Genomic DNA, 72,089 nt, shown 5'->3' with positions numbered 1-72,089 from the left:
AATGGATTGCCTACAAAGACATGATATTGTGACTTAAGGGTATTTGATAATGTAATTGCCAGGCAAATTAGGTAGATCTGTTTTTCAACTTGAGGAAAGTGACAGACCTGCAACTATACTTTTCTCTCACTGCTCAGAGAGAAAGCTGTTTCATATCTCTCACTTTTTGAAAGAATTGAATATTTAAGTTGTCAAAGAGCCACTTATATTAGGAGGAAAAGAAGATAACAAAGATAACATATGTAGACAATAAATCTGTCACTTGAATAAAAAAGAAGGCATTTAATTGATAATTTGAACCCTGAACGACCTGTGGTGACTTCTCAAAGTTGGAACATGGTTATCCAGGACAGATAACTTCTAATGTCATTGGCAGCAGGAAATTGGAATAACAGCTACTATCTGGAAGCTCAATTCTATTTGGAACTAGGATTTGGAGAAGTAACTGAATTACAAACAGATGAGAGAAGCTGTCTCCTCAGTTCTGTTATCCATTAAATACGTCTACATGCAAGGCCCACAAAGGTGGCAAATACCAGAGAAGTTTTAGTCAGTGCCTAAATAAAAGTGTCTTAGCAGCCTAACTAGTAATGTGTAGGTAGTTACTGATTCATTTCACAGGATTTTGGGACAATATCTGCCTGTAAATACTGAAGGAAATGCCAATTTGATTAAAAACTAAATGTGCCAAACTACGACTCTTTTGGAAGATAATTCACAATGAACCACACAGGATATTTTAATCATCATTTTAGCCACATTGATTCTTTGAGAATCACCATCAGGAGATGGCTAAATAGTAAATCTTTGGTTTTGGGAAAGCCTGTGTTGCAAGGCTCCTTGCAGCTTAGTCTTCAGCTGGACTGGATGAGACTCTCCAAATGCTGTTCTGCTCAGTTCTTAGAACCAGTTGGCCCATGGTCTTCCATGACTTCCCTACTACTTATATTAATCCATGTCCTAGAAATTTTCTAACTTCCTTATGAAATAATATCCTGCATGACCACCTCCCCAGCTGCAGGAACAGTTTCTACTGAATACTTACAAGGCCAGTTTAATGAGCAGGAACCACCTGGGCTGCCGGATGAAATTCAGCACATTTGATAAATAATGGCCTGTCAGAGGCTTATCAACACAGACTCAAAACATCACACAATTTCAACACCTTGCATCTGAAACTTGAAAAAATTTCTTTATCATTTTTCTGGGGGCACAAACTTCATTTTTTCTTTCCTACTCCTTGATAAACAAATGTCAATATCTTAATAAATGGTGGGACCATCTCACTGAAAGTAAATGTTCTGAATATTCACTTGTGCTGGTTTAAATGTGAAAGAAACTGCCCACTACACTGACAAACATTATCACCTGGAATTTCCCATCACTGCTGACCCAGGCAAAATCTTGCATTTTATACTAACACTCAGATTGCTTTGGGAGCCCAGAGATTTGGCTAAGTATTTGTGGTGTGAGTATACACCCCCCCATAACTCTAAGGTACAAGGTAAGAAATGGTGTTACACGATGCTAACCTAGCATGAATAGTGTTAAATTAGTTTGTGCTACTTCCTTCCCATATGTCCTATATGTCCCACATGTCCCATGTCTGTATGACCTCTCCTGTTTCTGCAGCTTTTACTTGCAGACAGCCATATTTTCTACCAAGACTAGATTGAAGTGTGACTGCTTGACCATTTCATAGTGTTGACTACCAGGTTCTTTATCTTCACTCCAGAAGAGGAGCCAACAGCAAATATCACAAGTCTTTTTTCTTCTAAAAATATGATTCTGCTGACAGAAATGAAGAATTTGCATATCTTCACCATTCAAATTTGCAAGAACTTTTTCTCCAGTCCTTAATCTTAAATAACTGTCAAATCTGCAAAAATACTTGAAGAAATATCTCCCTACCAAAACTGTTTTACATTTCCTGGTGCATCTGTGACACAGGATTCTGAGCTACATTCCTGTACAAAAGTTCCATTAAACATATTTAAACTAAAATAAGCAGCTGTGATAAATATGAGATATTTTAAAAATATTTATAAATTACAAAAGCAAGAAACTTTAACTTTAGAAAAAGATAAAACTGCACCTGTATCCTGTTTCTGCGTCATATGTATCATATACCAACAAAGCAATCTGTGCTCCTACATACTTTTTGCCACATGCAGAGAATCCTCCTGCAGCTTCTTAGAGATAATGGTCATGAAAGTAAAATTTTATGTACCCAATTCCAGTGACATACAATAAAACACTATGCCTAAAAAATGAGGTCCTCAGCATGCTTCTATAGTATGCAGCTCTAACCAGATTCAGAAGTAGGAAAGCTGTGGATGTCAGGTTTTTAACCAGGACTGATTTCTTTATAAAATCTTTATCACACATGGCTTGTGGGGCAGCACTTTATCAATTCATGTTTTTGTCTCATCCATCCACTCTGATCAGACTACCAGCTGCCAGCACACAGAGACTGCAGCTGGCCAGCCAGCCACCACAGAGCCTGACGTGCATTAACATCTCCAGCCCTGGATTCCAGTCTGTGAAAGCTGTGAATAGGAAGCAAGGGGCAGAAAGGTATTTGCAGTGCTCCTAGCACTAGTCAGGGTTGATAAATAAAAATCTTGGCTCTCTCCTGCATTTAAAGCAGATACATAAATGGTAGATGGGCAAATCTTTTCAGATATGACATTTTTTTTTCTATTTGTTTAATTACTCTTTAAATCATTATCTAAGTGATCAAGTTTTAGCTAGAAAACAAATTCAAAAATAGCTTTTTCAGCCATCGACTTCAGTGGAATCCAGTTTTTCCCTTTGAGCATTAAGGAATTCTCATTTCCTGCCTGTTGGAGCCATACACTCACTGGAAGGGTTGTAAAATCTCTTTGTGGACAGAAGGAAAACATTTTAAATGTGCTTTTCTCAAAGAGTTGATTAAAACACACTAAACCAAAGGTGTGGGTAAGCAGCTGAATCTCTCTATAACGCCGTGATACTGCAACAGAGGCCACTCAGAGAAAAAAAGTCAAGGTTATATTTTTGTCTTCCCTACTTGACAGTATGCTTGGATGGAAAAGGCTAAAGTAGCCAATTTCTCAACAGTAAGCAGCAAGGGCTTTTAAGAATATAAAACCAGAGCTCAGTATGGAGATTCAAAGTCAATTTAAAAATAGAATAATTTTCATTCTTTTGCTGAATTCAGCCAAACATTCTTACCATTGACAAATTGCTTGTCTTCTTGACACATAATTTGAAGAGGGCACAAAAACCCATTTAACTGATGATATTTAATGTGCTGTTTCACTCCCACATCCAGTTGTCCCAAAAAACTTTATGCCTTCTAAAATAAGATTACTGGCTTCGTGAGTGAGGAGAAAGCAGAGGTTGTTGCTTATTTCAATTTTAGTAAGGCTTTCAACACCATTTCTCTCAGCTTCCCTACAGACAAACAAACTGAGGAAGCAGAGGCTGGATAAGCAGACAGTGAGCTGGACTGAAAACTAACCCTCAAATCTAGCTAGAGACCAAGCAACTGTGGGGTCCCATAGAGGTTGAAATTGGGTTCAAAACAGTTTAATGTCTTCATTGATGACATGGGTGACAGGACAGAGTGTGCCCTCAGCAAGTCTGCAGGTGATACAAACTGAGGAAAGTGACTGATAGACCAGCTGGATGTGCTGCCCTCCAGAGGGATCTGACCCAGCTGGAGAAATGGGCTGAGACGTGCATTGGGAAGTTCAGCACAAGGAGCTGAAAAGTCCTGCACCCACGGAGGACTGGACTCCAGACACCCCCCAGTCAGACTGGGGGCTGAGGAGAGGAAAAGCAGCTTTCCAGAAAAGGACCTACACATTCTGGTGGACAAGAAATTGAACATGAGACAGCAGTATGTCCCTGCAGAATATGAGGCCACAGCATCTTGGTCTGCACTAGGGAGAGTGTTGTCAGCTCCTCCAGGGCATTGCCAGAAGTGATTATTGTCCTCTGTAAATGGAAATACACCTGAAGTTCTGTGTCCAGTTCTGAACTCTGCTGGATGAGAGTGATATGAACATTCTGGAACAAGTTCAGCAAAGGAACCTGAAGATAATGAAAGGATTAAGCATGTGTTATAACAAGACTGAGAGAACTGGCATTATTTCTCCTGGAGAACAGAAGGCTAAGGGTGGATCTTACAAATGTGAATAAATAAGTACCTGATGGAAGGGGATACAGAAAATGAAGCTGGAGGTAAGAGGAAAAGAAGCAAAAGGAACAAATTTACCTACAATAAATGCCATTTAAAGTTTAGAAAACATTCTTTATCATGATAGTGGTCAAACATTGGAACAGGTTGCCCAGGGAGGTTGTAAATTCTCTATCTATGGAGACATTCAAAACCAAACTGAAGTCAGACTTGGGATACCTTCTGTAGCTGACTCTGTTTTTGGGCAGATGTGTCTGTCTCCAGGAGTTCCCTGAAATCCTCAATCTCTGATTCTGGTTTCTTCTACAGGTTCCTCTGACACAGGAAAACATAGGATGATTTTATCTCTAAAACTATAAAATACGATTAAATACAAGCTGTAGCAAGCATGAAAATAAGACCATTAGTAGAGCAGGTAGAGAGAAGAACTGGAGAACATTGTATCTCACACATAACATGCAGTGGAAACTCAAGTTAGGATCTTTATATCCAACTGAACTGTAACCAAAGCACTTCAAGAAAGATGTCCTATGGTGCTCAGATGCCAGAGGACTTCCTGACTACCTGTCCTGTAAAGCTGTTCATCAGTGTCAACCAAAAGATACAACATTCACTAATATAGACATTTAAGTTATGAGGTATTGGTTTCTCAGGTTGTAGCATACTGAAAACGTGTAATGAACAAGGCTTTAGCAATATGGTCACTCCTGAAGAAAAAAAAAAGTTAACTAGGGTTGAAACTAGGACCTCTGCTTGCTTCTTGAAATGAAACCATCAAACAAACCACAAAATACTACTGTTTTTTAAGTGAAAGCTTTTCCGGAAGTCAATGTCATCATCTTAAGTGTGCCATTATGAAAAGCTTGGCAGCATCACTTGAAAGTAAATGTTCTAGTTGGTTAGTTCCAGAACATAAAACTTTTTTAGAAAGCTGTGTTGTAGCTCATTTGAGCACCTCACCAGTGATGACATTAATTAACACGAGGTTTCCTGAGAAAAACATGCATCACAAACTCAAACCTGCTTAGCAATACATTACATTAATCAAGAGTAAGATTTATTTATATGTCTATTTATGAATATAACCATGTATGGATTCTGTTTTTAAAATGAAACCTTTAGAAACTGTTGAGACTGAGGAAAGCAGAAATAAAAATGAAAAGAACCACTCTCGTACCACTTGTATGACTGCAAGAAACAGTAACAGGCTGGGGTTTAATGCCATTCAATGAGTTCACACACAGAACAGAAGTGCTTGAAAACAAGATTCCCATCCCAGCCTGACAGGCAGGTAAGATATTCAAGTTGTTGGAAAGCAGGTGCTACAGGTACAAAATTCAACAACACTCAAGAGCAACTGTGCCACGCACAAGGCATCAATTATCATGGAATCACAAAGTTGGAAGAGACCTCAAAGATCATCGAGTCCAGCCTGTTCCCTGACACCTCAATTAAACCATGGCACCAAGTGTCATATCCAGTCTTTTTAAAAACGCATTCAGGGATGGTGACTCCACCACCTCCCTGGGCAGACCATTCCAGAACTTTATCACTCTTTGCATGAAAAACTTTTTCCTAATATCCAGCCTATATTTCCCTTGATGCAGCTTGAGACTGTGAATTACTGACACATTTTCCCAGAAATGCAGACTCTTTGACTTGAGTTCTTGGCTAGATAATCAGTGAACACTGCAAAGGAAGAGAAAAAAAAATCAAGCTATTTACCCCATAATTCTACGTAGCATAAAGAAGGTAGGAGATATGAACAAGCCTCCTAAACGGATTGCATCATCTCGAGATCACGCAGAAAGTGTTCACTGTTGCCCCATATAGCACAATTTTAAAGTTTGTATGGGAAAAGAAAATGAAAGACAATTCTGTACTCCTCACCATTCAAGGAGAGACAATTTCCTTTTTCTTTTCCATTAATTTAGCAGTCAGAGAAAGAGAACATTGGCACTGCCAGCTAGAAGTTCTCTGTGATTTCTTTAGTGTACTGACTTTCCACCTTTTCAGTTGCCTCAGTCTGATGGGCCAAGAAGTCTAATAATTCATGACAGAAATATCAGTAGGTGAGAAAAAGCCTGTTACTACCACTGTAAAGTTTAAGTCACACCGTGCCATGGTGCAAGAAGAAGCAATGGTATAGGTCCAGATTCTAAGTCAAAACCACTTTGGTCCTGATCTTAGGTACTCAAGGCCAAATTTTGAATGCTTATTTGCTAGATCAAGATGATTTATCATGTCTCCTTGCCTTAATATTTACAATACTTTTTTTGTGGTGATTGAGGTAGTGGGTCAATAACAATTTTTAAACCCCAAATGGCAAAGCAGAAGCAAATGTAGGACAATAATTCCACAGTAAATTCAACAGGATAAAAAGTCAAGTGGTTCTAATGAAGGAGTCTGATGTCTGTGGTTTGTTGGAATCAAGACAGTAGTTGAGATTGGTTTCAGTGGAGACAGGAGACTGCAGAGTCTGGACTATTTTACATGCCAGTGATACCCTACACAATTTTCTTTATTTTAAGTTTATAAAGGAAAGATGAACTGGTCACACAACCTGAACAGGGACAACTTGTTCATATAAGAACACCAAAGATGTTAGAAATATTTCTATTTGGGGACAAAGAGAGGAAAGGAACAGGAGAGATATTGATCATGAGAGAGATCAGGTGGAGGGATATAATCAGTGAGGCCTGAGATTGGATTACTAGGATACCAGATTAGCATCTGTGATGAGGGGAGGGAAAGCAAGACAAAGGGAAGAGGAAAGTTGCTTAACATTTTATCCATTTTCTCTTAGATGGTGTTCAGGTCTTCTTCAAGAGGAAATTACATTAATTTTTCAAATCTTTCTCCTGTCTTTGTCATGAAAGAGCACGAAAGAGGCTGTGTCATGAAAGAGCAGTGTTGTGAGGTGAAATAGAGGTTTGGAATTTAGCAATATATTTAAGTATAGACAAAGCAAGATCTCCCAATTTCAGTTTTCCACAAATTTCAGGAAAACAAGGACAGAAGATTGTTATGAGAGGTGAATTTATAGCTACTTTGGCTGGGTGACTTACAATAAATAGGGAGTTAAGAATTTGTACTGATTAACAAAAATTACTATTTTAAGTTCTGATGGAGACTATGGGGACTGGGTTGTCAAACAAGATCAGAGTGAAAAAAGAATTCTGCTAGTGATGAGCTAGTTGTGATAGGAGGTCAATAAAAGGATTAGAAAAGATTTCATGAAGGAATGGGGAAAAAAATGGGTAGGTGACAAATAGTTTAGTAAAAGGTACTTTCAGAACACAGGCAAAATAATTCTCAACTAAAAATAAAGACTGCAAATTGAGGAAACAGGATAGGTCAGATCCCACTGGTCATCTACTTGGAAACTACAAATTACTAGGCAGTGAACATAGATGATGGAAAAAAAAAGACAACCAATCGCAAAAATTAAAGATTTTTACAGTCTGATATTCTACTGAGTTTTAAAATAGTTTCAAGTTGCTGTTATATGGTTTCAAAAACCTAGAGGGAAAAAGGAGAGTAGGTAAAATCACAGTGACAGATGGAGATGTCAACACAGATGATATAATGCCTAATGTCACTAAATGAACATCAAGTCTTGATTGAATGAAAACTTTGCAGCAGATGGTGCCTTTATCATCGCAGACAATCTAAAGTGTCTCTATATTACAATTTATAATTTTTATTGATCAGTAGAAAATTTAGTAGTCTAGTTCTATAAAGGTTATTTTCTTTCATGGTGATAGCTCTAAATTTCTGGTATCTTTTGCAATATTTATAACTGCTGCCTTACAGAGAAAACTTTATCTTCAGTTTTCAGAATTTATTGAAGTGCAAGAGTACCTTAGATTTTATTTGACTGCCTTAGATTATGAACTGAATATAAAAAGATGGAGTGAAAACTGACATAAGATAACAAGGTATCATGTTATCATATCCATAAAGCTATGGATATTTATTTCCTGGGCTCCTTTATGCTGAAAGCACAAGTTTCTTCTACAGATTCAGCTTTTATGCCTTGGAAGCCTAACCCTTGTTGGAACTCATTTAGGGAAGTATTCAAAAGAACAAGCTGTGATTTAACAGACTTTTTTTTTTTGTTAATCTTCACTCTGGTGAGCAGAGAAAGTGAAAGTCATTCAGAACCTTGTTCAAAAGATGTACTAAACTGTACGAGTTCAGAGTTGTTTGACTAGCTGAGGTGCCAGCCAAATGTGTTCTGAAAAGAGGATGTAAGATTTGGTCTCACTGCTGGCTTCCTCTGCTTCAGTGCTATAAACTCTTGGAATTGCTCACAAGGTTAGTTTGACCTTCTGTTCCTAGGCATCCAAGGAAAACACTAATGACACACTATTCTACCTAGCTGACTGAAGTTAAAGAGGAACTAAAGAACAAGTGTGAAACATACTGCATGTTTTATTCAATTTTCTGTTCCACAGAAGCATTATATGCAGAGAAGCGTGAGATTTTTAATTTGCTTGTTTCAAATGTAATGTTTTGGGATTGCAGCTTAATTTCTTGAAAATAAAGTAATGGGTTTGGGATTTGCCAATTTTTTAATTACTCTTACTGATTTATAGGTGCTTTTTAGCTCACACCTCTCAATTTCATATTCTCTAGCTGATCGTGTCACTTTCCAAACCAAGAGGTCAATCTCTTTAGAAAAGGATAGAATTAACAGCAAGTAAACCTGTTGATCAGCAATTGTCTTTGCTCATGCATTAATATGAAGAGCCATTTTTTAAAAGTTTAACAAAACCCTGTTCATGCCAGTTTTGCAAGCCAGTCTATTGCTAAAAAGTATAAGTGAAAGAGGCAGGAATTCTGACCTAGCATCCCATGCGTGAGACTTCCCAAAAAATGAGAGAAATGTCAGGATAGCTTATATGGAAATGGAGCATCGAGTGCTCTGTGAGGGATATTTCCACAGCTCTAGGCTGTTCCATGTGGTTGTACCCTGGGCTATTTGATTGTAAAAGCAGGGCACTACTAATTTTACAGAAGTCTTCTCCTAGTGCAGTACATCACTTTACTGAGTACTCACTTCTAGGAAGAAATACAAAACAGCCAAACAGAAGCTATAAAGACCTTAATTCTTATCTGATATTGTTCAAATATGAGTGTTCACATCACAGAGAAACCCTCAATCCTGCATAAATATTTGCTTGAGCAAATAATTTTGCAATTTTTTCCCCAATATTAGGAATTTTACCAAGAATATGCACATGAGAATTTCAAGAATAGATACTCAAGAGTTACATTAGTGTAGTTTGTATCTTAAAATTATTGACTATCACATTTCTGAAAAGAATACACAACTGAAAGAGGCCAAGATCAGGTCTCATTACCTCTTCTACAGTTCATTCATTTATTAGTGATGTTACTACCTCATGACAACCCATTCTTTTGTCATCAGACTCAGCAGCAAATATCATAGCATTGACTTACTTGGATACTTTAACTTTGCCAGAAGGGAGAAAAAAAAATTTTTGTAAATTTTACCTTTTTAATTAATTAAAAGGAAACACCAGTACATGCACTGCACTGACCAACACTAACCATTTATATTTTATGAAGCCCTGCCACACTCTTGTTGAAGCTTACCAATTATAATATGACCTTCTGAAGTAATCATATAAGTTTAGAGTTATTTGCTCTGGTTCTAATTAATAATGACATTAACAAGAGCTTTTTTAAGAAATTTTAGGCCAAGTTCAAGAGAGCATAACTAATTAATGGATCAAAGGTTATATTTACCCTAGATATTAATTAAACTGTTGCCTTTAAAAGGCAGACAGAAGATTTCTGTACTTAACCTAAACATTTTTTTTAGCTTTGTCATGAATTAGGGTGATCAGTAACGGCTTTTGTCTAGTAATAATAAAATATCTACAAAGATTTGCTCTTGCTCCATGTGGAAGTTTCTGTCAGCTTCAAACCAGGTGCTGAACCCTTGATGGGAGGTGATGTGGCTTATGGGGAAGAACAGAATGAGGTGCAGCCCCTCTCACATCAGTCAGCTCTGCTGAGTCCTGCTAGGACCATGCTGCCCAGCCCTGGGGATGAAGGGAGGGCTGGGTCCTTCCCACAGAGGAGGGAATTTCACTCTGGGTCATCAGCTGGAAGTTCTATCCAGGCTGGCAGACAGGGACAGGTGAGCAGGCTCTGCAGGGAAAGTGGACAGTGAGTTTAAGTGAACATTAGTTCTGTGTTTTAGAAGAGAAATTGATGCACCAAAACAGTAAACGGCAAGTTGAAGAATTAGGTTCATTGCAGGGGAGAAAATAATTTTCTGGAATAATGATTAATAGAATTTTAGGAGAAAACTAAAATGAGATGGCAACGTGTACAGTAAGAGTAGAGTAAATAAATCAAGTATCTGCAGGGATTTTCTGATAGAATATATTGCTGATGCTTTCTTATTACTAAAATTAATCACTAAACTTCCTTCTAATAATTATTGTAATGGTAATTTGGTTGGGAACCTGTGACAACTGAGAACATGTGTAATGTTATTCCACACAAATACATATTTTCCAAACAGCCCCCCAAAAATGAAAAAATACAGTTGAATTCAGCAATTCTAATATCTAGTTAACATTGCAATTTAGTCACTGCTGCATGTTATTTTTGATAAAGTTTCAAATAGAAGATCATTTAAAGTTTATCTGAAAAAAATTTTAAAAATTTTAATTTTGCCATATTTGCTTACCAAAGGATAAAATCAAAAGGAATTTTCAACTATAGTTCATTTATGTATTATCCATGTATGCATTCATATGTTGCTTTTGAATCACATTTGCTTTGAACAAAAAATGACTGCAAAAATGTTTTCATCTTCTAAGGTTTTACACTACCTACAATCTGAATTTTCTGTTCCTTAGCCACTTACATCTTTAACAGGATGTGCTGCTCCTACACATTATTTGCCAAACAATTTGGCATATATGTAGTCACAGGGAGACCCAAAATCTGCTAGTTAATTTTTGTGGAGTTGGCATCTATGTATGTTTGCCTGTAAAAATATGATTGCTTCCTTCCTTCATTTATTTATTTCCTGAATTTAATGGTTTTGGTTAAAACATTAGTGCAAGTGCCAGAAAAGTTCTTGCTTGAAATGAAAACTCTGTGATTCAAAACATCAAGAGGGCATATACTTTATATAATTGAAAAGAAATCCTTCCTCAGCTTTAAATATATGTATTCTTATCCTGATAGTTTACAAAATAATTTGCATTTTTAGAAAATAAAATGCAATGTGCTGGTGAGATCATTGTATAAAAGACATCTGTAGCAACTAAAATAAAACCTTTGTCTCACAGAAAACAGGAAGCATGTGCTGCCAGGGTAGAGGAGCATTTATCTCTCCAGGTGGTAGCAAGAAGGCTCTCAGGATGGTTCTGCAGTCTGGCTCCTGCCTATGAATGTGGAGGTGAAGGAAGAGCAGGATCTGCCTGGTCAGATAACATGAGCCCCATTCTGCTCCTTTCTCAGCAAAGGCAAGCCCAGCACAAGTCCTTTGCTCCTCTACCTCTGTAGCTGCCACCTGGAAGAGTTTGTGGGGCCCACAGAGTAAGAGCAAACGTCAGGGGCAGTATTTAAAAATGAATCCCACGCTTAGAGAAGATGAGAGAGCTTTGGGCAAGAAAAATGTTAAATTCTCTCATTTAAATTCTTCTGGCTATAAATGGAATTTTGTCTTCTTTTTTTATTCATTCAGTGTTTGATGAAGGCAAGAACAGGTTTTAATTTATTGCTAGTAAACAAACAACAGTAACACTTTGTATTTATTCAATGATCACCTCATTTTCTAAACTGGAAATATCCATGGTACAAAAATTGTTGTTGACATTCAAATCAAAGGAGTAATACTTCTCTTAAAATCATGATGTTTACAACATGCCAGAATATTTCAATTACTGTTCTGTCTGTATCTGCCATTTCTTTACAAGTTTCATGGTGTTCTGATGTTGGAGTGTATTGAATAAGAGATGCCAGTGTAAATCTTTTCATCTCTTACACCAGTAATTATTAATTACTAGTAAATTCTGCTGTCTGACATAGGCAACCTCACAGATGTGTGGTATAGGTCTCTTTTTCATTTGGGTTACAAGAACCAGGTCTCTATTTGGCATTTAAATGCACATATTCCCTGATCTATGGGAGTCTTTTATGCATGTTTTCCATTATTCACCAAATATCCTGTTATATATATGCAACTTTTTTTAACAGGATCAAATTTTAGACCTCACTCCATGTGATGCCTTTTTTTTCCTTTTGCCTCACTTCCATAAGTTCCAACTCTTAAAGAGTACATGCATGAAAAGAAACTGACTCCCTCATAGGTCATGACCTTTCATGCATAATATAAATTCATATATTATGATTATAGTGTAGCTATAGTCATTCAGAAGTACTGCAGAGAGCTATTTGACATTATTGTATATAGAGTGAGGGCAAAGGGAGTTGAGCTACAAAGAGAACCAACTGTTTTTATTAATGCACAATTTCATAACTAATCGTTTTGGTGAAGCATAACATACATCTTGGGAAGTGATGTATTTGTGTTAGACATTTGTAAATCCAACTAAGCATAAACACTTTGCTTCAAAGCATTCCTCTGAGGGAATGGTCTAATTTTAACAATATGCCCAAAAAGTCTTGTCTTCTTGTTCAAAATAGGTATACCTGAGGGAAGAAGTGTATTCTGAGGTATACTCCTGAATAATAGTCTATATGAATATACCTCACTTTGCCTAGCTAAAAATCATGACATTAGGTAAACACAGTCTAGTGATGAATACTTTGGGAATCAGAATTTTGTTATAAAGCAGCACTAGAAAACTTGTTTTGCACATAAAACAGGAAAATAGCCCAAAGTTTTAGCTTCTGCAGTTTCAATAGATTGACAAGAGCAGCTTCAAGACCAAGATGTATCATCTTGTGCATTGTCCAAGGCCATAGTAAATGATGCATACACATATGACCCATGGAAAAAAAAAAAAGAAAGTCATTAGCTTGGATTTTTTTTGTGTCTTCCAGCACTCAAGGTGACAAATGTTACCTACTCATTTTGGTGAAGCATGTTCACTGGCTTGGTTAGTGTGGCTCACTGACAGGCAGAAATGTACCAATCCTCAGATTTACTGGAGGTGCTAAACTGGGCTGTCAGACAGCGTCCATATCATGTAGCATTCTTGTTTGGAAGCTAGCCTTACAATCCCATCCATTTCAGTAACCATTTGCTAATAATACTAATCCTTTGCCTTGGAGGATGTGCTGGCTGTGTGGAGCTACAGGAAGAATGGCTGTTGGCATCTCTACCCCAGCTGGGCTCAGAAGTTTGACCAAAGCTGTGTTGGTGTGCCCCACGTTCATAATGAGCCTGGTGAGGAGGAAGGATCAGACTCTTGCCATTGCTTTGCACACTGATGTGTGCTTTCAGTTTTCTCTGGAATTTACCATGTTGCTTTGGTCTGTAGGAATAGAGGCAAATGCCTTAAAATAGTTTGACTTATGAATTTCAGCTTCAACTTTCTGTTTTACACTATAATCCAGAGATTGTCAAATAGATGTGTTTCAAAGAAGTGATGAAAGAGAGTGATAAAGTGGTTTTGTGAATATCTGGTAGAAACTGAAGAACAGCACCGGAGGATAAAGCACTGCAGTTAAGTATTAGTGACACTGGAAAGCAGTCTGCTACTTTGAAGCACAAATCAAAGGACTGTCATTTGAATACAACACCATGTGGGTAACAAACCCTTTCCAAGGCTAATTGACACTATCAAGGGTTGTGTGACCCCACCACTCAGAGATGCTCTCTCCCTGCTGGTCTTTTTGCAGTCATCTTCCAACCATAGGACTCCTAAAGCTGCTGATTGAATGTAGGAGCAGGATCTTGCTCTCCCGTTCCCATCCATGACAAACCAACATCCATATCTGTACCACTAATAATTTCCAGAAAATTGATTAAAGGTATTATAATTTCTGTTTTATAAGGCTTAAATGTCAAGCATTAAATATAAAAGAAAAACCTGTACAATAATCACAATGTTACTGGAATAAATTAAAACATGGCATTTACAATATGGAGGACAATTGAAGCCAAAGGTGGCAGTAATCTCTGCAGAGGAAACTTAGTTCAGAGGTATGTTCTGCTGAATTTGCAGTGTTCTTGGCAAGAATATTTACAGTCTGAAAATAAAAATCTGCTTATTCTTAATTCTAATCTTTTCTCATTCTCATTACCTCATCACTGCTGTTCACTGATCCAAAGTTTTTTATTCTATCAACTTTAAAACAAACCTAAATCCATTTATCCGTACTATTTTCACCTATATGAGCTGTACTGATTCTTCATTTCAATTACTAACAGATATGCTGTAGGCCAGCAAGTACCAAATATGATTTTCACATCAGGTTTTACTGGGAAGTGCCAAACACCTTCAGAATTTTTCAAAAATTTCTCAGTATCATAGAATCTCTTCTAAGGCCTACAGGTGTTAGAATGCATGCACAAGTTTGATACTGTTCTTCTGGTTTATTCATACAAATATCTCAAAAAACTAAGAATTGGCACCAACAAATAAACCTTCCTATAATTAATTATGTCTCGTTTCAGTGATTACTTTGTCTGGAGTAAGTCCTTATTAGTCTCTACTGATGGCTGCAGAGAGTCTAACTTTTGATTTCCCCCACTTTCCATTAGTGATTAAGATCTAATTCTCTTTTAAGGAGACCAGCTGCGGTTGGAAATTCCATTTCATGGAGCATGAAGGGGATGTGCTGAAAACAGGCCCACCAAGTGAGCATTATGGTACACCTTGTGACACAGGGCTTGTTTTTCAGAGAGAACATAAACTGAACATGTAAAAATCTCTCACTGGTAAATACATAGAATTTCACTCGTCACTGGATTTTGTAGCTTGAATGAAAGTACTTTCCTTGCTTCACAAACTAAATTAGGAACAACCTGATTTTATTTTAAAAAGGGGAAGAGTCATGGAAGGGTCTTCAGAACTTAACTGCAGCCCCTATAACATCTGCAAAAACATGGAAGGAAATCCACTACTCTTTTATGTGTTCCACGTAAATCAGCTGCTGGCCATCAGGGTTTGGGGTGGTCCATTTAGGCTCTCTTTATCTGCCTAATCTCTCCATCGCACAATCAAGCTAACAAAAACATATCTGGTCAGCAAGCAGTCAGCATGGAGAGGCGGCAAGTGGCACTCAACCATGACTTAGTTCTGACTCCCTCCAAGAATGTACCAAAATTCTCCAAGTAAAATTCTACAAAAATATTGTGCAGTTGAAGGGTCAATAGTCGGTGGATTAGCACTTAATTCCCTGGAATAAGGATATAGGAATGAGCTCATTAACAACAATATTTATTCCTGGAACAGGGCGTAGAGACAGCTACTCTCCTGCTGCTCGGTTTTGCTTCCCTCCTGCAGTAATTCCCCAAGCCCATACATTCAATTTCCTTTGACCGTGGTGTCATCTGGCAGGAGCTGCACCTTTAGCAGCTGTTGCTGGATGTGCCACACACGGATCCAGCCAGCACACTGCAGCCTTGTGCCCTCTCTGAGGTCCAGTTGTGCTGCTGGGATAATTCATATTCCCCAGATGTTTGTTGCTCCTCTCCTCTTCATCCATCTCCCAACCCTCCTCTACTGCATACAGTGTACTGCTGGAAGGAATTTTGTGAGCTCTTTGTAATTTCTTCAGGTAAAATCATCCAGATTAAGGTTATTTTCCTCATCAAATTGAGTTGACCTTAGTGATTTTCTCAGCATTACTCCTTAAAAGGTCTTTAAAAAATGGGAGCACAAGGTATTACACCTAGCCAACGGATTAAAAAAATGAACCTTTAAGACTAAAATTTATGCTCAAATTAATAATTTTAAATTAATTAATAATTGAAAATGGGCTACAATTTATTATATGGTTAAATGTTAAATTTCAGACTGAAAAACAATTTTTATCTCAGAAACCTAAAAAACTCTTCAACATTGGAAAGAGTCTATTAACTTCCAGTATTAGTATTTCTTCTATTGAATCTTCAGAATTTTGTCTTTATTTCATCATAAAATCAATTATGAGACAATTTATTTTGTGATGATAACAAAGTATAATTTGCCAATTTTTAATTTAAGAGCCCCTAGCATCCATTTTTTCGAATTAAAAACTGTATTTCAGTAGTTGATGTAAAATTAAAACCTTTTATTCTTTGAGCAGCTTTTTATTTTTTTCTGTAAATTGTTCTAAAGATTTGGAAAATAGAGGCTAGGAGGAGCATTCCCAAGCTCATACAATTACAAAACCTTATGACTAAGTTTCTTTATGTGTCATTTGTAGTCTCAATATGCCATCTTCTTACAAACAAGTACCATTTATAAACCAAATTTCTGCACCCTCTCCCTTGAAAAATCAATACTTTTTTTGGTAACAGTTTCATAAATGTGAGAAAAATAAAAGGAGATTATTCTGCAGTTATTTTTCGTGGATCCATTTGTGTGATCCATTTAGGCTCTTCCCTCCCTGCTGAAACAGACCAGTTACACAATGGAGAAAAAGGTCCCAAGCTAAATTCTCCTTGGCTTTGTGTGCGGATGAAGAAAGTGACCTGTTGAGTAGAGTCGTTTTCACCTCTCAGAAATCACATGGAGGCAGCTGATTGCAGTAGATTTCAGGTATGTAGGTTAAAGGCCTTGTTTTGAGATATAACTTAATATTGTACTACCAGGTGGAAGGGTTGAATAACTGAGTAAGATTTGAACTCTGGGAAACACTGAATTCAACTCAATGGAGTTCAAAATGGCGGTAAAAGGTAGCTCTGGTTTTAAACTGTCAATGACCCTAAAATCAGAGAACTATATGGCCTATATGAGAAAAGAATTGTGAATTCAGTGAAAAATTAGGTTAGAGAGAACAAATCTCTCCCCTTTGTGATTTACACATATTGTAATAGTAAAAAATTGCATGTATTTAGAAGATACATCAAGACACAATATTCAACAGCTACTAAAACCTTAAAAAGAACATAAGATCCAATTGAGAATGCCATTTCAGTGGAATTAACAGTATTGGGTACAGAGTTAGATATGATTGAGAAACAAACTGCTTGCCAAGTAGATCTGATGAGTCTAATTATCTGAACCAGGGATACAGAAATAAATAAGCTGCAGCACTGGAACATGGGATGCTCATGTCCCAGGTCAAGTATACACAGCTCAAAATCCATATAAATAAACATGAAGTCTTTATTTCTATGGGTGACTTAGTGCCAGTTGTGATACTGAGGGTTGCAGATATCAAGCTAGTTTTCATTTTTCCTCTGCCATCAACTTTCCAGAGAGAGTTCATTACAGCTCTTTCCTTACAATGTTTAGTTTAAAATGTTTAGTTCCAGGAACTAAAAAGTTTTTTAAAAATTATGTTACTGGAATGCATTGGCTGGATCTATGATCCTTCAAGAGCAGACAGCCACCATGCGCTATAAAAGAAAAGAAAAGCTCACTTTCTTCTAACCAGGTTTCTTCAAGTTCTTATTTGAGCAGATATTAAAGCAGATTGTGCTTTAACAGATGCTTAACTCCCAGTACTTTGTATAAACTTTGTAAGGTGGTTTTGCACAGTCATGTCTGCTTAGCACAGATGGATGACTGTGTCATGCCTAAAAAGCTGTAAATGCAGGTCACAGGAGAAAAGGGCTGCTTGGATTTATGACAGCGACAAAACAATTTTAAGTCAAGCAGCATAACAGGAAACTATATAATTTTTTGTTTTAATAACATTTCCCCTTCCTTCAAATGTTAAGTGTCTAGCTAGAGAGAGATAAATCATTTTGCCTGAGGTACTGTATCACTTTGCAATAGTACCTTAGGTCTGTGATCAAATAATACTTGATTGCATTTCTGCATGTATAACTATGGTTATGCAAATTTTTGTCTTTTTCAACACTAAAACAAACAGATATATTTCTTTTCCTCCAACTGCCTTCAACGTTCACTCTTCTATTTAGGTCCAATCTGCTGTGTGTTTCAAAGCTGCATTTGAAACTTGTGAATTAGCCACACTACCATGTGAAGGACAGTTTCCTGATGGTGGGAAAGAGTTTAAAAGAATGGCAGCTCCCAAGATTTAAGTGGTGCTGCAGGGTGTTAAGCTCCATAGGAGATTTTGAACATGTCAGAAGTGTCAGGTACTTTATATTCATGGACAATTTCACAAAGGAGTTGATGGTGCTGTCTTTACGTTGTTAAAGGCAAAAGGAATGACGTGGTTACCAAGTTTAATGACTTCAAAGAGCTGGGTCTGTCACGTGGGCTGCTACAGAGCTATTTGTATTGAGCTAGTTTAAGGCAAACATTCTTGTTAGTATTTGCTATTAAATTGTTTAAGAAAGGCCACATTGAGCTTTTAGTCAAGCCCTGTAATGTTCTCAAAACACTGAAAATTTGCATGAAAGCCTTGGGGCAATGTGCTAAGTTGATATAAGTTAAAACATCTGTTGGAAGATTTATCCCTGGGTAATTAACTAGACTTGGCATAATGGAAAGGAACAGATTTACCACTCAGCTATAGAAACCTGTTGCAGAGAAATAACTGCTAAACTTCTCTTCCTCCTAATTCTTTTCCCAATATCATAGACTATTCTTTTGTTTCATTAAAATGAAAAGAATGCTGGGTATCCTGTATATGAACACAGAAAATTATATCAGGAAATGTGCTATTAAAACCACAAGGTGTTCCAGGTTGGGGCTTATTCCTAATCTCTGAGTGAAGCTCTCCCACTTGATATGAAACACCTAACATCCCCCACCAGCAACCCCGGGTGTTACATCACTGAATGAGCTTGGTTTGTCTCTGTGCAATCAGCCCACCTCCAAATGGACCTGGTTCAAGCAAAAGAGCTGGGAAACCCTGTCCAAATTACAACTTTGCCCTCTAATTTGTCAGCAAGGAGTAGGAATTTGGCAATGATTACGAAACATCCCAAGAAGTTGGAGGATTTCAGACTGGACATTAGAGTACCCAGGACTGACCTAAGAGGCTGTCTTTTTCTCCCCTGCTGTGCTTTATTGTGGAATAGCATTATATGTTTATCTAACAGAATGCCTCTCTTCTCCATGGGGTCCAGAGAAACATAAATCTACCCAACACATTTCCCAAAGACATCTGAGAGTCCCTCTGCCAGCATTCTGAGCTCACAGACACAGGCCAGCTGTGGCCTGGAAGCTATAGATCCAACTTAGCATGGCTTTGTGCCCAAACTAAAACATCTTGCCTCAGCAGAGCTGTGTTAATGCCTAGATGACTTCTGGACTGCAAGGGGCAAGCATGGCCCATCAGAGAATGGGCAGGACAAGAGCACTTGCCTGTGTGAGACACATCTCTGCTTGCAAGTCCCTTGGCTATGCAGGTGAATGGAGCTCACCAGTTCTGTCAAGAGTGCTGTAAATGCCAGGAAAAGGCACCCCTAGGAATTTTCTGCTGCAGACTCTTAATACCTTGAGAAATTTAGTCTTCCCTAGGCAAAGGGAAGGATTTGGGTGCCAGGTAAGGACAAGAAGATGTTTGTCCATCTCCTCCATCGTCTTGTGAAGCAGCTGATTAATCTTAGATTAAATTATTCATATTAATTATTAATGCATATTTATTCATTATAACCTCAAATAGGATTCTGACTAAATATTCTATTTCTACAGTATATAAGCTAGCTTGTTCTGCTCAGCCTAATTAGGATATTAATGATGCAATTTAGAGAACATGTCAAATTTTTAGACAAAACAAAGTCCACCAGTATGTACAGTTGCTGCATATACTTCCAAGACTGTGCATGGTAGAAATTATTTTGGTTTTCAGAATCTTCCCAGAAAACACAAACTGAGATTTCCTGCACTCTCCAAATGATTCTGAGTGCAAAGTCAGTTGTAAGAGTGTGGGGGGTGAGTTTTATTTGCCTTTAAATAAAATAAAAAAAAAATTAAAATTATTACGCCAAACACTCACATGACCTACAAGATTTTTTTTTTTTTCTGGGAGAATTCTACTAACTATTTGGGATTTTAATTACAAATTTCAGGTTCAAATTTGTCAGTGACCAGATCAAGCAGTAATTCAGGTCACAATTTAGGTAGATGAATGAAAATGAAAAAAAAGGCAATAAAAATTTGAATGATGATGTAATTGCTTAGTGCCATAGAAACGTAGAATATGCTGAGTCAGAAGGGATCCATCAGGACCACTAAGTCCAACTTTTGACCCTGCTCAGGACACCTCAAGAATCACACCACAAGCATTTCATGCAGGCTTTAGATTACTGCCAGAATGTTGTTTGCCTATACAGAGATGTTTCATCCCTAACATTTATTCTATGAATGTGATCAAAAACCCTTTCTTGTTAAATTATATTAAACAGATAGGAATGAAATAAATTACAGAATTTTTTTATTTCATTAGGGGCAACACAGTAGTTTGATTAAAATTTGGAAGGATATCACAAAATTTCATGTCTGAGTAGACAGAATTAGTTTTCTAAGCTGTGCACATGCCCTTCTAAATGGTGTGCCTGAGCAAAAAAAAAGATGAATTTTTAATACACCATGATTAATATATTAACTGTTGCTGTCATTATCAATTTGCTATTTTGAATAACCTTTAAGGATGCAAATTACTGCAAAGAATTCAGACATTTGATAATTCATATCAGTGAATTCCAATTTCTGATGTTCCAGTCAGGTTTGTAAGAAGAATCATTCTTACATACAACTATAGAAACCACTATATCTCAATATTTAAGAGATTGCTCCAAATGCATCTATAACATTGCTGATATAAATAAAACCTAGTTGGAACATGCCAGTTTTTAAAAACAGGATCCACAGGAGTTCTTCCATGCATCAGTGGAAATTAAAAAAAAATTACATAATCCATGTGAAAGGTCTTTTTAAACATTGTTGCTTTCTTTTTTCCTCATACATGGAAGTACATGAACATTTTGCTATTCTAACCGTAGGTGTGAAACCACACTAAGGTCAGGAAACCTTAGATGAGTGTGTAATCACTTTAACTAAAGCTTTATCAATGCTTTTTTGAGTCTCTGTCACAATCTCAACTAAAGTATTAATTCCTATTTGATTTTAATAATCCTTAGCCATAGGTGTGCTGAAGTGATACTAACACTTTATTCTGTGACTTTAACTGCTACTAGCCTTCTAACCAACTGGTGGCCTTCCAGCAGTATATACACAAACACAGTATAATACCTTAATTTCCACTGGCATTTTGCCATGGCTACACTACTGCCATATTTCTCTCATTGCAGTGGTTAAATGCTTGGAGCACAGGTTGTTTTACTTTAGCCAGTAAGCTTAATAAAATATAAATATTTATGGATGCAAATAAATTCCAACATCTTATCAAGCTGGCCAAAATCTACTCACATATCTGGTTCCAGGGATTTGACTACTGAGCTTGGCAACAGGAAAATGATTGAGTTGATCAGCATTCTAAGAAGGTAAATATGACAGTGAGTTTGCAGGAGATCAGTAATAGTGACCTGCAAGTAAAAAACCACTGCTGTTCAGATTCAGTAACATAACACTACATAGGGTGGCTTGGAGAATAAAACAGACTACTGAGAAATTAATACCTTACAGAACACCTTCCTACTGAACCACAGAAGGCATGGCTCTCTTACTGTTCCATATATTTTCATGCTATCATGAGCTTAAAATGATACATATTGTAAGACATAAATATAGAGATATTTCAAGTGTTTGTTCTATAGACATGAGGGTTGTGAGCCTAAAACAAAAGAAGTGACTACAACTCTGGGCAAAGCGTGGGTTGTATTACAGAATAAAAACTAAACAAATTATTCCAAGGAGTGAAGCAAAAATGAAGAGCACCAACAGCAGTTTCTTCTTTGGGCCATTGTTCCCTGGATGCCTTCATGGGTTTACACTTCAGGCAGGGAAGAAAACATGGCTAGGAAATCTTAGGAAAGCCTTGTGATCCCCTCATCCTGCCCTTAGGCAAGGGAATTCAAGTGCAATCACTCTCCAATTTCAGATATAGACTGGGGAAAGGAACTGGGGGGACTGGGTTAGGAGGAGAACTTGGGCCAGGGAAGAGAGCAGGGCATCTATCTCCAGGCTTCTGTGGAGACAGCTGAGAAATCAGTCCAGTAGGTGGAAAAGCTTAACCTTCTCTGTCTTCTATGTTTCTTATATAATCAAAGAGAGCTCTGCCATAGCATGTGCAGTCTTAAATATCTTATTAACCAAAGTAAAGTGAGACATTGCTTGCCAGCTGTGTTTTTCCAATGTCCCTTGGCTCAGCTCTGCACCATCTGTCTTTAAATCATAAATATACTAAGAACATTTACCCTTTAAGGCCCTAATCACCTAGGCTTGAATAACCCTCAGATCACAGGCTCATATTCAGCTCAAGTCCACTACCCAGACCAGGTGCAGCAAACAGATATAAGCTCTGCAAGATTTTGTTGATGAGAATAGATTTTTCTGAGAGCAAAATCAAATTCAGATGGACTGGGTTTTTAGACATGGTACGGATCTTTGATAGCAGGAGTGTTGCCCGCAATATTTTTCCTAAATATTTGTTCCATTAGCATTTAAATATTCCAGCAGTAAAGCTTCCACTGTACTAATTGGGAAATAATTCTACAGAAATCACTACAAAGTGAAAACAAAGTTCAGTAATGATGTTCCTTTAGTTTTTATGTTTTACCTCATTTGCCATTTTGAAAAAAAAAGATGCTCATTCAAATGTTGAATAACTCAATGGTTTTAATAATATTTTCTTTTTACAGAACTTCACCATCAACTGTAGCTCCAAAACATCTTCTGAAGAAAGCAGTAAAGAAAGAAAAATATGAAGTTGAAAAATGTCAAACAGAGGTCCTTGGTCTTTTATACCTCCCTGTCAATAATTCTAAGGCCTGTTTTAGCACAGCTCAGCTTCTGACAGGATAACACTTCCTGTGCAGTACATTTGTAGGGATATATACCTCTGCATAAGAGAGGAGAAACAAAGTAAATATCCTAAAGAAAGGCTACAGAACAAGCAGAAAAGCAGGAAAGCTGAAAAAAAAAAATAAAAAGAAGGCCAGAAGAAAAATTTGCCTTAGCAGAATGTACTCAGATATTTATATTCACTCCCTTTGGAGAAGCTCATTGCATTCTCTTTATTGAAAGTGAAGCAAGTGTGTCTTTTTTAGCATATGTGCCCACATGTCATCTCCATTATAGTGTAAGCAAAAAGACGTCAAAACAGAAAAAGCGAAGCTAACTCAAGGCAATTATCTCCCAACTTTTCAAGCAATACTCCTTTTACCTGGAGTTGCAATTTCAACTGCCTTTTACAGTTCCTAACTTTGCTTTCAGTAGCAAACACAGCTTATTCTTCAAAGACCATTACTAAAACTGCTGAACTGTATTATTTTACTGTTCTTAATAGTATTTCAAAGACAACTAATGAAGAAAATGACTGATAGATATACATTCATAGAAGGGATGGAAAATTAAAGATAAACCATTGTCTTGTGTGTGATGGTTTTTTCAGATTTACTGTATTCATTTTGAATGACATTTTATGCCCTCAGGGTGAGAAGTTTTGTTTATTGTACAAACTAATTTCCTAACTAAATTTCCAAACTAAAATTCTTTACCATTTTAAAAGTAGACTCTAATCTTTCCACCTCTGCAAAGATACAGCAGAAACATCCAAACTACGTTGAAACACAAATAGTGCCTGACAACAGAATTTCATTTGGAAATATCAGTTAGAATATTTAGCATTGCCTAGTCACACCAAAAGGAAGAAAATAAGGGGGAAAACTGTGCAAACCCAAAACTCCAATTAAGATATTAAGTATTCTTTCTAGCAGCTCACATTTCATTGATCTATTCTGAGGAAGTTAAGAATTTGCATCACATGAACTGCGGGTAGCAAAAGGCCAGTTGTGATTCTTAGATGAGATTGTCACTGTGTGGTGTGCTCAGAGTTCTGCTTGATAGTAGCCCACAACAGGACACGAGTACAGCAGAGAAACAGAAGTTCCACACACATTACTGTTCCAGATTGCAAGGCAAGATGTATTCTATTACCATCTGTATGGCAGTTGTCTGGTGTCAAGTGGGCAATTCTCTTTTTCTCTCTCCCTGAGCGATCAAAATCACTCATCCCTTGGCAGGGGACATCTGCTGATAAGGGGCTATTGAATGTCACCACATGACTGATAAGAACTATAACACCCCATCGTGAGATGCTCCGCCCAGAGGGAGGAGCCAAGCATTCCTACCCAGATATAATCTGGAGATTCTGACACACCAGCACAGCTCTTCTCCACTGGACTCCCCAGAGGAACAGCAGCTGCTTCTACTTCCACGGATCTGCAGAGGAAGAATACGCCCCTTTCCTACAGGACTCCCCTGCTCTAACAGAACCACACCTGACACTCCAGGAAGACTGCAGCCACATTTCCAACTGGACTGCCAGTAGGGTGTCAAGTTGAGTTCTGACTCTATCAGTGTTGTTCTAGTGTATTTCATTGTTTTATTTTATGCTTTTTTTTTTCCCCTTCCCTATTAGAGAACTGTTATTTCCTGCTCCCATGTTTTTTGCCTGAGAGACCCTTAATTTAAAATTCGTAGCAATTTGGAGGGGTGGGGAGGGTTTGCATTCTCCATTTCAGGGGAGGCTCCTGTCTCCTTTAGCAGGCACCTGTCTTTCCAAACCAAGACAGTTACTAAAAGAGGTGTGTGGAACTATTCATATATTGCCCATGAAGTTGCTAAATGATGCGCTAAGAACCACTCTATGCTATTGTTTTTGACTGTTTGCCTGTTCTTGCAGTGTTCTGGCATTGTCTTCATGAGACAGTGCAGTCAACCCTGATGATCCAGACCACTGCAGTAATCTGTGACACCAAAGTAATTTGGTTTCAAATCACATCTATGCTGCAGAGTAAAACATTTTTCTAAGTGAGGATCTATACAATCATCCATAGGGTCAAAGGGTCACAATCCATGTGTTACTGCCTCAGAGCAGGTCTGTCTGAACACTGTGGACAAGTGCTGCTGAGTGCCAGATGACACAAACATGATCTGATGTGATGTGTTTCTCCCGCACACGACCGGAGCTTGGCGCTCTTTGAAGACACACGCCGCTGATGTGAGTTAGTGCAAATCTGCCCCCTGCAGTCACCAGCCCCTTGCAAACATGGCCTTCATGCCTTTCCTCATGTTTTATATCAGCTGATCCTTGTCATCATTCAGATATACAAAGGACATATGGTGCGGATCTCTGGCATGCAGGGACTTAGATTTGGCCAAATGGGAAGCAAGCCATGAAGGACACAGAGAGAATGTTGCTTTCATCACAAGCCAAGACTGTGGGAACTGTTCTAGACATTAGCAGACCTTTATGTAGAGGTTTTTCAGCATGGAAGAAGATGCATAGCCTATTTCATGACAGCCAAAGTAAATAGTGCTAGCAGGACTCCCTTATTTCTCTATTTTTGCACTAGACATCAGAAACATTTGCCAATGTGATGGTGACTGATATAAACTCGGTGCACAAAATACCATCTTTATTGCTATTCATTGGCAATATTTTAAGGCTGCTGCTGACCCTGTTCTGTAGTGACCAGTCAGACTGAAGACTGTTGTACATTTCTTTTTTTAGGTAAATCACATGAGGGGAAGTCAGGCCAATAAAAAACAAATACCAGAAAACTCTTTTAGAATACTAGGCATCTTTGTTTTTTACAAAATTATTGAATAAGAATTTTTAGTCATAGCCTGGTTTTCATCCTCAGATAATTTAATGTCACAGTACAGCAAGAATTCCTGGGTGGTTTGCAGTTTGTATCACCCTGGAGAGACATTGTCTTTTCCATTTCTCTGTTCAGCAGTTATCCAGGACTCACATGACTACTCACACTAAGTACAGCATAAGAGTGATGCTTGGAAAGTATGCAAGTGTCTTATATATTTTTAAATTAAAAAGAAGCATTCACTGTGTTCTGTCAATTTCAGAAAAAGTTAAGTTACAAAAACCAGTTCTCTGTGTCTGATCTCCTGTCCCATACACAGCCACTTGGAGGGAAAGCCAAGACTATGAGATGCCTCATCACCTATTAACCAGTCACATAGCAGGGATAGATGGCTTGTTCATGTCTGTCCTGTGTATAGAAAAAAGCTGTCAACAAACAGTCTAAATTTTAATAGGTTAGGGAATGAGGGAGGAGAACTGTCATTCAAAATAGTTTTTAAAATTTATCTTGGAAGTGCAAAAAAGTTTCTGACAGACATACCTTCGCATCTGAAATTTCAGACAGATCAAAGTTATCTCTATTCTATCAGTACATCATAAAAAAAAAAAAATCTTCATTTTTTGCAGGAAAAGGTAGGCCTAAAATGTTTTACAGGACTTCCTAATTATAGAGTTCAGCCACTGTCAGTCTCCTGAAGTCTTTTTTAGAAAGAAACAGGCAAAGTAAAAAGAATAGGCTTTAAGGACAGAAAGGATCATTAGATTATCCAAATTTTTTATGTGTTTTAGGCCAACACATTTTAATATGTTTAGCTACTTACTAAGCCAAATAATTTATGTATTATCCGAGTACATTTTTTTGAAACTCTCCATTTTGAATTCTTTCCTAATGCTCCCAGAGAATTGAACATACCTCAATAGATTAACTTTTTTTCACAGATCATTAGTGATTTAGGGCCATTCTAAATTTAAATCTGCATAACAGCAGCTTCCACTTTTTGTCTTTATTGTACCTCTCCATACAAATTTATGAAGTCCCTTTGTGCCTTACTCTTGGGAAAGTAATTAAACATGGAAATCTATTCATTACTTAGTAGCCTTTAAAAATCTACTAGGCAGGCTGAGCCCTTTAATTCTGTCATTCTAACGTATACTTTCCAGCTCTCAGACATTTTTATTCTGTCCCTGCTCTCTCTCCATTTCTGCAGCAAGTCTTGAAGCTGTACAGATAAACTACAAATATGGAGGTAAAAAGATAAGTTAAACACTGATGAAACATATCACAAAGGTGGCACCACTTTTTTTGTCTCAGGAAAAAACTTCTTAGCACAACTAATACGAGCCTAGAATTCTTCCCAGGGTTTTCAGGAAATAATTCTTCATTCTGTATTTATGGTCTGTATTCCATATTTCTACATATGTAGCCTTAGTTTTGCTAATATTAGTGCAATATTAAAGCAGGCCTGTCTTATAAATCAGTCTGGACATCAAATAATCCATATGATTATATTTTTTTATTACTTAACATGACTTACCAGCAATAACTTCATAGTTCCAATTCATAAATCAAAAATACTTAATTAGCTTTAAAAGCATTAGTTGATGTGGAGCCTCTTTTCAACAGCTCTCCCAATTAATAATTTGTCATGGCAGTTCATTTCAGATCAGTTTGTCAGCTGTTTGCAATCTGCCTACAAAGGCAAAATGCAGATTATATAGGGCATAGAAAGCAAAATAAAAGTGAGATAGAGGAAATTATAAAGTTTAATAAAGTGAGGAAAGAGCTCATGCTGCCTTAAAAAGAAGCTGCTTGAATTCACTCAATAAAGCATGTAAAACTCAGATGGATAAAGGAATCTACAGTTTGGAGGAAAAAAATCTGAACAGCTTTTATTTCACATTGGACTCCTAATATAGTCATTGTCAGTTAGGATCTCATAGACTGCAAGGCAGTGAAGTGAATAGACATGCTCTCCTCCCACTTCTAATCTGTTTCTCCAGACTCTCTGCCTGTTAAAACAAGCTGCACTTCTCTGCTTATTTACATACTCAAGTTTTCTCTGGCAGGTGGTAAAAAGGTAGAGCCACAGAAGCACTGTGATGCTTAAAACCAGAATACACTTTCCAAGACACGTGGGATCAGAATATCTTAGTTAAAACCTGTGCTGTTACTGGTTTTGCTATGCCATGCAAGTCTCAACATTTTCTTCCCATTCTCCAGTTCCCCTCTTCCGTATGATTAGATGTCAAAACATAAAACAAATTAATCTAACTTTTATCAGTGGAATGCTAAATCTTACATAGTGTGAGTCAAGTCACAAGGTCACCTCCAAGACTTTTTCTTACCATTGCATTACTTTAGTTAAAAAGTGACAGGAATTCTATTTAGGAATGACAGACTTACTGTACAGACAGCTTCTTCTAGTGGAAGTTTTCACTCATTTCATCTTCTTTGAGATATTTTGCAAATATCATGTTCCCAGTTATTATTAGACCTTATGTTAATTTAAAAATAAAAATTCCACTTGACAAAAATATTATCGTACGTGTCCCTCCTTTGGCTCAAAGCTATCAATCATCATGATGAAGTAGACATAAGTTATGAGATTTCCATGGAGGAAAGAGTACTGGACCAGTGAGAGAATGTTATAATCCAGCTGTAGCAATAATTCCAAGCAGCTTTTAGGCAGTGAAGTCTTAATAAACTTAAACACTTGTTTAAGCCAGATTTATTGAAGCCGCTTCACATAATGTGGTTCTGGTTTAGGGTTTTCTATTCTGGGCAGAGCACCAACTGGAAAGAAGCCTTGGAATATGCACTCCCTACTCCACTAGAGAGTCCTCTGAAAACGTCTTACACCTTTTTCTCTGCTCTTCCCTGTCCTCCCATCACATGTGTTACTAATATTAAATAGTAAGATAGTTTTCACTATTCTATGATGAAAAACTAAAGTTAAAGCAAACCAAAAGGATTGTGCTTTATTCACCAAAAGACGATGCATGTTACTAAGCTTACACCTGAGACAGCAGGTTTTTGACAGTTCCCATGTGAGAATTTGCCATTGCCTTGGATATATCTGAAAGCTCTTAGTGCAGCTTTTTTTGATTTTTTTTTAATAAGGAAAAAGATAACGGCACTCTAAATTTTCAATTTGCATACTTCATGATACATTGTGTCACTCTTTCATGTGATCTTGAACTCCATCTTTTTTGAAGTATAATTTGCCTTATAGTTGTCCCTGCAGAATGGCTTCTATTTAGACTTTGTACTTTAGTAATTTCCGGGAGCTATTTTCATTTGTGTGACCATTTTTTCATAAGTCTCTTTCCTCCTCCCTGACTTACTCTGAGGAGTTTTTCCATGGGTATCTATTTCATTTTTGTTTATAAATTTAAAGGCATATAACATAATTTTGGGAATTCTAACAATCATTCCTTCCTTTCAAACATAAGCCAGTCTGGAATTCATCTCTATTCTTTCCAATAATAATTTATACACACGAAAACAAAGATTATTTCTCTTGCAAAGCACATTTGTCTTCACCATGCTGTGGGGTCGCCAGGATCTCTTTGAGTCCAACAAGATTCTAGCTCAGTTCTAGTCTAATAAATTAAAAGAAATGCCTGAAATATGCTGCTTTGTATTGTGCTACTAAGTCTCCAAGTTTTCTTGTGCTGCTCCTCCAAAAGTTAGGATTGTGATGAAAAGATACAGTGTGACCCAACCAGTTTCTTGTTATTATACAAAACTAAAACCAGAAAGAGAATTCTCTCAAACTGTCTCTATTATTGATGCCATCAAGTCTTAATGAAAAATGACTTTAAAAAAAAGTCTCAACTCAAAGCCTTCTCTATGCAAAGAAGAGACAATGACACTCTCCATTAGATTTGCACTGGGCTTGAGGAACTGCTGTCCATCTCAGCCTGAGGGTATCAGACAGTGGAGAACAAGGCAGTTTCCTCAGAACTCTGACAGTTTGGTGCCAGCCTTCAGCCATGAGACTGTATGGATTGACTGCAAGAATTCAAGCAGTATCATGGATACACTTATTTCATTTGGGAAAATGCAATATAACTCCATAAACTGACAAAATCCAGTCTCACCAAGAGCAATTCAGCCCCAGACCAACTTAAAAACACATTCCTGTTGTTCAAGTGGGAACAAAATATAAGCTGGTGGTTTATGTGCTGTGTCAGACTGCTGTGTACCCTGGGTCTGGGTGTGACTGGGCACTGGTTCTAGGGTTCAGAAGCAGCCTTTTTATACTTTGTCTCTGATTATCATCTGTAAATAAACCATGAGCCCAATTAATGTGCCCTGAAAGCTGTACAGTTCACGTAACAGAGGTACAAGTTATTCTCAGGGTATGGGAAAGATGAAGGAACCCTTCAGGAGCAGGCAACATTTAAGACCCTTTTCCCCCATCTTTCACTCTTCAGTTTCTGATGGCATCAGTATGGGGCATATGAATGGGAGAGACCTCTTAAGTTGCAGACTTAACCTATTAGACAAAGGCATCTTTTAATTACCATGATTTAATAAATATAATTCAGTCCCCTGATAAAAAATGCTAAAAACTGCCATTAAAAGACTCTCTCAGAATGTGACAGTGGAATTATTCAGGGTTTTATACTTTCAAAGCATCATCCTGACATTTGTCCACAGTCAGCTACTATGGAGTAGACCTTCATATAGACTTTTCAGACAGGGAATTACACAAAGTCAGTAATTGATGCTGTATGGGTAAGGCAGTAAGGATGTGGAGAAATTGGGAAGGGAAGGGAAGGGAAGGGAAGGGAAGGGAAGGGAAGGGAAGGGAAGGGAAGGGAAGGGAAGGGAAGGGAAGGGAAGGGAAGGGAAGGGAAGGGAAGGGAAGGGAAGGGAAGGGAAGGGAAGGGAAGGGAAGGGAAGGGAAGGGAAGGGAAGGGAAGGGAAGGGAAGGATGCAGTTTGTATACTTTCTTATACCTCTCTTATGACCAAATGCAAAATATACCCCTCTCTAAATAAGCACAATCAAAAAGCAATCAATTTTTAGTACTTTTGTTGGTGATAACAAGTTACTTTGAGTACCAATGACAACAGCTGACCTGGAAAATGTTCCTACCAGACCTTAAGACACTGAGTGACAGTGATACAATAAAAACAATAAATTTGACCTGGATAATCATGAAGCAATGCATATGAGAAAAGTCATATTACACTTTATGTACAGATATAAAGATGGGCTTCAAGCTAACATTTTCTGAGATATGGAAGTGAAATATTTCCATGAAAACCTCAATTCATTGTTCAGCTCTAACTAAAGTGAGTGTTACTAGAAAAGAAATATCAGTTACACAAATTGGAAACATTTAATTTGAGTACTATTTAGACAGTGAGTTCTGGGGAGGCAAACAGCATAAATCGAGTTCATATTGCAGAGAACAGACTTCAGCAAAATGTGCTCCATAAGTAGAGAAGTGCATGATCATAAGTGAATATTTCAAATAAAGATAACAGTTCCTTTTGTAGTAAATGAGTAAGTAATTATTCCTTGAACTGGTTTCTTCATGCAAAAAATGTAAAAATTACCATACTCTATGTAAAAATGGACAGCAATCCCAATAACAGGACTATTTTTTTAGAAGGAATATAAGAGGGAACAAACATTTTTTGATACTGCAGTTAAGCAATTGAATCAACTACTAAAGCAAGGGGCAGAATTACTGCACTTCCATAGAATTACAGGAGTGATAAGGACAAATGAGAACCAAAGCTAAATTAATTACACTCATTACATTGTGCAGTGTAATTACATTAATAACACTCTACATATATAGTAAAGTGATTCTGGTATGGTTGAAAAAGTGTTCATCCTTGGGTCTAAGAGCAAAAACCATGCTATAAAGTGGTATAAATTTGTCTGTCAAAATATTTAAGAACTATCATTTTACAGTGAAGCTACATGAAAGCTTCACAGATTATTTGCACCACATTCTTTCTTTGGTGGACTTTTAATGATAATGGCTGATATTTGATTTCATTTTTTTAATACCTGTCTGTGAGCAGAGGATAAGGCAGAGACTGTAGAGACAGTGAGGAGGTAAGACTGGGTAGAAAGTTCAGCTATTGTATGGTTGATGGAGGAAGAAAGAAATTAAATGTACACAAGCAGCAAACATTAGCCTAGGGAATTCAAACCCATACTCCAGAGTACTAAGTGCTGCCTACCCTCACTCCTTTTATTTGTACCATTCCTTTGCTTTTCCATAGCTATCTTTCCCAGCTCAGGTCAAGTGCAGGTAGCCCCTGATAATGGGATGGTGAGAGCAGTGGGAGATATTTCAGGCAGATACTTCCTTTCCCAGCATGGCAGCTATTCATCCTGGTCTTCTGCACTGACCAGGTCAGAGGTTGTCACAGATCAGAGTCTCTCATGCCAAACCATCGTGTGCTGGGTAGCTCTGACAGTCTATAAGCAGCATCTCTATTTCTGCTGACCAGGGCAAACAACTGACCCAGGTGAATTAGAGATCCCATGGTGGACAAAGAGGATCAGGTGGGATGAAAAGAATGTCTGTGAGGTGCTGGTTTCTTTGGTTGTGTTGAAAAATTAGGATTTCTACATCTCCTGTGCCTAAAGTATTTATCTATCTAATGTCTCAACTTCACCCATTTCCTCCTGCAGCTGAAAACCAATATAGCCATTAATAAAGTCTTCTGTATATGATCTGAACATATATTCATTTTGCTGTTTTACATCTCAGTTACTGTCCCAACACTTTTGCTGGTCTTCACAACAGGTGACCGGTGCACACGCCCAAGGTGAATCTTGCAGTTAAACTTTTCCACATTTTTGTTTATTCTCATTTTTGGTGTCTTCCATTTTTAAAACTAATGTCTCATTCCATGCTAAAATTTCAGTTTCTGACACCTACAAGGTGTTCATACCATCACTTAGTTCCTATGTGGGAAATGCTGGGTTCCTACATGCAGCATATAGGAACCCAGCTGCTGCATTTTTTTAGAAAAGCCCCTCTACAATGAGAGCCCTCATCACAGGAAGAGTTCCTCACAAAACTCTGCTTGGCTGTCTTGCCCTCTGCTGTCAAATTTCCAAGTGATGCATTTAGACAGCTGACAATGGAATTGTTTTCCACCTCACCGATCAAGAAAAGTTCATTGTTTCCTTGTACACTTTCCTCACACTGTTTTACTCTGTGGCTTTAACCTCTCTGAGATGAGATAGAGTCTCTGTTCTGCATTTGAATAGCACTCAGAGCACAGACTAGGAAAACTTTTACAGTGTTGTGATAAAAAATTAAGAAGGTCTCAGCAATAAAGACCAAAATTTGAACTTTGTGTTGTAGTCTCCATTCACAAAGATCCAGGTTAAACTGCTGTTGGCCTTATTCTGTTGGCCTTCTCTCTGCAATATGCCAGACCAACAACAGGATTTGCTGACAGTGGTTTTCTTTAGTAAGAAGAATTCTTTAGAATTCAGAAGTCTGGAGCAATGAAGTTGTTTGAAAAAGGTGAGCAGTTTCACCTTTAACAGAGTGAAAAATTGGTTTGCGGGACTACTGTAGATGCTGGCTCTGTCTCTACCCAATACTCTCCACCAGGATAAAAATTAGACAAAAATTTTGAGCATGCAAGGACAACACAGTAATGGGAAAATCCATAATCAGAAGTATTTCTGAAGCCAAAATATTTTTTTACTTAATTGCATGAGAAAAAAAATGAAAGAAAATCTGGAAGAGAAAACAGTCAAGTGAAAACATGACAAAATTGCAATTTACTTGAGTGTATCATCTACCCTTACTTCTTTGGCATTTGCTTCTTTATTGAGTTTCCAAAAACCATCCTCTAGACTTGATACCTAAAATGAAGGCCATTAACAGATCTTACAATTTATGTTTCAGGTTAAACAGGAAAGTGACTGTCTTATGCTGCTTCATGGTTTTTCTGCTACTAACTTTAGCATCCCTGCATCTAAAATCATGATGGAGTATAGTGACAAACAAATGTGTAGATGGGTGGTTTGAAAGAGTTGGGTGTATTTCCAGCTACTTAGAGCATACTGAGCATGAAAAAGGGGCCAAACAGAAAGAAGGGATCCATGCCACAAATGTCTCAAAGAATAATTTGTTTCCAGAAAAAAATAATAAATCTAAGCCATTTGACTTCTGGGAAAGAAGAACTACAGGGCTTTATCCCTTTAATCATTTCATGATTTCTTTTTTCCCTCATAAATATTTTAACTTGTCATACTAATCTCTGTTTTGCATTTTTGTAACATCTGTGGATCTTCTCTAAGATAGGGACTTGATCACTTTTCAACTCAATAGAAGGAAGATTTCTTTTTTTTTCCAAAGGTGAAGCTCTTGATTTAGCACATTAGATTTGAACTAAAAAAATTTATTAAATAATGTCAATTAGATCTTCTCATTGGAATTTAGATATCACAAAAAGTAATTTTCAGGAAAAAAAAAAAACACAAATGCTTGAATTCTTTTCAATTCCTTGAGGAAAGAAAGGAGAAACCTTTTTGACTGAGAAGCTAGCAAACCAGAGTGGAAAAATCAAAGTGGGACTAAAGACAAATTCTTTTCTTGGAGACTGATTGCCTGTTCTGAGCCTCATCCTTTGTCCTCCACTGAAGTGTTTTGGCCAGTAATCCTTCTATGAAGTATGTTACCCACAGAGATCCAAAGATATCCTTCTCACCATTCAAACCACTGGTATTTTCAGTATGAGTATTGCTTTGAAGATGGATTAGAAGGAGATGTGAAAACTTTGCTCTTACCAAAAGAATATGATTGCAGAAAGTTAGAAAACCAATCCAGATAATCCCAAAAAGGAGAGGACAACCTCTTAGCTGGGACTATAGATGAAGTACTTCTAAAAGTTGTGGTTGGACTGCTTAGAGCATCACAGGACACTGCACAGTTTTGGTGCAGTAATACACTGAACAGATCGAAAGAAGGAAGAAAACCCCTCTGGATAACAAGGCAACTCTTTGCTATTTGATGAGGAATCCCAGGGCAAAGTTTTCCTACTATTCTGGTGTGGGAAAAGTGCTGGGCATAGAGGCTGAGTGGCTCATGAAGCCCACAGTGAGGGAAAGGGTGAAGATAATAGTTCATCTGAAGGGATTATATTGAATGGCCAGTTAATCTCAAGAATTGTGATTTAAGCATAGTAATCAATGTGTGTTGTCAATTACTCTGGATCTGACTGTAAAACCCCCATTGGATACTAGGTTCTTTGTAAAACAATCACATGAGCTTGCAATAAAAGAGATGAGATAGCAAATTGATAGCAAATGTGACCAATACAATTAGATTTTAAATAAAAAATATGGAGCAGTTGTGCCCTGGAGTCTTCCCAAATTTTTAAGACTGATGTGGCACCAGTAAAATTCATTCATTATACCCCTTGGATTTGTGGTGTTATATTTTAAGGCATTTTTTTGTCCTGTTAGACTTTTTTATTACCCTCTTTGCATACTTGCGAAAGTTTTCTGTTGTTCACACTAGGTACATGATGCATTTTTGTTCACACCTTATTCAACTGAAGAATAAATGGCTGAAAAAATTTTGCCTCACCAAAATGAAATGCTGTAAAATACTAAACCCACAAGTTTGAAGTTCTCAGTGGAGAATTATTTCAAGTTCACCAGTATATTAAATATATATATTAAATAAGTGACCTCTTAATATACTTAAATAACCCCTCCTGTAAAATAGTTTATTTTTATGTTCTTTATTCCACCAAAACTGCATTGCAGTTTTCCAGTCTTTATATTTACATTATTTGCAACTCTTTCCATAAGTGCCGGTACAAATGTAACTGATGAAAATCCAGAATAGTCATACAAATGTTCCTGAAAGCAAGGTGCATTTCTGAGCAAATTTTTTTTCTGATGCACAATAATATATATGTATATATTAACAAAGCTTCATAATATAAAATATCTTCCATGGCAAGTAAAACTTCCCCACTTACAGCTTATTCAGATTTCAGTTACACAGACTTCTGCATTTCAAGTTAGTGCAAATAATGAGAGTAAGAGCCTGAGCAGAACGATGTAAATACAACAGAACAAGAGAAACAGCAAAATTTTACCAACTCCCTGCATACGGTTATAACATTTAATCAGTACATCATTAGTATTCTTCATATACAATGTATTTAAATAATTGGCTTGTCTGAACTATAGGCAACAAATTTACAAAATAAAATAATGTTTCACACAAATATGGAATGTCGGACAAATATATGAAAATAAAATGCATCTAGTAACAAAACATTGTAAATCAAAAAGATAAAAGATGTCTTCTCCATTTTTGAAGATTTCAAGGCACTTTCTTGGCAAATCAGAATTCTCTCCTTGGTAGAAAGTCTGCAAGAGAAAAGGACATGACATTTCATAGCTAGTTTCAAACCAGAGAATCAGACCACTTAGCAAAATTCTCTTCATAAACCACAGTTTCCTGTGGATTGCATAAATCATAAGATTAACTTCAAATGCCAGTGGGTCTTGCCCTCCTGTGAACACTAATGAGTTTTGCCGGGGCAAATCCTCAGCGTCAGTGCCGAGAGGTTTAACACACAGAGTGCTGCTCTGCTGCACCTTGCAGGGAAGCTCCCCATGCACACAGCCACGTGCAGTTCTGCATTCTGGGTTTCGTCAAATGCCTTACTTCCATTTGCAGGGATCTGACTCAGGAACTGCAAACAAACCCCCCCAAACCTCTAAGAGCTGTAAGGGCAGCATGTGCCCGGCATCCCGGACCCGGAGCCGCCCCAAAGGCTGCCCGGGGTGCGGCGCCTCTCCATGGTGCTGAAACATCCCGCCACGGCTTGCGCGACCAGATCCCGCGGGCGGACGATTGGCTTTCCCAAGCAAAAGTTCATTTCGAGGAGGAAAAGACCACGTCTTCTCTGTATAGTCGGATATTTACAGGTGAGGAAGGAAAATATTTGCATAATAGCACTGCAGCTCTTTTTTTTTTTATGAGGAAAGGCAGTCTATTTTAGTACTGGCAGGAAAAGGCCTAAAAATAGCTGTCAGTTCTTCAAGTGAGAGAGCCTCCTTCTTCAAGGCAACCAAGAATCTCCAAGACTCTGTCAGTTGTTAAAGTGAAGGCAAATTTTCTTACAGACAACAAGATCTATGGCCTTGTCCTCTCTACGCTAGTGTAAGGATGGTGAGGAAAACACATCCCTTGTGCCAAAAGATGAAGCAGGAGCAATCAGAGAATCATGCTAGAAATGCAATGTGTTTGAGGGATGAACATGTGTAACTCCTTTGTTGCACTCCTTACTAACAGGGAAGAGAGAGCAACTCCTGCCACTCTTCACCCCTCTCAAGAAAATGTTTCCATTCCAAGAATCAGCGGATATGAATAAACAAGAAGATCTGAGGATACCTTATTTATTTATGGTGGAAACTATCCACTGTACGTAGCGGAGGAATGGGCTGAGGGAGCACAGAGGCAGCTGGGAAACACTCAGATCATGGCTCTACTTTTTCCTATAATGTTTTCTCTATTTTTAACAAAGCAGAGAGAAAGCCAGCCTAGATACAACTTTAAGAGAATGCAGTGCACACGAGCTGCTAGCAATGCTTACCATTTAAAACCATTCTTCCCTATTTTTCATGTCTTTGAATGTATTTTTGGCAGGCAAATTAAAACACCTGGCTTTGCAAATCAAAGCAACTTCTAATCCTTTTGTGTTTTAAAGATGGAAATAGGATGAGATAGATGCTTCTGTACTGTGGATATGTAGGCAGATCTTTGACTCATTCTCTTAAAAGAAAAAAAGAAAAAATTTTTGGAACACCAGAAATCTCTCTAAGAGCCCTCATACATGAATGCAGAGATGTAAATGGATACAGATAAAGAAAAAACAGAGACTAAAAATGTAAAATTGCAGAATGTAAGAGAGTGGTGGGATGTTTGAACAAGCTGAGATTTAAAAGAGTATACTAAAAATCAAATGGGAATTTAAGTACACACACACACACACCCTTTTTTTTTTTTTTTTTTTTTTTTATAATAGGGCATTCAGAAAAGGATTCCTGCCTTGAGTCGTGAAAAGGAGATGCAGGCAAAGTAATGAGATGCCTAGTCAGTCTCTGGTTTGCTGTCCTTGCTATATTCAAAACCATCTGCAACACCTGGAAATCAAGAGGCCAAAGAGACTGAAAATTGTTAAGAAGAAAGGAAGAGAAAGAAATTATGTCATTTCTTCTCAGAACTGAAATATTGCCATATTCTCTAAAGCACAGCCACCAAAATGAATCCCACCTCCACTGAGAAATCAGATCAGCTAACACTGACTCATATCCTACTCTTCTTTTCTTATTCTTGATTAGTATGAATTGAAGTCTTGATGCAGGAAGAAGTGACATACACAACTCCCCCAAGCTTCAAGCTTTCAGTATTTGTCAGGAGGAGGTGGTGAAAGGAAACCATCTTTAAAGAAATTAAAATAAATAAATTTCACTGAACTTATACATTTTAGTGGTTAATAATAACAACCAGTGTGCATATCTACAAATTAACCTTTGAAAGTATAACCATCTTATTATTATTCAAACAACAGGAGGAAACAAGTCTCTTGGGGATGTTACTTTTATCAGTGACAATGCTGTGTAATTAACATTTGACATGCCATTCATAAACAAGAACAGACTGGTTTCTTCCTCAGACTACTTAGAGAAGCCTTTAGCTTTCCACATCTTTGTGTTCAGTTTCTTTCCATCACCATGAAGTGGTTATTAACTTTTCAGAAATTCTCAGAAGACAATATGGGAATGAAAAGTTGTCCCAGAAATTAATTAAGTGATGGGTGACCTTTGAAGATTGCATTGGTAGACCTGAGACCAAGACATTCTGTTTCTTCCATGGATTAACAATAAAGTCCTCTGCAGAATGGCCTGAAATAAATGTGCTGATGATGTCATTGGGCATTTTTCTGTCACCAAGCAGACTCCTTCTTGAAATTTTGACCAGTAAGAGGCCACCCAGTGCATAACTATGGACTATAGTGCCACAAGTGACTTGTAGGAAATTACACTGGGGCTTGACAGAGTTATTTGTGCTTCTATGTATTTCCAGGAAGAGCCAGTCAGTTCTGGAATGCCAAAGCTGCATGTTGATTCACTCTGATAACACCACATTTTTTTATGCACATCTGATAACAAGGTATACGTGTGAAGTAAACCACTAGACCATTCAACAAATAAGAAAATGAGTGGGGAAAATGATACTTACATAGCAAACATCCTAGGACTGTGTACACAAAGGGCTCATTGCTAATCTCGTTAGCAATCTTGCACACCTTTTGTAATCTAAAAAACAGAATTACCCACAGCAATAATGAATCTCAGTTGCCAGATACCCTCAAAAAAAACTGCATAAAATTAAATGCAAAGTTTGTACTTGAATTTCAGACACTCTACACAGTGAAACTGTTATCTGATGGAAATTCATGAAATTATGTGTACAAGATGCAATATTAGATTGTACCTTAGCATAATCAGTGCTCTAGAGGAAAAGTACAAGTGATGCAACGAATTAAATTTATACCAGGGAGTTTTCTACTGGGATGTGGAAGACCAGGAATTTAACTCATTAACTGGGAGGCTATTGTAACTATCACTATAACATAGTCAGAAGTCAGGCTGTTTCAAACATTTTATTGTTCCAGTTTTAATTAATATTGATTTAATTCCATATTTTTCACATTTAAGTACACCTCCTAATCATCAGACTAAAGATACTAACCTCCCACTTCCAATCCCCCTGTTGTGTGCCCTTGGTTCAAATGACCACTTGGTTCAAGTGGACCCTGAGTCACTGCCATCCTTTCTGGTATTTGCTAACAAGAAATACATCAAGGGCATCTCTTGCTTGATAAGTATTTTAATAAAACTTAATATAAATTGTGCCAAACAGCAAGAAAATGATTGCTATCTGGGTTTCAGTTCCTCAGAAAACATTTGTACAATTATAAACATGTCAGAAGGAGAGGAATTAACTCATCCTCAGGCATCCCATGATGACTAAGGTGTCCCTGACAAAAAATATCAAACCCCTCTAAAGGCACAGGGAAAGATCTTGGCTATGATCAGCACGAGTGATAGACAAGGTGGAGACAAATTTGAACATTTAACTCTCCTTTTTAGAAGAGAACATTTCAGGTCAATGTAACTCATTGTCTGCTTTGGGTTTGCTTGATGCCAGGGGGAATAAAAACTCTGCTGTGGTTGAAATCACCCTTTTTATTTTACAATTTGCTTTGATAGTTGAACTAAAAATAAGTTCTTTACAACATTCAAAATCACAGTCTTGTTTTTTAACTCTAAGAAAAGCTATTTAATTAGAAGGAAAATAATATTACTTTTTTTCTTGAGAAATAAAGTCAAACACTCAGGCAATATATAAGAGTCCAAATAATATTCACATGCTCCAGATCCATGTGTCAAGGCATACAACATGGTATTTTTGTTGCACAGCATGTAGTAGAAATATTCCTTGCCTACTCCTGTGTCTGCTTAGAAAGCTGCAGGTATATCTTTTGAGGACCAGCCATGGATTCGTACACTCCAGCTTCTGATAAGCATAAAGGCAAATGGAAATGAGGGCTGCTCCACCCCCTTTCAAGCACTAGATCCTCTTATGTGCTGAGCTACGGTGAGAGAGCATCTCAGCTGCTCACAAACAGTGCTTCTAAGTGATGCAGCCAGAAAGTGCCATTGCTTTTTCATGTTAAATCCCGAAAATCTTCCAAAGCACCAAAATTTGCCCACAGTTTGTGCTTACACATCCCTAATGAGATTCACCTTCTCTAATTAAAACACACTGCTTATTATTTTCCACTGACTTTAATTCATTTGTTTATGAATTGTCCATTGTACTAGACAATACTGAAGTAACTTCTATTTAAGGAATTTCCATTTTGGTTTGGGGTTTTTGTTTGCTTTTTAATCCATTTTATCCAAGAACACTTCTATTTTTCAGTGTGTCTGACAAAACTATATTCAGGCTGTGTTAAAGCAAAGCTTCTGCAGTTTCAGAGTGCGAGGTTGCTTGATGAGAACTGATAGTATCAATAACAAATTCTGAGTCAGATGATTTTCTGTTGTTTAACAATGGGCATATTATAGAAAATTATACTCACAAGCTGAAATATGCTAAACCCCAAAGATATAGCTCTACTATTAAGCTTTAATAGAAGGTAAAGAATGCTTCCAATTTTATCTTGCTAAAGAGAGCAAGAAGGAGAATATGGTTTCACGTTTGCCCTCTCCCTACTGTTTTTTTTCGGTGTAGTTTTGGTTTCATTTATTTCAGCATCACTTTGAAGGAACTCCATGATGTTCAGCTGACAGCAAGTGCATTAACAGGAAGTCTTTATATACCTTGGGCATATTTTTTAATGTAGTGCTAAAGAGTAACTGTTAAAAAAGGACCAGGACATCAAACACTTAATAGAAAAAGTGTGTTGCTTTTAAGTATCACAGCTAGCATTAAAAAGTACTTTGCTACTTACAGGTTGGTGTTGAGCAGTCCCTTGTGTTGTGATACAGTCGATGAAAGTGCTTGCTACACTCTGAGGAAAATGTGACTGGCCCTGTTTGAAAGTAGGGAGCAGTTAACAACAAACTCTCAGTGTCACTTCTCTGCAGCTTCAATGGATGACAACAACACATAGCATTAAGCCCATTTTTTTCTTGTCTAAAATTGCATTTAGTGTTTTACTATGCCTTAAACAACTATGAGGCAACACAAGTATAATAATGCTAGTGAAATAACACAAAGAAATTATTTTGCTGTGCCTTTATGCTCATGATATAAAAGCCAGAAAAATGACACATTAAAATGACTGGCTGGTTTAGCCTTGAAATTCCAGTAATTCAAAATTAGCAGTAAAACTTCTTATATTGAAAAATAAAATGACAATTTCTTATATGGAAAAATAGAATGACAATTACAATAGAATTTAGTTTTTCAATAGTCGTCTGTAGTCTAATGTAGAAGGAATAACACACCTGGACTGAGGATACTATTTGTAAAAATAAATAAAACCAATATTTTAGGCAAATATGAGTTTCTAATCCCTGGAAAGATGAAGTACTTTCATGAACTAATGCTTTTAATTTGCACATAGATGATTTATAAAATTCTTAATATACAGTGTGGGTGTTGAGGGAAAAAAAAAAGTCAGCTGAATAACATCTAGGAACCTGATCTCTTGTTAAAATAATCCTAGTAAAAAAGCATACAAGGTGCAGAATACAGGATAATTTTTATCTTTGGCAAGGCAGACCCCTGCATGTCCAGGGTATAGTGTGCTGCTCTCTTCCTTGGATATACAGTGCCATCTGTTTACATTAATATTTGATAAAAAAGTGTCCCTGCTTATGGCCAGGGGTTTGGAACTAGATGATCTTTAAGGTTCCTTACAACCCAAACCATTCTATGAGTCTATTTTTCTATAAAAATTGGCTTAACTGTAACAAGTTGCCAAAGACCCCTTCCAAAGTTGCTGATGGCCCCAGAAAGTATTACTGGTGACATTCAAGTTGAAAAGGAGAGCAAAAATGTAATATCTGCATCCTGTAACCTGCTTAGCAAGACTGTCACTGACAGCTGGAGACGACTATCCTGTGGTTTGGACAGAAAACATTGACATAAACTGATGTTAAATGAATAAGGCTAAATTTAAATGTAAATTTAGCACAAGTAGGAACCCTGAATAAGAATAGCTTGCTTCAAGCAATGCTACAAAATGATTCACATGAAGCAGACTTTGTTGGCCAACTTTCCTTTCAGAGGAAACCAGGAAGCATTTCTGGGAAAAAAAAATACTTGTTTCATAACTTGAAAGATGGTTTATGGGCCTGGTAAAATATATCAAGCTAATTCTCTCTGGATAGTGAAGCCAAACCACCATGAGCTCCGGAGAAGGTTCCTCTCTATGACACGGAACATACTTGAAGATTAGATTTATTTTACAGTAGTACATGGATTTCAGTAGATTTTTTTCAGACACAAATAAGCTTTTCTACAAACTGGAAGAGCAGCCTTTGCAAGTCTGAACTGGAATATTGTTCCCATTTTTTTCTTTTATCTGAGTGAGTAATTAGGCTCAAGGAAAAGTATGTGATTTGAAATTATCCAGCATATATGGAGACAACACTGGCTTTTGTCACTAAATAAATTCCATATCCCTTCAGATAATGTATGGTTTTCTAGCTCTCTTCCCTGTCATTAAAAATAGGATGTTAATTTTATTGTGCCTTACAAAACACTGTCAGCTGGCTTTCCAAGCTAAATTGATAGATTACTTTATGACTCACAAGATTATTTATGATTTTTCCTATAGTCAAGGACTGTTACATATGGTTCTTATTTAGCCTTAAAATTTGTCTATTATTCCTGGCATATGAGAAGTGTGCAATAATTTTCCTAACCCTGAAACTGTAAAGATAATGTACTATAAAGATAATATTGATTTCAGCTTCTCTCTTTTTTTTTTCACAACCTCATTCATTTAGGATGTCCTAATTCTTGAACTAGTAGGACTGTAATCAAACAGTTTAATTTATGAAGGCCGCTAGAGGATTATGATTGGAACAGAATAAAAAAAAACAAAGTTCCACTGTGTTTTAAGAAAATGCCTATGGATTATAGGATCTAGTAAAACTATGAAAAATAAAATAAAATATAAAACAACAACAGGCAGAAAACTCCATAACTGAAAACCTTAAGATGTATTTAAAAAAAAGAATGAAAGAGAGGCAGAGAGCGAGAGAGAGAAAGAGAGAAAAATAGATAGAAGATGATAGATAGATAGATAGATAGATAGATAGATAGATAGATAGATAGATAGATAGATAGATAGAAAAGAAAGAAAAGGACAGAAAGAAAAGGAAAGAAACTAACTGTCGGCAGAAATTCTGAGCCAACAAATAAACTTTCAGTATTTAGGAATGATCCTGCTTTCTTCATTTCTTCCAGCTAATCTTACTCAAGTAATTTCAGCAATTTTGATGGCAACTAAATTAAATTCATGCAGAAAAGGACCATTAATTTAATGAATGGGTCCAGACACAGGCCTTCAAGTATTTTTTTCTCTTTTTCTTTTCTATGATTTACCACTCTCACAATAACTTCTGTAAAACTCATGGCTGTTTTTCCCTGGTTTTGAGTAATGAAACTCAATCTGTATTCATTACTTAGCTTCCCCAGATTCTTATGTTGAGCTTTTTATGGTAGCTGAGGAGTTTCCAAAGCTAAAAATGAAAAGGAAATGGAATAAGTACTAACATAAACAAATCTCTCTTGTCTCTCCTTCCCAGGAGAGGAATATTCAGCGTTGCTCTGTCACATAGCATAGCATAGTTAGAAGTTCTATGTTAATTTCTTTCTCATATGGACTGAAAATGATCAGGTTCACAGTTACTCTTGTTTACTGCAAGGGTGAAGGGCCAGCTGGCTCTGGCACATTTCCTGTAGATTCTGTTGGGTTGCAGTGAGCTATTGGCAGAAAGATCCTTAAAGTTGTGCTTATCCCAAGGGTTGGGATACACTTCCCCCATGCAAAAGAGACAAGAAATACCTTTCTTTCTTGTCAAGCACTGCCTGAAATTTCCAGCAATGAGGAAATGCATAAATATTTCCAATTCCCTTTTTCATGCTCCAATGTCCAACTACTTCTCTAGCTTTTAGTTTCAATACTTCAAATAACCCTGAAAATCACCACAAGATTTGCGGTATCATACTTTGAGACCATCACTTTTCTGAGTTCCAGAAAGCTGGAACTGGAGAGCAAAGAACCAGTGCAAGCACCTTGTCCTTGGCAACTTGAATTGCATATATTCAGAGGGTACTATATTTTTCTCAGTAGTTACAATACAGTGCAAAATTTAAATGCATTATACAATTCCACCTCAATTTTCAAGTACTTGGTTGTAAACATCATGAACTTTCATACTTGAAACAGCAAGTTATTTTTTATATTTCATTTACACTAATTTAATTATTCCTTGTTCCATCTGTTTCCACTATTTAAATGAGTTTCCACACGTAGTCATCATGAGACAGATGCAAAAAGTCTTCCCTGATTTGGTAAAAACTTACTTGGCCACAAAGGTCTGTTTCTTAAAATATGTACAGTCCAATGAGAAGTTTTAAAATTAGTGAATGTGAAAATAAATATGGAAAGTACAGCAGGAGAATAAAAGTTAAACAATAACTTTTAAATAATATTTTAACTTACCACACTTTGAAAGTTATTTTAGATCAGATAGTTGATTATTCAATGAAACTAGAATTCTTCAAAACTTTCTAGTTCTAAAATATGCACATTTAACTTCAGAAGTGTTAATTTGGTGTTCGGCCTCAAAAAATTAGTGGTGTGACATTTGTAGCTACATGTGGGAAAACACAAGCAGCTGCCTTACCTGTAAAATGTTTTATGAACTTGTCTTTTAGACTGGAATCTCTTGGAAAAATTTCTGAGGAGAGAAGAAAAAAAATTACATTTATGTAGCCTAGGAATTACAATAAAAGCTCTGAAAGCATAATATGCCAAGATGTCTGAAGTATAGACACCAAGTAGATTCCCAAATTAACAATAGAATTAATTTTCAAAGTTGTGGGGGTGTGGGCATGTAAACAACATTGTGAAGTGTTTCAGGTAATCCCCAGGTGAATACTAAATGGTCATCCTACGACACACAATCATTTTCTGACTCTAGTTTCTACACATCTTAGGTCTGAGTGGGGCATAAGCATAGAAAGACTGCAAATAATATAAATTTAATTTATCACACTTACAAGTATGTAAGTACCTGAAGAAACTATGTAAAATATGTAGATAAATACAAACTAAATATTACTTTTTTGGATTTTGAAATAACAAGTACCCGAAGAGAAAATTCTCCTACAAATCACCTGAAATAGACATGAGCGATGCACATTTTCATTGCAATATTAGTAAATGAATGATCCTCCCCTCCTGTTGAAAAGTGCTGTGAATTTTAAAATATTCCCTTTCCATTCATGGCATTTTTTTTTCCCAGAAAGTACAAGAGAGCAGAAGCCTCTAGTAGAACACACAAAATAATCACAATGAACAGAAAATGGAAATTATGAAAAGATAAAGTTCCTTTTTCTTTTTTTCCTCTTTTTTTCTTCTTTTTTTCCTCTTTTTTTCCTCTTTTTTTTCCTCTTTTTTTCCTCTTTTTTTCCTCTTTTTTTCCTCTTTTTTTCAATGGGATGCCACCTCTGGCTGACAGCAGAAACTTTTGATGCAAGTAAATACCCTCAGAACCAGTACACCTTCCCCCACTCTCATGAATTTTCCACTGAAAAAAAATACAAAAATTTTTGGGTACTTGCATTTATTACTGAAGACAGTAACAAGCTGCCTGTTATGTCAAATTCAAAAAACCTTTCCTGGCAGTAAGACAAGGACCATTGCTAACTTGCAGGATTGGGACCTGCAGTTAATACATTTATTCACTAAAAATATTTCCTTATATCTAAAGTAATTTAAAATCTTTGTATTCCCCTACACTTTTTTTCCAATTCCCAATCTGAGTTAACATTTAGCTCAGAAGAGAGCTAGTTTCCTTCCATACTATAGGAAGATGTTGGTTATCTGCCAAGATAAATTCTTACCACTGTCTTTAGGCAGTTTCTCAGGGGTCACATGGGTGTATTTTTAGGCTGGGATTTTAAGATAAAATGCCCAAGTCTTACTGCAACTCATCAAGGTTAGGAAACCTACTTCACTTAAGATTCCTTAAATATATCAGTTTTAACTAATTTCTTTTCTCATTGCAGAAGAAATGCCACCCCTTCTCTGATAAACTTAGAATTTTACTGATAAGAAATGTCAGGTAGTTCAAAATTGTACAGAATTAAGAATATTAAAAGGCAAAACAGGGAAACAATTGGTGTGAGTTTTGAATGAGATGCCTCAAGTGAGCAAGTACTGGTGAATAATCACTGCCTGGTGAAGGATAGGCTAGGAACTGACCGTCCTTGCTCTGACAAACATTTAGATGCTGACACTTGCAAAGTACATAGAATTTCCTGTGGGAAGAGTAGCTGCTTTTTGCCCCATAAAATTTTCTGTTTGCCCCATAAAATTCTTTAGGAAAAGCCTGTATACAGCCAAAACCCCTCCTCTTAATGGCCAGAAGGTGAAGCAGGAGGACGGATTGATGCTCTGTCAAGGAGCTATGCACTGCAAGTATAAAATTGCAGCTGCAGCTGCGTTGGGAAGCCTGAGAAGGAACACTGCAGAGTCTGCTTTCCCTGAGTAACCCACATTGGCCCAGGGTTGGCACCAGCCTGCCCCAACAGGGAAATCTAGGTCAGTTGAGTGTTGAAAAGCAGCCGAGCGTCGCTGCCTGCGTGCCTGCTGCTCCCCTGCTGCGGCTGCGGTCCCTCCGGGCAGCAATCAGCTTTTCAACGTGTGCCCATGGCTCTGCTTCCTCCAAGGGCTCCTTTGCTCAACAGTACAGTGCATGTGCTGGGTGAAACACAATCAGTGAGCCCCCAGCCCGGCACAAAAACAACCTAAGCTCATTTGTATGAGAATCACTGACAGCACAGGTTGCTGGAACGCTTCTGGCTCTAATGGCAGAGGCAACTCCCCCTGAACTATGAATTGCCCAGCACAAGCACGAGTACAATCATTTTCTCCCCTCTTCCAGCAGCATAGCCTAGCCCTTCTGTCTGCACACGACTGCGAGTTTGAGGTCTCAAAGGGCTTAGCATTTCAATCAAACTAATGAACATCTTCTTTGAATAGAATATGTATCACTGACTCCTGATCGCACTGCAGCCAGGAGCAGGACATCAAGTCCATACATACTTCTGACAAGTTCTTCTATAAAAGCAGCGAAAAATCATCATGAAAAAAAACCCTGAACTAGCCTTTTCTGGCTTCTTACAAGTTCTTAGTTGCTCCAGTCATATTTTATGTGTTATCCATCACCTATTAAGGTGTCCATTTTCACAACAAAAGCTCATATCCTCACAATGCAAGTAAAATTCCTTTGACATACTAATTTCACAAAAGAAAAGCAGAAGCATTAATGTAATAAGATAGATGAGCAAAGTATTACTAAAATCAAAACACTTCAAAGTCACACTGGGAAAAACTAAAAAAGAAACAGGAAAATTAAAAAATAAAATGCTTTAAGTGCAAAACCCACATAAATGGGAAATATTGAGTGGAGAGAGTTTACTCAATTCACTCTTGCCTCAAGACCATATTACACAAACTTTTGAAATACGGCCAGTATCTATCTTATGGGTTATAGTAACATTGGTTTTATTCAACTGCGAGAATATTTAGACTGTGGCATTCTTGTGCCCAGGCTTACAAAGTCTACACTGCTCACCACAGAGTACATCTGGGTTAAAAGGCACTTGAGCTATTGATTCTGTGTTTAATCTCAGTTTATTATCATAATTAACATTAGTTCTAGGATTTATTTCTTATCTACATTAGGACTTCAATGTGTATCCGTTGATATTTACTCATCCAGGGCAAAATATTGCCTGTACTTCCACAGACAGCACTGGCCATGGCCAACTATTAAATGGTGCTAACATGGATTTGCTACTGGCTCTTCTGTCCAAAATAGCAGAAATATTTATGGTAAACTCTAGGGACAAGACAAATTTTGAGAGTTTTCCAGCTCCACTTCACAGACAGAATGGTTACGTCTATAACGCAAAGTTGGTTCTAAACCAATCCATACTGTAAGTTCTGTCAAGGTATGACATTTCAGAGATCTCATGGCTTTAGGTAAGAGGGGACTAGAGATGCCTGAGTTTTATCCCAGGTGGGATAAATGTGATGATGGATAGAGCTAGCAAAGTCCAAGCTAGGAATCAGTAAGCAACACCCGATCCAGCTCCCCTCTCTCAAATTTTGTTATAAAATTTCCAAAGTTGATTTAACCACTATTGTAAAGCTAATTCCCCAGAAGATTATTCTTTCAGTTGTTACTTAGCACTCAGCAGCTGACAGGAATTTTAATTTTTCACTAATTTGTGTGAAATTGCAAACAACTCTGAGATTAAATAAACTACAGCCTGGTCTCAGGTTTGTCCTCAGCTTGCAACTTAAGACATAGTTGCTCCATCTTCAATGGGATCTTTTCACTTTTCTGTGCCTTCAGTTTCTCTGTGTTTTGTCTGTTCAGACTGCAAAGTTGTGACAGCACATGCTGATTTTTACCCTGTGTTTGCACTGTCTCCTGTATCATGTCACCACAATTGTGCCAGGAACATTCATGTCCTAATGGAATATAAATAAAAAGAACTGTGATCACAGCCCTGAAATAAGCCAACTCCACACAACAGTTTGTTGACTTGGAACACAAAGCCTCCACATCCTCAGGCAGAAAAAAAATCAAGATCTCCATTTTTTCGTGCTCCCAACAGAAAAATTTTGTATGTTTTTAGTTCATTCAGAGAATTAGTGTCAATCAGACAGCAAAAGTGCTCCACTGGTCAAGGCTGGGCCAATCAGAAATGGTGGTAACACCTTTGTGATAACATATTTAAGAAAAAAATAAAAAGAAGTTGTTGTGCAGATGTAACAACAGCCAGAGAAGAGCAGATTGAGAACATTGAGGGGAACAACTCTGCAGACACCAAGATCAGTGGAGAAGGAGGAGGAAGGGGAGTAGGTGCTCCATTGTGCTTGAGCTGAGATTCCTCTGCAGCTGGTGGTGCAGACCATGGTGAGGCAGCTGTTCCCCTTCAGCCCATGGAAGTCCAGGGGGATGCAGAGATCCCCCTGCAGCCCCTGGAGGAACCCCACAGCAGAGCAGGTGGGTGCCTGAGAGGAGGCTGTGAACCTGTGGTGGGCCACGATGGAGCAGGGTCCTGGCAGAGATCTGCAGACCCATGGATAGAGAAGTCCACTTAGAGCAGGTTTCCTGGTAGGACTTGTGACCCCATGGGGACCCACACTGGACCAGCCAGTCCTTGATGGACTGCACCCCATGAAAGGGTGCCCCCATAGCAGCAGTTTGTGGAGGACTGTTCCCCTTGGGATGGGCTCCAGTTGGAGAGGTTCATGAAGAATTGTCTCCTGTGGGAGGGATACCATGCTGGAACAGCAGCAGAAACAACATGCAATGAGCAGACTTAATGTCCATTCTCAATCTCCCTCTGCCACTGAGGGGGAGGAGTTAGAGCTGAGAAGAAATGAGGGGTGGGGGGAGGTGTTTATAAGGTCTTACATTACTTCTCATTATCCTGCTCTAATTTTGTAAGCAGTAAATTCAATTAGTATCTCTAATTCCAGCCTGTTTTGCCTGTAACAGTATTTGGTGATTGATCTCTCCAGGTCCTTATCTCAACTCATGAACCTTCCTTATATTTTCTCTCCCCTGTCCAGTTGCAAGAGAGTGATAGAGTGGCATTTGTGGGTGTTTGGCATATACCTTGAGTCAATCCACTACAGTTGTGCATTTTCTTGTTTCTGTCTGTGAAATGGCAGTAGAAAACTGTTAGCAGTAAGATGCAGCTGACTCTTCTATTACAAACCCAGATGCAGGCTTCCAAAATGTTTTGGCATGAAAATAGCATGTGAGTTTTGGTTTTTTGTTTTGTTTTGCTTTTTAAAAAGAACATTTCATGTCATGAAACTGCTTACAACATAGTATGTTTTTGCAGAGTTTTAAATAAATGTGACATTTTAAAGGACAAGACTCTCCGAAGTTTCAAAGGCTATATTGTATCATAGTATACAAATAAATCTTGCAATGGTTGAAATTTCATGCTCCCAAAAATATTGGAACTCTGTCAGCAAAACCGTCTCAAGTACTTACACAGACAAGTCACATTCATTTGAATGGAGCTTTTCTTTTCTACAAATTCTCCACCTTGCCTAAAGACAGCAACTCTTGCCTACTGCAGCATTACGAGGTGAAACGCTACTAGGAGGAGGTTCATATACTTTCAACAATGTCAAGATGGTTTACTTAGCATATAGCATAAAATGTTTGGTAATAAAAACGATAACAAAATCTTTCAAATGTAAATTTGCAGGAAGATGAGTGAATAAAATGACATTGCAATGCCAGGATGAAAGTATCCTCAGCATGATTGTCCAAAGTATAAGTAAGACCCTAGAAAAACAGTGTTTAAAAAAATACATATATTCAAAAACTTAATGTCCCAAAACATCCTTTCTCTGCATTTAATCTACATACATAACTATTCCTACAACTTTTAGATATAGATGTACTGCCTCAGTTCAAGAAAAGATTAAAGAGTTTTGTTCAAAATAGAAAACAGTTCAAAGAGGAAAGATAAGTCATCCTAGTGGAGAAAAAAATTGTTAATGGTCATTTGATAAGAATTCATCATGGTGTGGAGTAAAATGTAGGTGTTTGTGGGAATCACAGATAAAATACCCTGTGAAAAAATGGAGCATGAAGTGTGTGCTTACAGCTCTCACCTGGGTATAGCTGCTACAGGTAGACAGAAACATGTGGCCACCGCAGTGGGCAGCTGTGACAGATCCCAATCCCTGGCTGGGGCACTTTCCACACTGAGGTTTCACAGTGCTTGGGAGGGCAGCTCCTAGCACAGCCCTCAGCAGCAGATGATGTTAAGCATGGTTGAATCAATTAGCATATACTTCTTTCTTCAGTACCCCAACCAATTAAAAGGTCCTAATTTCCTCCTTTCATTATTACACTTAGGCTGTGACCAGATTACACAAAACTCTTACTTCTAGGCTCGGGGCTGGACAAAGTCCTTTCTTGAAAAACTGAGGGTTTCCAGCAGCTTTGGCTAGGCTGGAAATGCTATATTTTCTATGCTGTGATGCCATTTCTACCAGAATGATATTACTTTTTGTTCTGTACACAATAAACATATCAGTATAGATTGAAATGTTTTACTGATTCCTCATGTAGTGTCTGAAACAGCAGAGAAACAGAGTATGCACTTTGTCGAAAAAGTGGGACATTTTTATTCCCTTCCAAGGGACCATCAATTGATTCCAAGGTCCTTAAGAGCACTCAAAATCCTTAGGATGAATTCGTTGTTGTATTACAAGTCACTCCACAGACTAATAGATTTAACCCTTTTCCTATTGCAGTCTCTCATAGAGAGGGAAAAAACCCTTTGTGCAAAAAGGGTTCCATCATTATCAAACATAAATCATTAAGCATTTTATATTATTTGTGTTAGAAATAACTGCCATATGAGAAAATACTTAAATGATGTGCTTTAATTCTCTTAGACTACTCATCTGCAATTTCTACTACACAAGCTGCATTTTTGCTTTTGTTTTGTTCTTTTTCTTCCAGTTTTCCCCAATTAAAAGTTTTACAATAACTTTAGTAATTTTTTTGTTTGTATATCCCCACCCCAACTCACATACCCAGCTTTCCCCCACTAGATCTGCAATTCATTCCTTTAGACAAGGGAAAATATCTATTTCTGTGTGCAGTATTCCAAGAAGTCTGTGTTACTACTCCTGCTAAGTAACTCACATAGCTCCCACTTACTGAATACTTTTGTTTTGAGACTTTGATGTGTACATACTGAGCATAGATGGAAAATGAGTCAATGCTCCAGACAGACACATTCCTTTTTGGATGTAATATTGCTGTTGAAATTCAAAACTTACCAGATTCCTCCAAGTGCTGTGTAATGAAGATTACAATAACTTAGGAATGTTTTTTTTTTTTTCATTTTCTGTTACTTTCTACTCTAGCAAGTGAAGAATTATCTAGTACTTCAGTATTTTCTGGGGAAGAAAAAGCCTCAGATAAATCCCCAAATCAACACAGCTTGTATTCACAGAGGCAAGAGTGTCTGCTCAAGAGAAAATCCAGAATTAATATACTACTGCATACCACTGCCATCTACTGTATGCAGAATATGTTGAAAGTACTCATGCATACCTTCCTGGTCTACAAGCAGAATTTCTCAGGCTTCCCATTACCCTGCCTAATGGGAGCCCTTTCAGCTCTCACAACACAAAGTATACTCCAGAGCTTAAGGGTTACACATAGAATGCAATTAAGAATTCATAATTAATGACTTGGTGAATTTATCCTCTCAAAGAGTAGATATAAACACTATTCCAATCTCTTTGGATTTATTTGCTGTCCATAAATTTTTTGTTTGGCATTACAACTTTATTTATACTGAAATTGGAAAGCATGTTGTGATCTATTATAATACCTCATTAGTCAAGTCCTAAAATGCTAGTTGTGCTGCCATGTCTAATACATGCTTCCATGTTTAATTATTTGTCCAGGCTTGAAACAGTGCTTCTAAGAATACTTAAACCAATGACTTAACACTTACTTGCCTTGGTATTCATTCCACTAATATTTTTCTGATGTGAACATGGCAAATAATATTCTTCTTAAACGCAGATTAATTGATATATCTTCAAGTTCTCCCAACTTTAGTTAAGAACAGAATATCTGGTCTTGCATATATAAAATGTTAAGGTTTTATTCTGGAACATTCACTATCAACTTGAGTAACAAAGTGGGCTATGACAGTAGGAAGTTTAGAGGTGCAATGGAATGACCCCAAAGAAAAAGTCTGCCAGGGTCTGCTTTTATAATGGTTGATGAAATTTACCATGTCAGCCACATTGTCAAGAGTATTACAGTAAAAAAATCAGTGTTGTTATTAACTCTGCTAAAGATGGGTATAAAAGGAAGCACTAGCTTCCAAAATCACAGTCTGGCATTTAGTCACGATTTCTATTTTTGTCCTCTCTTCGCTCTGGAGTCAACCATTCACTCTTATACCAGAATGTTTACTCATGTATGTCCCATCTCTCTTACTCACCCTGGTCTTATCTACATCAGCTGCTCCCTTAAAACCAGGGGGGTTAATATCCAAAGGGCATTCAGGAGCATAACTACAATCAATTTGGTTCTACCAAAACTGCAGTAGTGCAAGTACTGGGCATTTAAAAATATGTGCAAATTATTGTACACTGGGATTCCTAAAACTGACAAAAAACCCAAAACCAGATAAGGACATCTACAAATGGTAGTAAAATGTGAAAATAAGCCCATTAAAAACATACAAAGAGCAAAGGCACACAGCTTTCCTAGTTCTGCATGCTTAGATTTTTCTCTGTAGATCTATGTTTACATGGCCTCATAAAATTTGTTTGATTGACCCCTGCACACTACATACGTGAATAGATTTGAAGTACAGCAAATTTCCCATTATTCCCTTTTTGCTTGGAATGGAATATTCTTTTTTTTTTTCAAGATTTCTAAAAATAATCTTGAAATTTAATTTGAAATGCTGCCTTTTTACGGTGACCAGAGTAAAATTCTACTTTAACTGATGGTCATATACTCTCTCTCATTCATCAGCACCTCATTCATGTAATTGCAAGAGAATTATGGAAGGCATTTTTTACTAAAGTAGTTTTCAGCTTTATCATTATTACAGAGACCTTCAGGTGAATACCAAGAAAAAAAATGACAAATGTAAGACACTTAATTTCACTTGGATTTATAGAACTTATTTGGGCAGTGGGGCAGTAAATTTTAGGAACACTGTTAAAAATAGTATGGAAAAATCTGTACATACTATAATATAAATAGTAACACAAAAGATGTGACTCAGATCTTTCTTCAAGAATAAAGGGGTACTTATTTATCTCTAATAACTGATAAACAGGCAAGAGAAGTCTTACATTAGCTAGGCACATTTCATTTACTTGAAAAAGGTTACGAACAAGATTCTTGGATATGTTTCCCAAAATAGCTGATAGCTGGATTCAATATATCCAATAGGCTTCAGACAAATTATTCTAAATGCAAAATATAATTTTAATTTATTTACCAATTTCTGTTCTGTCATCCCCATTGGATCACAGCCTATGAACACCTAAGAGGGATAATTTCCCCTTAAATCCCTACTATGACCTCTTTCCTGGAGTCCTTCTGATTACACCCTACATGTTACCTAAAAATAATGCAAGCTTGCAAACCATGAACCAAAACATGTTCTTAAACCTTGAGAAGTGCATTTATTTGCCACAGTGTTTTATCCCTAAATCCTCCATTCTTTGTTTGTGACTGCAAGTCACTAAATGGAGTCAGTTTCTGAATTAATTCAGTTTACTTACTACTACATGTGAAGGAGTACCTGGGATTAGAAATTAAATGTCTCAAGCTCCTTGCCACATTTCTGGCAAATCTGTAAGTAACATCCTACTGATTCAGTGCTAGTTTTTATGAAAAAAACCTGCCCATTATTCAGGCCCTTTTTGGATGTTTTAAACTGTAAAACATCACTGTTTTTAGGAAAAGCAAATGAACTTTGGTGTACATCATGAGACAGATAACTTTTAAAGCAATCCATTTTTTTTAAGTTTCTCTTTCTGAAGCACCAGAGCCATAATTGTGCTGCTGTCTCAGAAGGCGTTATGTGCTCATTTCTATTCTAAATTTATGTTCTAAATTTGTGCTCATTTGTATTCTAAATTTTCTTCACTGCTGCAGTTTTTTCTCCATTCATCTGTGGTAGAAAATGAATGAAGTCTTTTTTGAGAAAGCAAGATCTTCAGTCCTGTAATCCTTGTACATCTCTATTAAACATCACAGGACATACTGAGAGCAGATTGCCCCAGCCAGGGATGCTGTGCTATTACAGCTAGGACCATGGCAGTCTTGCAAGCACAGTCCATTCCCAGCACAATGTGGGATTGACTGGGGAAATCTACCTTCTTTCATGCTAGTGCAGGAAGGAGAAGTGACACAAAGTCCTCTGAGACAAACTTTTGTCTCCAGGTTTTCCTATGTTTCAGGTGAAATCAATTTTTCAATACAAGCTTTCACAAAATCATATCAGTAAGAGTAAACAAAGCAAACCCAGACTGATTTTACTTGACTTTGCTTTTTCATTGTATTATGCTGCTAACTGGAAAGAATACAGAAATCCTATCCTTTCCCAGCTTTCTGACTTGTATTCCTAGGACCATCTTTGAGATACCACAACTGTTCTTGTAGTCTCAGTTTCCCACTCTCTGGGATCCCCATCACCATACTGTTCAAAAGTAAAAAGCACCTGTGACAGTGAGGGCAGAGACTGGAAAATTTGTCCAGTTGTAAGAGAACAAAAGTAGGAGGCATAGGAGGCATAGGAGTATTTGGTGTTCATCTTATCCCCACTTTGAGCACTTTCAATGGATACAAACACCTTCATATCTTTACTCATACTGAGGTCAATCCTTCAGAATTGGAGGAATCCTTCAGCTCTGGAGGACAACTCTATTTAACCAAGGCCTGTCAGTAGCTTTAGAAGCAGGAAAGGTTGACTTGCAGTCAGGGGAGGATGACACAGATCTGTTCACATCCACGGCAAGGACCCAGACAGATACTTCTCCCACTCCTCCCTGTACCTGTCCTACTCTTGCCAAGCCATTGCCCTTTGCCTTCTCCTGTCCCTTGCGTTCTGCTTGGCCTCTGCACCTTGTCTGGACTCTGCTGAGCTGTGAGGGGGAGCAGGGAGTGACAGGAATAGTCAGCAATCGCTGCTATGAAGACAACTAATGGCATGAACAGTAATTCCAGGGAGGCTTTCCCACCTCAGCACAGCAATGACTATTTACGGCCTGAAAGGGCTTGCCAGGCACCAGTTCCACATCCTCTTAAGGGCAACAGATTATCCCTAAAGTTGGCTTCTCCAAGACTGGGCTCTGGACTGTGGGAAGGACATAACCTGAAGCTGGAGGGAGCTAACCCATTCAAGCCACAGAAGAAATATTTAATTGTGTCTGAAGTGTCAGGATAGGTGGACTGAGAATGGGGAGGACAGTTTCTCCTGCGGTGAACTATTCTCATTTTTCAACACTGGGAATATTATGTTCCTCCTCTTCCCCTCAAACTTTGATTTTTCTTTGATTAAATCACCATTTTTGAAGGAAACATAATTGCTCGTTAAGTGCTTAGACACCGTTCTTCCATTTCTCAGAAAAAGAAATCACAGCCCAGTTCTGGTTAAAAGACTGCTGTAATGGTATTATCATCATCACAAACTTGAAGAAGCTGAGCCCTAGCTGCAGTATGAATGCAGAAACCAGCACGTAAGAACTGCCCTGTCTAAATCAGAGTATTTCCCACAGCATCTTCCAAGTATGTCCAGAAATATGATACTAAATAATTTCTCTATGCTCTGTTTCTTTATAATGTATCAGTTACATGCTGTACCAAGTCATTCATTATCCAGACAGAATTTGTACAATATATTATCAGTCTATAAATTGGCTGTAAAAGTTTCCAAATATTTTTTTTCTGTCACACATCTACCAGTACATCACATTGTCACTAGTACTGTGTGAAGGATCTTAGCCAGATAATGGAAATATATTTCAATTGTACATGCAAAGCCTTCTCCCAAAACAATTCCATTCTTCCTGAATGTAAGATTGTCAGTTAGCTCCAGGTAATTTAATTTTGGTTGTAACTAAAAATTCCTTTCAAGTTTTCAGGTACTAATGTTCTTTGGATATTTTCCTCACTCCTATAAGGCCTTCATGATTAAATAGGGTTTTGTTTGTTTGTTTGCTTTTTTTTTAATTTTTAATAGAGAATTTAAAAATACTAAAGGAAGCATTCATTAGTGTAAGATTAAAAAGGGTGTGATTAAAAAAAATTCTCTTTTTATTCATAAAAGTAACAAACATCTCTTAGATGTTCATTACAAGAAAAAAAAATCTGTGAAGTTATAAGTCTTTCAAAACTACCATTTCCCGAAGGGATATTTATAAGCTAATGTCTGTGAGCTGGGGCACAGGTCTAATTCCAAGACTGGAAGAGCTGTAATGCAAGACTACAATAAAGGGAGGAAAATAAGTGTACATCTCAACGTATCTCTTTGAGACTGGCAGCTGTCAAAAACCACTGTGTGAACTGGGAGTTCCAATTGCCATGCTTAGTGACAGAATCCACTGTTTGAGTGCCAAATTTTGGAATGAAAACCAAGAGCAACTAAGAAAATGGGTTGTGATTAGAATCTCAGCTTATGTTTACAGCAATAAACCACAAAGCAGTTGTGTAGAAGCAGGTCTCTGGATTCCCAGCTGGTACAATTAACCTAGGAACTGATGTACTCTCAAAGAACACATTTTTGAGGACTGAAAAACACTGGAAGGAGACTATGCCCTGATTCTGTTCTCCTTGATTTCAACAGGAGCAAAACCAGGTCCTCAATCTGTGTGTAATTCACATGATCTACTTAGCTAAACAATTAAGTCACAGCTATGACATCTGATATTTATTTTAAGTTCATTGAGCCAGATTCTCTTTTCTGAGTCAACCCTTTTTTCTGTTCTGGTGGCACAGAGTCCATAACAACCATGGATTTTCCCAGCTGGAGATTCTACCAGCATGAATAAGTTTCTACCCGTCTGGCAAAATCAGCTTTCACGCTATTTCCTCCTCTATTTTTCATGGTATTTCCTCCTCTGTTTCACCCTCTGAATATTTACCATACTCTTATGAGAAACAGTAAATTACTAGGCCTGGGCTACATTCCTCATTACCGTAAGGAATATCCTTAGTCTGTACACTTGCCTCTTCAAATTAAACCTATGTGGTTAATTTGAAATAATTCTTAGGCTATTGTGGCTGAGGTAAGAGCATAGTCTGTTCTGGTGCCTCTTCTGTGGTATTTCAGAAGACATACACTGAGGATCCTTCCAGGGTGTGTCACCAGTGAGACACCTCAGAAGCTCAACCCATGTACTCTGGGTCACTTCTGTCTGTGCAGGCCATGCTTAATAATTTAATCATAGTGCAAGGTCATCCCTAAGAGCCTCAATCCAAGCATGCCAACCTCTTAGCCCCCATCTCTACTCTAGGAGAGCGGAGAGTGAAGACAGGTTCAACTGAAAAATTCCACATAATCTGAATAGAGTGTTTGCAACCATTGCCTGAGTGGGAATCTTATGGCTCCTTCTATGTTATTGTAGGGGATGCACGCAATGAGAAGGACTTTAGGTGAGACTAGTTTAATAGAGGTGAAAAAAATCAGGATGAAGTTTAACACTGCACTTCCTGGAGTCTACTTTAACCAACAATGCAGTGTGGAAGTGATCTGCTGGGAAATGTGAATGCTCACAGAGGGACTGCCTCCTGTGTGTGCTGCAGGATGTAATGGAACGATGCTAAGACATTGTGAAGGGACCACCAATTATTCCAACTTCATCCACACCTTTGAATATGTTCAGACTGTCAAGGACCTGAGTCCGATCTCAAGATGCACTCGCATCCTAATCCCTTATGGCTCTGCTCTTTTCTGATTAACTAAAATCTGGAGCTCTCCACAAGTACATGCTGGTACATAGTTTAGGCCACAGCTCTTCCCCAGTGCCTCACAGTGGCTTCAGGGTCACAAACAGATATTTTCACATTATAGACTCTGCCTTGGGCAGCTGAAGAGTTGTTGATTTCACAGGGAACTGGACACTGGTAGCAAACAGGTTTACCAAACAGAAGGGGAAAAAAAAGGAATAAGTATGGAAAGTGTGGTTTCTAAGAAGAAATTAAAAGTCTGCTTGGCATCTCATTTAGTTTTATCCCCTTTAGCTGCCATAGAGTTGTGCCCCACTTTTGGGGAGAATTCTATTCTAAGGTGTGAGTTCCAATGAGCACTTACAATGTTCAACAAACAGCTACCTACCACATTTATCTTCCAAACACAATATAATGGTCAAAAAAAGTAGGCTCAGACCTTCATGCGCAGAGATTTTTGGCCAAGGAAATGAGTCAACTTGGGAGGTAAACAACATCAAAGAGAACAACATTTACAATGCAGCAGCCTCTTATGATTCAATGCTTTTTAATCAGCCACTTTCCAATAATTCATTAAGACTTGAACAAAGAGATTGAAGCATTGGCTTCTTCTAGGGCTTCAGCCAAGCGTAATGAAATTATACCAGGATATATTTACAAGGTTGGATATCTTGAACTCAGCTGTAATTATGTTTATTAGTAATTCTTCAATAGCTGCTCAGAAAGCATATTTGTATTAGTTAATCCTTGCCTGTGGAGACCCTTATATTAGCTTGGCAAAAGAACATTAAGAAGGATAGATTTCTTTTTTTTCCCTCTCAGCAAATCCCTGTTTCCATTAGAAAATGCTTTGGGATCAAGAAATAAGCCAGTTGTAGAGTATAAGGTTACTTTTCTGCTATTTCTGAAGCGATCACTTCAGAAAACACTTTAAACTAGAAAGGATAAAGATCTAGGTTAACATACTCTGTGCATACTTCATCTTTTTTCTTTTCTCCTCTGCTGGAGATGTGAACATGTAAAATACTAAAATACATATTTATTTTGAAAAGAAAAAAAATCTCAAAAGTATTACAAATCTGATGTATGAATTTAAGCAAAAGATCCCTCTTAAAAAAAAAAATCTATAAATAGGATAAACAGGATGGCATATTCCTAAAACAATTGAAATGAGAAGATGTAGGGTATTTTGAAACCCTTGCTATTTGGAATATTAAGCTGTGAATATGTACTTCCTCCTTTCCAAGAAGAAAGACATATTACAATGCTAATTGTCCATTAAGCTTACAAAAGGATAATTCCCTGAAAATAATGAGGCATATAGAAAAGACTGGTCAAACTATTCAAGGCATTATTTACTGAATCTGTCTTTCCCTATTCAATTCTATAGGATTGAAATTGATTATTGAAAAAAATTCTACTTTTTTCTATAACAGAAAACAATTTTCATTAATTAATCTATTAGCTACTCAGAATCATTAAACTGCCAAGATATTTCAGATGAATCCAGAGACTCCAAATTATGCCTGGAAAGTTGGTGGAGGGCTCCTGACTGAAGGCAAAACCACTCATAGGACAAGATACAGACACTACATATCTGTAAGTATTAACAGGAAATTCACTTTATGCAATTCTGCAGGACTCTATGCAAAGCACTCTGTTTTAGCCATCATGGCTGCTAATAAATGTAGATTTTGGAATATTTGCATAAATTAAACACAAGAACAGCTGCAATATATCAAAGGCAATATATGAACTAGTTGAATTGACTGAATGAAAGCTGATGACATGTGCTTAACTGCATACAGCCAAACTCAGCACTGACAGACACAGGCAAACTCTGTTGGTGTGAAAGGAAATAGAATCGAGTTCACCAGAGCTTAATTAGACCCTGCTCTTTTTTCTAAATATGAATAGGCTCCAGGTTGATTGCTGTGCAAATGGTAAAGTTTAACTGTACTTTACATTTCCTGTGCTTATTTTAGAAATGTTTCTATTTCTTTCCAAATTAGAACAGATACAGAACTGTCACAGATGGATTAAGAATATGCCATTTCTCCATCATAGATATTTTATTCTAAACTACTACTTTAAAGATGCTTCCAGGGATCATGTGTCAGGTTTATACTTAGGCTAAGGTCATTTTACCTTATCATAGTACAGAAGGAGACTGCTTATAAAGCATAACTAAGACCAAAATATTTTATGTGAGTGTTACATATAAATGAATCAAAGATAGTGAGCCACTTAGACATACAAATATCGGAGGTTTCATCTTCATAAACAGGTGTAATATGCATGCAAACAAACGTTTCAGCGGGCCAAAAGGTGCTGAGCAAAAGAGCCAACCTTATATTAAAAAGCAGAAAACACTTTCTATAGTTTGTGACTGAGCAACTTTAACATTTCCCTGATTTTTTTGTACCACTGTCACTGTTATCCTGACATTCTGAGATAGAGTGTAACTGCAGAGAAAGTGGTCCCCTAATACTTGAGAAGTTCCCTATTTATTCTAAGATAACACTTAACATGTTTGTAATACTTTTAATTTCCAGATTTTCTTCTTCTCTCACTCCTTGTTCTGACAGGAAAGAAACAGCTATCTCAGCCAAGAGTAAAGGTGGCTTTTCTGGAGGTGCTGCTCAGCTCTGGGAGAGTGGACTTCTGTATAAATGTGTAGTTTGGATTTCTTTCAAGGATTTTTAAAGCCCTGACTGCATCTCACATAAGTGATCCTCCATATTCCCATGCATGGAGTGACTCCATCATGTAGGTAATGCAGAGCTACCCTGTTCATGAGAAGTAGATATGAGTATAAATTTGCTGTACCTTTGCCAGTCTTATCCACACAAATTATTAATTTTGCCGTAATCCTTTTTCTGAAAGAATGAAAGTTGCCTGATATCTAGAAAAGTGACTTGGTACTGAATAAAGGGGGAAATGTGTATGTGTTATCTTCATATAAAAACCTGGCATTTGATGATATAATAATGGGAAGCCCAAATTGTGGTACTTTGGTAATTTACTACTGACCAAGAGGTCCATTCAAACTTCAGGTGCATAGTATCAAATGCAAGCAATTAGCCTGCTCTAGATTGCCTTCTGACCCAGAAGGTTTCCCTGAAGGCCACAAGAAACCCTCTTGTTAGTATGCCTCAGCCATAACTTTTCATTTACTGTGTAAAAGACAACTTCTGAAAATCATTTTGCTAAATTTCCTAAACTGAAATTTCTGTGACAGCAGAGAAATCTCTCTTGTGTTAGGCATGCAATGTGATTAACAGACTAAGAAGTAATTACTCTATCATGATTAGAGTAATAACATCACGGCTATCTCCTTACTTATTTTAATCCAATGGGATTTAAGGGTTTTGCTAATCCAGGGCATACATCCACTACTGCCACATATACTGACAAGGATGCATTTTTTAACACTTCGTTTCAAAGTCATCATAAACAGCGCAGGTTAAGGAAGAAAAATTGTCTGACTGTTTTCCAGTAGGGTTTTATTTTGCTTTTCACTTTATTTTGCAGGCTTGAGTAAAAAAGGAGAAAATAATTTGAGTAGCAAAGCCTTAATTAGGTTTGTGCTATTTCACTCAGGATGCTGTCTAAAATCTGCAAGGAACTGACAATAATTGCTTTGTTGTTCTTAAAGCCAAAGACACGGATTTCAAACCATGTGGTAAGACAACACATACTAAAATGCAATTGAACCAACTTACTGGAATTGAGAAAGAAAAACTTACTAGACTTTAAAAAACAACAAGAAGAAGAAACTTACAAAAAAAAAGTTTAAATATTCTTAGCATTCAAAATTGTGCCTTTTACCATGAGTGGTTTTTGCTTGGCTACATACATTTTAATTCTTTCTTTAAAGACAAAGTATTAGGATCAAAAAGTAGACACAATTTGTAACTCCAAACAGTATTTTTCACTGGTGTTAAAGCCTATACTAAACAAACACATTTTTAAGCACTGTTTTGGTAAAATCAGTGGGGCACTGCACATCAATGATATTTTGCACAAGCAGACATGATAAAACATAGGATAATATCAAAATGGCCACTAATCAATCAGATGCTTGAATCCTTCATGTGTTAAATCTTGTTTATAACCTAAAGAATTGTGCCCTCAGTAAGTAATCAATAGTCAATTAAACCCCTCTCTAGAGCAGCTGTTTTCCAATTGGCCAACATTAAAAACCCACAAAACTTGAGTAAATAGCCTCTAGGACTTACACAAAAGTAGTAGCCTCTAATTCACAAGTGACAAAATCAAGCACTCATCCTTAAATTGAATAGAAAGGCCTAACCATCAACCACCAAAACCAAACATAAGCAAACAACTGAGCTGTTTTCTTTTTTTTCAGTACAGTGTCATCTGAATGCATGTAATGAAAAAGAAGATATTTACCATGGCTATTAAAGTGTACTTATTATAAATAAAATTATCTCAGTGCAGACAGTGGCCTTACATATACTTTAGGCATGGAGCCAGTCACTCCTTTCTCTCTGCAGCCTCTCAGTGGCTCTTTTTGTAGATGGTGCATCTTTCTCAGGTATCTCATTGATTATGAAGTTTTGCTTACAGCTATCTACAGTGGTGAATACTTTGCATTTATTTTTATGCTGTGTTAAGCACTTTGGAAAACATAAGCCTTTATAATTCACATTGGTGAGTTATAGAATTCATATTGGTGAATTATGTCTCTTAAAGCACATGTGGGTCTAACACATCACATCATTCTCATGCACATTGCCCCCAAACCTTATTAATTAAAAGAGGAGTCTGTGTGCCTAGATGTATGGATGTATGTATAATTCTCTTTTAAAATCTTTTTCCCTGTATACATGCTTATTTTAAAAGCAACATTATCTCCACACTTGAAGCAGTGTACTTTCAAGGCTAGAGGCTACCTATCAAACAATAAATGTATTACAAAGCCTTACACCTGTGCACTGCCACTCTTCAACCTCTCAGAGGCTTTCCCTGGCAGACTAACACCTGAAATAACAAACCACAAATACACAGAGACCTGCCATTCTTTCTTGATTGAAAAATCAAATTGTGCATAATGTAAAGGAAAAAAACACACTATATATATATATATATATATATATATATATATATCAGGTCTTCAGTTTGCTCACAGGCTCAGGGCCAAGCTAGACTAATTCAAAATTCATGCTGCTGCTCCTCAATTACAGATGGTAATGCATGCAGATCTACTTTGAAACAAAACTTCTGTTTTCTTTGCTATTCGCTTTGCTGCATACTGGAGAAGTCCTGGTGTACTTCAGAGCCAGTCCTGGCGTAACACAGTGAGAATTCTGACATTCACTTTTTTGGGGCCAGAGCTGCACACACTAGTAATAGGTTGTCTTGTTGTGCTAAATACAAGTTTTATAAAAATATAAAATAAGACTAAAACAAAACCCAGAAGACATCCTCATATTTATCAAAGCAATAGCTCAACAGAAAAGCTTTTCCATATGCTGACATCCTATCTTGCTCCTGGCACAGCACTCTGAAATGTTTGCTCCTCAGGGTACTGCGGTTCAAGGAGGCTTCTCCCTTTTTGTGCCAGGACAGCACAACGTCTCAGATACCAAGTGCCCTTCACTGGGATTAATGGGAGTGAGAGCAAAGCCCCTTGGAGGCCACTTCATTGGAAGCACTGCTCTGTACTTCACTATATTTTGGGTCTCCATGTAGGCAGCAGCTACGTTTTGTCTTTGCTCACTCCCTCATCAGCTCCCAGGGTTGGTCCATGGGTTTGATATTCTCCACCACAACATGGAAGACTTCTGTCTCATCCTAGACTTCAGATGCCTTTTGTTCAGTGGCTCTACTGTCTGGCAGTTGTGTTTGCCAAGCACAGAGTATTGCAGCTCAAAGTCATGTTGCACAATGCACCTAAAACCCCAAGCAGGCAGGGAAAGGAGTGTAGCAGTGGTGGGACAGATGGCAAGGCCATCGCAACCATGATAGGTCTAAGCACTGTGCAGAACTGAAGGAATATACAATCTCTGCAGTCTTTGGGACTTCCTCTCATCAAAGGAAATGGAAATCTATCCTGTTCACTTGTATTTTTTGGGTGGAACTGACACCTAACTATGGTACAGGCAGAGATAATGGTTCTTTCCACCAAACCCTCTGTAATTTTTTATTAACTCTCATCTTCTTCTAAGCCTCCTGAATGGCCAGTAATTCCTATTAACACAATACAGTAAAAAAAAAAAAAAATAAAAAAAAGCACTAGCTTATTAACAGGAATAATAATCAGATGAGACTTAAGTATTACAAAGAACAGTGTGTTATGTCATACCATATATTTTAATTTCTTAGAGACATTCCTCAATGGTCTCCTTTTTTAATTCCAGATCTGTAATTACATTCACTGAAGTAGTTTAGTATTAGGCACAGCAGGTCTTTCAGAATTAGGGAGTTCCAGCTGTAATTATCACTACAGGAGAAATTATCATAACAGGAGATTTCTTTAAGTGAGGAAAAAACCAAAAATTTTCTTATGCCTTGCATAGGATACATGGGTTTTATTTAACCATAAACTAAAATAAACCTCAAACAAATTTTTCAAACCTAATTCATGATGAATAGTGGTTGAACTAGCACTATGTCATAGGACAACTTACAGTTTTCTGCTGCTGATGTGTAAGAAATTTTGGCATAAAACTGAACTCATAAGTGCAACCTTAAAGTTTAAATATTTTGAGGGCCAAATTCTCTTCTCTGATATGTTATTCTAAATCTGAAGTAGATATGCTCAGGAGGCTAATTTGAACATACTCGTAAACTCAGGGCAATATTTATCTTCATTCCTTCATGCTTGAAAAATGACTACTCAAAATGTTTTAAAATGTCTTGTTGTTCTCCCAGGACAAAAGGGAAATTTCAGCCCCCTAACACTTGTAAATTCAGATAGCTCCTTTCTCCACTGTGGTGGGCAATATGTAAGGAAAGAATAGTCAAAACAGATTTTTTTATTTCTCAAGATTCTTTAAATCTAATTACAGGGAAGCTATTCTGGTTTTGAGGAAAGTGTTTGGATAAATGTAACAAAGAAAATTGAAGAAGAATGACAAACTATTCTGGTTCCCCTGACGTGACATCCAAAAATAACCCGAAGCTGAATCTTCTCTTAGTGAAAATACATGTATTCTTCAGAAAAAAAGCTGACCACAGTTGCATCAGAAGCAGGGGATAGTTATAAAAAAGATTACCCACTGAAGAGCTTTCATCACTGGGATTAAAAAATTTTAAGACACTTCTTAGTGAAAAATATAAAATCACACCCAAGCATAAAAACTTCATGGAAATCAGGCAAGTAAAGGATGTTATGACAGAAATTTTAATCCTACTGGATATAATAACTTTAAGGAACAACTCGTATTTTTATTGACATCCTACCAGGAATCCTAGAAAATATGAATATTGCTTTTTGGCTAGCTGGAATTTCTTCTAAAGGTACTGTTCAGAGTAAGTGCTCATTCTCATTAATCAGGTCACCAAGAAAAACAGGGACAGATCTGTGTGAGATAAGACTTTTGAACATGTAGGGATAAAAGAGATAAGAAGTTAAGACAGCTAAAGTGTTGGTGAAACTGGTATTTCTATTCCCTATGTAAGTGTCCCGGGTCATACAAGAACCATGACACAAATTTTCTAATGGTTAAGAAGCACATGACACGGAATATAACCCTGGTTAGTAGGGGGCAAGAAAGACCTACAGAGTCCTTTCCAGGCAGGTCACAGCATCACTCTGTCCCACACAGCTGAGCAGGTTTGAGTATCTACTCTATTTCAGGCTGGCCCCTTTGCTCTGTGACAAAATCACACAAAGTAGAGCACAACCCATTCCCATGGCATAGCTCTGTCCCAGGAGCTGTCCATGAACCCCTTGCAGGCCACATCCAGATGAGGTATCACAGAACAAAGCCACTCTTGCCTTCGTATCCCCTTTATGCATCTGAACTGAGTGGTACACGCACAAGGTCTGACAGGTTAAGTGTTTCACTCTTCTTTTTCCTGTCTCATCAAAGATGCCCTGTGGGGGCTGTGCTTTTCCATTTCAGCCTCAGCTAAATGAGCAGGACCCCATCAATCTAAGGAGGAGGTCCCATCCTCTCTCAAAGCTCACCCCTGGACATGTGCCGTAGCCAAGTGCCCTGTGCTGCCCCTAGAATTCACTCAGTGGTACTCCAGGTCAGCTTTCTCACTATACAAATAGTTAACCAAGCCCCTAAATGAAATAAAAGAAATGTGAGTGTGGAGGTGCAGCTCAGTGAGTGGCTAGACTAAAGCTGGAGAATGAGGGAATTCCATCCTGAGAGTGAGGGAATGAGAGAACAGGAGGGGAAGCGCATTTCAGTCCTCCTGCTATTCAACTCATGGATTGCAGAGTAGCATCCTCAGAAAAAGCAAAATAAAAAGAGAAAACACAGAAACCCTTTGTCTTTCATTCTCTGTTGTGTATACAGCACTATTCTGGATGCTTTTTGTTTCAAACAAGAGAAGTAATTAGCTGCTCAATTGTCTTTGAAATCAGACACTTGGGCTTGATTTTCAGCAGCTACAGACAATCAAAATACATAACTCCAGTTCCAAATGCTTGGCTGAGTACTCAGCTGAATGCAACAACTTTCCTGTCTGAGGGGAAGATAAGCTTTCTGTTCAGCTGATGATCAGGTACTACCAGCCGGAATAAAAAGCTGCCATTAATGTGTTGGTGACAGGAGTTATAAAAATGAGTTAATTACTTGTAAGAAAAGCTTTGTCACAGTCCTCTATCCCAAAAAAAACAAGTACACACCATCATGACAGGTAGTAATTTGTATCCTTGGTATTTGTAACAAAAAATGAGATTAATATAAAAATGGAACTATTATTTAAACTGTAGATCTGCTCTTTCTAGGCTGGAGAGACAGCTACCTTTGTGGCTGCCCCTAGGACACTGTACCTAGGTCAGGGACAACTGGAGAATTTCTCTAAGGATGTTCATCTGTTCGTTTTGTATACAACAGAGTTACTAAAAGTAACAACTAACAGAAAACACTATCTTACTGTGTATAATACTGATGGATTTCAGAAAATCTCCCTTCAAAGTTATATAAATATTATTAAATATTTCTACTTTCTATAGTTAAATAGAATTATTTAGTTTAGAGCAAACATCTCAAATCGGAGAGACTGCTGTTCAAAACAGAATTTTTTCCTCAAAGCACCTGACAATAGTAAGTTTTGCAATAATTATGGCAAAGTATAAACCTGAGACTAATTCTCAGGTTTATACTACTCTACTTTTCATACTCTTGAAAAGAAGAATTTAAGACTTCATGTACTCTGCCTTGAAAAACCATTTTACTTTTTTTCTTGGACTGTGATCTTGTCCACAGCACATAAAGAATTCAAGCCACAGTAAATAAACAGTCATGACCAGTCATGCTGATAACCTGCAGCATCTTGTCCAGTCAGAACACAAATCTGTGGCAATCTGGTTTGGGCTGGTTTTCCATAACTACCAGAGACTTTACCATCTGAAAAAGCAAGAATATCTGGAAGCTAACTGGGACATTGCAACCCCTTTCAGATTTAGAGTTCAGTACCTGGAGCAGATCAGGCTAAGAAGCTTCCATGTCCAGAGCATTGTTTACTTTTTGATGGATAAAGTTTAGCCCAGTTTCCTTAGAATGTGCAGCAATCTCCCTGCACAAGTGCGACCCTACCAATCAGTTATTCACCTATTAATTTCTCAATTTGTCACCCAACTTCGAAAATGGAGCTTAATTTCATTTAAAATAGTCTACTGAACAGAAAAGAGTAAGTCTACCAGTAAGACTTGAGGAGGACTGCATCTCAGCTTCACCCATTACCAGCCATCAACCACAAGGGCGCTCTCCAGAGACACAAATCCCTAGGAAACCATACTTCTTTGGGTTCCCTCAGTTTTTCTCCAGCAAGGTCTGTGGCAGGCGACAAGAGAAAAATATTAGTGGGCCACAGCAAGGGACAGTCACTAGGTTCTCCTTTTTTTGTGGCACTGCACCATCCTAACTCACACAGACCCCTCAGGCAGCTCCACTCCAGGAAGAAATGCCTGGCCAAGGACAGTGTGACTGTCACCAGGAAGCTGTGCTTGGCCCTGACCTGTGTATCACCAGGCAGCTGTGCTTGGTCCTGAACTGTCCCTGTTGTCCCTGCCAGGCCTGGCCCGTGCCAGTGCTGCAGTGCTCCCTGCCCCAGTCTGAGCATCCTCCAAAAGGTGAAATAAGCCCCATGCCCATCTCGGCCTGGATCTTCTGCACCTGCCCTGCGAAACTAGAGAAATGCATCACATGGGAACCGGCAAAGTTGGAGAGGAAGTTTAAAGGAGTACGTCCAGAGAGCTGTCGCTCAGAGTGGTCATTTATTCTCTTTGTACCGACCAGAGCAGCAGTCCTAAGACTGAGGAGAAATAGGGCTCCCCCAGCGCTGCGCTGCAGTATAGGGAGGTTGGAAGGCTTGCTCTGAGGGGCTGTAGATCAATGGTGGTCGCAGCTGACCTCCCGGCCGACGGTGCCGAAGCCCCAGTGACCCTGTCCTCCCTTCTGTCTCGGATACCCCCACAGCTCCGGCCGGGGAGCGGCGCTGGGCTGTGCTGCCCTCAGAGGGGTTCGAACTCAGCAGAGGCAGAGCCCCCGCCGTGGCACCCCCGGGGAGTGGGAGAGCATCCCCCGACCCGCTTTCCGCTGGCCCGCTCCCTCCCGCAGCGGGATGCGCCGGCAGAGGAGCCGTCGGGCTCGGCCGCCGGAGGAAGCGGCAGGGACGGGATCCGGAGGGGGCTGCACCCCGGGCTCCCTGTCTCTTACCTCCGTGCCGGGCGGCGGCGAAGAGCCGCGGGGGCGGCGGGGCGGCGGCGGCGGCGGGGCGAGGGTCCGTCGGAGGGGCGCTGCCGCCGCTGTAGCGCCGGGAGATCACCCGCTCCCTCCGCGGCGGGCGGGGCGGCAGCGGGCGGCCGTCGTCGCCCAGGGCTTGGAGGAGGATGTCGAGGAGCGCCCCCCGCTCGGCTCCGGCGGCGGGCACGTCCCTGCCCTCGGCGCCCGGCGGCGGCGGAGCCGAGGCCAGCAGCAGGAGCACGATGGCGGGCAGCGCCTGCCGCTTCTTCGCCCCTCGCATCTCTGCGGCGCTGGGAGGAGGCAGAGAGCGAAGGCGGTCAGCGCCGGGCCCGGCCCGCACCCCTCCCGCCCGCCCCCCATGCCGCGCCCGGGGGCACCCCCGCCCGCCGGGGCCGGGCAGAGGGGGCGCGGAGCGGGGACCCGAGGGACAGCCACCCGCCGGCCCCGCCAGCCCCCGTGCGGTGCCGCCGCGCTCGCCCGGCTCCGCGCAGGCTGCGTTTAATAGCCACGGATTAGGGGAAGGTTTTTAAGCGCGCCGCACATGTTCGCGGTACGGGGTTTCGCGGGGGATTTGCTCGGCTCCCTGCGGCCCCGGAGTCCCCGCGCCCGCGGGTCCCTCCGGGCTCTGCCGGCCGAGCGGGGCGGCGCGGGAGCCGCCGCGATGGGCCAGCCTTGTCCGGTGCCACGCCGGGCGTTCGGGGAGCTAGCACGGACGGCAGTCGGATGGAGATCACTAGGGGCAGGTTACATTGGAAGTGCCGCAAATCAGGGTAGAAAGGGCGAAAACAATTACCACAGGCTGCGGCTTCGAGAGCAGCATTAATGCCCTAAGTAAGCTATTCTAATTATAGAGAACGGGTAGGATTAAGAGGGAGGGAGGGAAATTCTGTTATTTACAAACTGCTTTCTAGCTGGCCTGCCTTGCAAATCCTCTTGGGCGAAGGAGTTAATCGGAGACTCAAGGGAGCCGGCTTTCCCCGACGGCTCCGGGCTCTCCCTCCCTCCCTGCCGTGCCGGGGCGCCCGGCAAACCCGGGGAGTAACCGGGGAACGACCCGCGGTTCGCTGCCGGGGCGGCGACGCCTCCTCGTTCCACGCCAAGATGCCCTCCGGAGAGCCGGCTGGCGGCCGCTTACCTTCAGGCAGAGGCGAGTCCGGCTGGGTGCGTGCGGGCTGGGGAGCGAGGTGCTGTGCCGCCGTCGCAGAGCCCGTGTCCCCGCAGAGTCTCCGCCGGGCGCGGAGTGGGGCGCTCGGTGCTGCGCCCGGAGACGGGGGATGCGCCCTTCAGGGCCATGCGCTTCGCTTATATAGTCCACACCGGCGTACTCATTTGAGTACTATCGACTTTAGGTGGGTGGCAGTCGATGGAGACACCTCTGGTAATCACTCTTGGGCTCAGAGAGGGTCTTTTCTGACAAACTTCCTCCTCCCCGTTTGTCCCCCGGTGGATGGCAACTGAAAGCTGCGTTTGAAGTGACTCTGATCTATTTGTGAAATTAGATTTCCCTGAAGATTGGGGAACGCTTACTAATAAAGCTGCCGGCTCAAGAGATTAAAATGTGCTTTAACTTAGCGGTACTCCCTTGGGAGTACAACAAGGAAACTATTTAATTCCCCCCTTTTTTATTGAACCAAGAAGCCGCGAGCAAAGTCTGAAGTGTGTATAAATTTGGTTCTGTTTTGATGTCAAGGAAAGTGGTAGTCTGTCTTTGGCAGGTGAATTCACAAACTATGAACCTCGTAAAAGTTTGCTTCTTCAAAACAGCTCTTTTGATTTCTGACAATGACACTTAATGAAAAGCTCACAAAAAAGGTAGTGACCTAACAAAACCATTAAACCC

The 72,089-nt window shown here is 38.5% G+C and overlaps 1 protein-coding gene across 1 annotated transcript; it reads right to left on the bottom strand.

Moving 5' to 3' along the window:
• Positions 1 to 39,294: 39,294 nt before the first annotated feature.
• On the bottom strand, positions 39,295 to 70,529 carry ALKAL1 (ALK and LTK ligand 1; the record flags this gene model as incomplete). The annotated part of the gene is made up of 4 exons (XM_084202511.1): positions 39,295 to 39,359; positions 41,564 to 41,644; positions 45,480 to 45,533; positions 70,223 to 70,529. The coding sequence occupies 4 exons, from the start codon at positions 70,527 to 70,529 to the stop codon at positions 39,295 to 39,297; spliced, it is 507 nt and encodes a 168-aa protein (XP_084058637.1).
• Positions 70,530 to 72,089: the final 1,560 nt, after the last annotated feature.

The sequence above is a fragment of the Fringilla coelebs genome, assembly GCF_963513975.1.
Source record: "Fringilla coelebs genome assembly, chromosome: 1".
NCBI lineage: Eukaryota > Metazoa > Chordata > Aves > Passeriformes > Fringillidae > Fringilla > Fringilla coelebs.
Note: the sequence above shows the minus strand (reverse complement) of the source record. Positions and strands in the feature narration are given on the sequence as shown.